Source organism: Triticum aestivum, chromosome 4D, assembly GCF_018294505.1.
Source record: "Triticum aestivum cultivar Chinese Spring chromosome 4D, IWGSC CS RefSeq v2.1, whole genome shotgun sequence".
Taxonomy (NCBI): Eukaryota; Viridiplantae; Streptophyta; class Magnoliopsida; order Poales; family Poaceae; genus Triticum; species Triticum aestivum.
Genome location: NC_057805.1, coordinates 239,641,193 through 239,713,281, shown reverse-complemented (window position 1 = coordinate 239,713,281; position 72,089 = coordinate 239,641,193). Strand labels below are relative to the sequence as shown.

Here is a 72,089-nt window from a genome sequence, read left to right as displayed (position 1 = left end):
CGGCTCAGACCCTTTGCCAAGACATAAACTTCGACAAGTAACCCGAAAAGTAAGATTTTCACACCCCTTGGCTTATTTAGATCCTAACTTTCTTTTGAAGCAACAGCAACATGAGAATCAACGTCAGACCCGGACGAGCGGCGGTGAAGAGTTGTCCTCCGGCTTACCCAACACTCCCGTTCCTCGAAAACGGCGAAATGAGGTCCTTTTTGACTTACTCCTTCGACACGTTGACATGTCTTATTTGTCTATCACCTAACTCTGTTGCTGATCATTGACCAGGAACTTGCCCGTTCTTCTTCTGGCGACTCATCGCAAACCTAGTTGCCGGCTTTCAAAACTGCCCCTGGGTAATGGCAATTCATTTTACTCCGTAACTCTCTTATACTCAGATATTTATACTGACTTGTCATGACCCATGCAGTGGTCAAGCAAAGCCTAACAAAAAGACAAAGGTGACCAAGCCAACTGAGGCACCTGAAGTTGCTGATAAACAACCGGAAGAAACTGTCACTAACACTCCGCCTGAGATTCCGGATCTCTATGTTGATGACACTACCGATAATCCTTCAAATCATGTACCCTCAAGCTCACCTAAGCCGTCAGAGACTCATAATGATGACGTGTTGATTACTGGCACGGGCTTTGTAGAACTGGGAAATCCAATAGCCTTAGCTAAACATACTGCCAAGCAAGAGGTTATTGAGAGGCGAAAAATGAAGTTTGACATCTCCCATTATGCGCAACTGAGCAACAGTAATATCCTCTCTGGTTACCTCAGCCAAGTACACTCCAGCCGCGATCTTGAAGTTGATATGGTGAAACAGATGCACCAAAAATATGAGGTATGACTTCCAGCTTTAAGTAATTTATATACATATCCTGCCAGCCCACAAGTCTACTGTCTATGACAAGATTGAATAGGCTGTGGACTTTAGAAGAATCCATAAACTTCTGTCCTAGAATCCCTCAATGTTCGGTTTAAATGTAAACCGGATGTTTACGCAGTTTAACATTGCATCCGTAGTCCCCAAGGGCCGGTTTAATCAGCAAGAATGAGCCGGTCCTATTTATCATTTGTAAGAAAAGAAAACCTAACTGCATAGCCCCCATGAGTCGGTTGGGACTGTTTACAGCACAGCCGACTCATTATGAAGAAGATATAAGCGATATGCATTAGCCCCCAAGTGCCAAGTAGTTTTGCTCGCAAAGTGCTTGGTACTTTAGTTATAATATCTATTTCCTTGAGAAATTTCGTTGATAGACATTAGCCCCCAAGTGTCAAGTGTTGTTGCTTGCAAAAGACTTGGGACTTATATTCTTATAACTTGGACATCAATATTGATAACTCTGTTCTTCATACAGACCGCTACTACTGAACTGGAGTCTCAATTGAATGACGCAAAGACCCTACTGGCGACTCAGGAAACTGAGACCAGGAAAGCTAAGTCAAAGTTCCAGTTTAGCGTGGCTGAGTCGGAAAAGCTGAAGACCAGTTTTGAGGCGGAGAAAAAGACTTGGGCCGAAGAAAAGACTCCTTTAACGCAGCGGGCTGAGAAAGTAGAGGCAGCTCTTCAAGAGGTGACCACTGAGCTCACCAGCTTAAAAAGTCGTGTATCTCAGATAGTTTCTTCTATCTTTGGTAAGTCGCCGTGCTAACTGTCCAACAGCAATCCTTTCTTTATAGTATAAGCCGCCTCTAACCAATTTGTTATTAATTTAGGTCCCAGGAGCAGCAATCTTGACCAAGACATAATTGTAAAGCTGAAAGCTGTCTATACTCTTGTTGAACAGCTATCCCAAGGTCATCCCCGTGGACCAACCTACGTCTCCCACGACACCACTTGGACCCATGACAAGAGCCCGAACAAAGGCTATCTAAGATAAAGTGACCTCGCACCTTTTCGAACTACTACTTTCGACACATGAGACATGGCTACTACCTCAAACGGAAACACTATGTGTGCTTAGGTACTTGGAGGAAAGCCACAGAACAGCTACACTCAACGGACAAGTCGGCGAGGACACCAACCGCGAAGGACAAGAAGAAGAGCTACCAAAGAAAGCTCCAACCACCGGAGGACCGGTCTGGACCGGACGTCCGGAGCCTGAAGCCAAGCCTGCTCCAGTCCCAGGCTACAGCAAGCGGACGTCCGGCCCGGACCGGACGACCGGCCACACCCTCCAGCGAGCGGACGACCGAAGTCACCAGACGTCCGGCACCGCCCCCACAGAACAAAATTAGTGGAAGTATGCAGACACCGGACGTCCGGCACTGCCATCACAGAACAGAATCAGCAGAAGACCGACGACTACCGGACGTCCGGCCGTTCCTGAACCACCGGACGACCGGCCCCCAGCGGACGTCCGCTGCCTTCGTGCCCGCGACCTCGGGCTGATGCCCTTGTACCCCTTCACTTCGACCCCCATTTGTACTACGACTATAAATAGACCTCTCCCACCTCCTAGTTAGGGTTAGCAAAAGATTAGCTCATGTTTGTGTGAGAGCTTTGCTCATCCACTTGGTTACCTTCTCCTCGGAGATTGCCCCTCCACCGAAGAAGATCCTTCCAAGCGGATTCAAGACCCCCTCTTCGGTGGCCCCATCAAGACCTCCTCACGGAGAAGAACCGGTTACCCTCTGTATCGTCCATTGTTGACTTTGGATCGTGTATCTCCCCTTGTGTTCCGAGGATCTAGCGCATGTGTGATCTATTCTTGTTGGTTGAGTGATTTCTCTCGTGTTTCCCTCGTGTCTTCCTCCGTTTCCCCCTCGTGTCCCTCGTGTTCTTCGTCGGGATACGCTCCTTTCGTGAAAGATCAGACGCATAGGGTTCCACCCTATATCATCTTGGTATCATGAGCCAGGTTGATCACGTTTTCGGAGCCTCCCCTCTTCGTTTTCTAGCTTGATTTTGTTGTTTTTCGTCCTAATCCGAAAATCCCCAGAAAAAATAGCCCCAAATTTTTTTTGTGATTTGTTGGTGTGATGAAGTTTTGTTGGATTTGATCCATGGATTTGCTTTGCCTCGAGTGGATCTAGCATCTCCCCGATTTTCTCCACTTTCCATCCACGAAATCGCTCGAATTTTGCCCCCAAAATACCAAAATTCCGCTCAAATTCGCATCTCGCACCTCGCGTTGAACCCGACCCACCAGACGACCGTCAGTTTACCGGACGTCCGGAGCCCCTGGAACGACCGGACAACCACAACTTTTGGACGTCCGTCAAAGCCTGACGAAACTGAATTTCTCCTCGAAAGTTTTCAGCCACCACATCCACTTCCGCATACTCATTCCTTTACCACCACCACTTCCGCATACAAACTCCATAGATTGTCCGCTACCCACCTTCGATGATTTTGACAAATTTTGGTCTTGGAGAATTTGAGTTGTGGTAACCGTGTCCTTTTGTGTTTCGGCTATCTAGGTACGGTTCGACATCGACTTCACGACCCCTCATCTTCGCCATGAACTACTACGATCGACTACACCATTGTGGTATCAACCTCACATTGGTATCATCTTGGTATCGTGATATCATCATACATTCTCGCAATTGCATTGATTACCCCATAGCCTTACTTTTGCATAGCTTACCCATCGAGACTAGCCTTTGAGTATTGCCGGCAACGTGACTTGTGCACATTAGTGATCATACTTCCCATAGCATACATACCATATCACCATGGTGCATATCTTGGTATCATCTCTTGTGTCACAAAGTGGCCATCGCATATACTCAATTGCTATCTTGGTTCGTGAAGCATTGCATGAGAAAAGAGCTCAAACAACAAAGAGCCAAACAAGCTTTTAAGCAAAAGGGAAAGATAAGCAAAGAGCTTATAAGCAAGAACCATAGCATCAAACAACATTAAGATTGTCATACTCGATCATCTTGGATCAAAGCATAGAAACATCATACATATAGCATACTTGGGATAGAAGTCGTTGCACTTTTGCTTAGTAGGTTGTGCACAAGTTCGTATCCGCCTATTGTGCAATCGTGCTAGCGTCTCTCTAGTGTTGCGCAACAAGAGCATCCTTGTGGATTCCACATTATGGCTCATCCTTGGTTGCCCGACCACACTTATCTATTTGCGTGTGTGTTTCCGTGTACCTTATTTTGCTTTTGGTCTACTTGTTGCATTTGCAAATTTGTGAATCTTTTCCAACATTATTGAAAGTCACTAACAATTGCATGAAATTTTGTGCCACCATCCTAACCAAGCTCCACCATAAGCTTTTACTTGCGTAGGTGTGAGAAACCGACAAGTTGGTACCAATTGTGCTATTTCCTTGTTACACATTGTGTGATCTTGATCCATCTTCAACATCGGTCAAGGTACATTTGGTATTGGTTCTTCTCTTTCTCCCACTCACATATCTTTGTTTGGAATGATGGATAGTCCAAGTACTTCTACCAACCCACTCTTCATTGAGCAAGACGCTGACATGACCTCCTACGTCACCAAGACTCAACTATTTGGCGCACATCGAGCTTTGCATCAAGAACAACTTGCTTTGGGCGACCGCATCGACAATCTCGCCACCGACCTACGACAATCCGAGCAACGTACAAGAGACTACTTCGACACATCCATGAGTTCCCTCAAAGAAGATATCCAAACCATGATGGTCAACCGCTCTTCTACAACTTCGTCCTCCTCAAGACGAAGCCGCTCAAGTCGACACTCCGATGACACTATCTCCGGTTCACGTACACCGACATCGAACACTCTTCGTCGTGCCGCACGTCAAGACCATCAAGCAAACCGCCATCCTCTACACAACACCGACTCTCAAGAGCATCGACAATGTCAAGCCCAAGCTGCATTCGCACAATCACAAGAACGACAACGCCAACGACAACAATAACAAGAGGAGCGAGCGCGACAACAACAAGATGCACAAGATGCCGAGGCACAACGTCAAGAGTAACAACTATGAGAATCTCAAGCTCTTGAGGCACAACGTGCCCTTCACGACTCAAGTCAAGCCGTAGCCAACCGAGGACGACAAGCTCGTGAACATCAAGAAGCACTTCGCGATGAAGTCCATGAAAGGATTTTCCAAGCACGTGCGCATCGTCACGCTCCTCGTCAAGCTCGACAAGTTCCTCCTCAAGCTAGACAAGAATATCAAGTCCATCAAGATCATGAAGACAATGGACCTCCTCCACGACAAGGGCAACATGAGGTCGACAACCCTCCTCGCCAAGAGCAACATGAGCTCGACAACCCTCCTTGCAAAGAGCAACATGAGTTTGTCAATCCTCAACGACATGGGCATCATCATCCTCGACCCCAACACAATGAAGAGCAACGATACGGCAAGCTAAAGTTCACCATGCCCAAGTTCACCGGAAGCAATGACCCCAAAGAGTACATATCATGGGCATTGAAGATCGAAAAAATCTTCCGCTTGCACAACTACGAAGAAGAGAAGAAGATCGCGATGGCATCCCTTGAGTTCCAAGACTACGTCCTTATTTGGTGGGAACAAGTGATTGAGCGCCGAGAGGCAAGACGTGAACCACCCATCACTACTTGGGCGCAAATGAAGGATGTCATGACAGCACATTTTGTGACAAAATACTACAACCATGACCTCTTCAAGAAACTCCAACTCCTCAAGCAAGGAACCAAGAGCGTTGAAGAGTACTACAAGGAAATGGAGATTGCCATGATAAGAGCCAATTTCACGGAAGATGATGAGCAAACTATGGCACATTTCTTGAATGGACTCAATCATCCTATTAAGAAGATCGCCGACTTCCAACCATACTCGAACCTCATCAAGCTAGTGCATCAAGCTACCAAAGCAGAACGTCAAGTGCAAGATGACTTCAAGTATGCCAAGTTTTCATCCAAGTCCTATGGCCTCTCCAATACCCAAGCTTCGCCGACTCCAACAACTTCTACCTCAACGAGGCCATCTACAAGCAACGGCGACAAGTCAAGTTACAAGAAAACTTCGACAAGCTCAAGTCGTCCTCCTACTACAAGCAACTTCAAGCCGAAAGCTTCATCATCATCTACTCCAACCGATGAGACCATCAAGACAAGTTCCTTCAAATGCTTCACATGCGGCGGCCGAGGCCACAAGTCTTTCGAGTGCACAAACAAGCGCACCATGATTCTCAACGACGATGGAACATATGACTCAATGAGTGAAGGCGAAATGCAAGCCCTTGAGCAAGTGGCCATGCATCGGCAAGTGAACAACGAAGATGAAGATGATAAAGTCTTTTGTGATGAAGATTCAAGCCCCGCTCTCGTTGTCTCCAAGGTCTTGACTCTTCAACATCAACAAGAAGAAGACCAAAGATGCCATATCTTCCACACAAAGGCCGGCAGCAATGGACGGTCCGTCAAGGTCATCATCGATGGAGGGAGTTGCCATAACCTCGCAAGTGAAGAACTTTGCTCCAAACTCCAATTGGCCAAGATGAAGCACCCGCACCCCTACAAGGTTCAATGGCTAAGCGACACCGGCACCATCCAAGTCGAGCATAGGGTACAAGTCTCTTTCAAGATCGGAGCTTATGAAGACACTTTGGAGTGTGATGTCCTTCCGATGACCGTGTGCCACCTCCTTCTTGGACGGCCATGGCAATTTGAACGAGGTGTCATCCACAACGGGCACACAAACCAATATAGCTCCAAGATGAAAGGGAAGGAGTTTCTGCTACAACCTATGTCTCCAAGCCAAGTGCTCGCCGACAAGCAAGCCACCCATCGTGGAGAGAGTAGTGAGAGAGGGAACCACCAAAAAGAGAGTGAGCAACACAAGCCAAAATTGAGTGCCTCCATGATGAGCGACAAGAAAAACCTATTTCAATTTTGCCACCAAACATGAGATGAGGGAAGTGTGTGAGAACCCATCAAGTGTCCTACACTATGTCCTATTGTGCAAGGACGAGGCACCACAAACTAACAACACTCACAATCTACCTTTGGTGTTATCTTCTCTATTGCAGGAATTCCAAGATGTTTTCCCCGACGAGCTACCTCCGGGTCTACCTCCACGACGAGGTATCGAGCACCGAATCGACCTCATCCCCGGAGCGCCACTTCCAAACAAGGCTCCCCACCGTGTCAACCCCGAAGAAACCAAAGAAATACAAAGGCAAGTAAAGCATATCATAGATCATGGACATGTGCGTGAAAGTTTGAGTCCTTGTGCCGTACCGGTCATTCTTGTGCCAAAACGAGATGGTAGCTTTTGCATGTGTTCCGATTGTAGACCTATCAATGCTATCACCGTTCGCTATAGGTACCCCATTCCACGCCTTGATGATATGCTTGATGAACTTAGCGGTGCCACTATCTTTTCCAAAATTGATCTTAAAAGTGGTTACTATCAAATCCGCATACAAGAGGGTGATGAATGGAAAACCGCCTTCAAAACAAAGTTTAGTTTGTATGAGTGGTTAGTCATGCCTATGGGTTTATCGGAAGCACCCGGTACTTTCATGCGTCTTATACATTATTTGTTTTGCCCTTACATTGGTGAATTTGTTGTTGTCTACTTCGATGATATCCTTGTTTTTAGCAAATCGCTCAAAGAGCATGTCACCCACCTTCGCACCGTGCTACAAACTCTTCGAAAAGAGCAACTTTATGCTAATATGGAAAAATGCCTCTTTGGTGTTGATAAGCTTGTTTTCTTGGGTTTTGTAGTCTCTTCAAAGGGTGTTTATGTTGATGAATCTAAGATCAATGCTATTAAAACTTGGCCCCAACCAACCAATTTGCAAGAAGTGCGTAGTTTCCTTGGTTTAGCCGGTTTCTACCGTAGATTTGTGAAGGATTTAAGCACCATTGCTTCACCTTTGCATGCTTTGAGCAAGAAGAATGGACCGTTTGTTTGGGGAATATCCCAAGACATCGCTTTCAATGAGCTTAAGAATTTGCTTACTCATGCTCCCGTTCTTGCATTACCCAACTTTGACAAACCCTTTGAGATTGCGATGCTAGTGGTAATGGCATAGGAGGTGTGTTAACGCAAGAGAAGCGCCCCATAGCATACTTTAGCAAGAAACTTTCCGGCGCGCAACTCAATTATCCCATCTATGACAAAGAGCTATATGCTTTAGTGCAAGTTTTGCGTGAATGGGAACATTACCTTCGCCCTCATGAATTTATCATCCATACCGATCATGAAACGCTCAAGTATCTTAAGGGTCAAACTAAGTTGAACAAGCGTCATGCTAAATGGAGTGAGTTTATAGAGTCTTTTCCTTATGTCATCAAATACATTAAAGGGACGGAATATGTTGTGGCGGATGCACTTTCCCGTATATGCATGCTTGTTACTCTACTTGAATTGAATGTCATTGGCTTTGAGCATATAAAAGACTTGTATGAGCATGATCCTACTTTTGCCATTCCTTATGCCAAATATTTGACGCATACATCTTGGGAACGATATTACATCAAGGATGGTTATCTTATGAGAGCTAACAAACTTTGCATCCCCGAGTCTTCTCTTCGTTTGTTACTTTTGCAAGAATCTCATGGAGGTAGACTCATGGGACATTTTGGACGCGACAAGACACTTGCGACGCTTTCCAAGAACTACTTTTGGCCAAAGATGTTTTGCGACGTCAACCGCTTCACCAACCAATGCTCTACATGTCGCAAAGCTAAGTGTAAACTCAATCTCATGGCCTTTACATGCCACTTCCAATTCCATATCAACCATTGGAAGACATTAGCATGGATTTTGTGCTTGGTTTGCCTAGAACTAGAAATGGCAAGGACTCTGTGTTTGTTGTTGTGGACCGATTCTCTAAAATGGCACATTTCATTCCTTGCAACAAGATAGACGATGCTTCACATGTTGCCAATCTCTTTTGTAGGGAAATATTGCGTCTACATGGAGTGCCAAAGACAATTGTCTCGGGCCACGACGTCAAGTTCTTGAGTTACTTTTGGAAGACCTTATGCGCCAAGCTCGGAATAAAGCTACTCTTCTCCACGGCCTACCATCCACAAACCGACGGCCAAATGGAGGTGACGAACCGTACACTCTCCACTCTACTACGCGTGTTGATAAAGAAGAACATCAAGGAGTGGGAGGAGTGCCTACCTATCGCTGAGTACGCCTACAATCGTGCAAGACATTCCACTACCGGCAAGTCCCTCTTCGAGATCGTCTACGGTTTCAACCCGTTGTCCCCATTGGACATTCTTCCTCTACCACTACAAGAGCGCATCAACATGGACGCGAGCAACCGAGTGAACCACCTCAAGAAGATGCATGAAGATACAATGCACACCATCGAGCGCCAAGTACAACGACTCGCGACCAAGCTCAACGTCAACAAGCAACCCATAATCTTCAACATTGGAGATCTTGTATGGCTACACCTTCACAAGGACCGCTTCCCAAACGAACGCAAGTCCAAACTTCTACCATGAGCCGATGGACCATTCAAGGTGCTAGCACGCTACAACAACAACGCCTACAAGAGCGACATCCCACGCGACAAGTACACCGTGAGCGACATCTTCAATGTCAACGGTCTATCTCCATACCATGGTGATGAGGATTTTGATATTAGGTCGGATCTTCCCCAAGGGAGGGGAGATGATGCGGAGCATCCCAAGGTCATCCCCATGGACCAACCTACGTCTCCCACGACACCACTTGGACCCATGACAAGAGCCCGTACAAAGGCTATCAAAGATAAGGTGAACTCGGTCATTTCCGAACTACTACTTTCGACACATGAGACATGGCTACTACCTCAAACGGAAACACGTGTGCTTAGGTACTTGGAGAAAAGCCATGAAACAACTACACTCAACGGACAAGTCGGCGAGGACACCAACCGCGAAGGACAAGAAGAAGAGCTATAGAAGAAAGCTCCAGCCACCGGACGGCCGGTCTGGACCGGACGTCCAGAGCCTGAAGCCAAGCCTGCTCAAGTCCCAGGCTACAGCGAGCGGACGTCCGGCCCGGACCGGACGACCGGGCGCACCCTCCAGCGAGCGGATGACCGAAGTCACCGGACATCCGGCACCGCCCCCACAGAATAAAATTAGCGGAGGTATGAAGACACTAGACGTCCGGCACCGCCATCATAGAACAGAGTCAGCGGAAGACCGACGACTACCGGACGTCCGGCCGTTCCTGAACCACCGGACGACCGGCCCCTAGCGGACGTCCGCTGCCTGTGTGCCCGCGACCTCGGGCTGATGCCCTTGTACCCCTTCACTTGGACCCACATTTGTGCTACGACTATAAATAGACCTCTCCCACCTCCTAGTTAGGGTTAGCAAAGGATTAGTTCATGTTTGTGTGAGAGCTTTGCTCATCCACTTGGTTACCTTCTCCTCGGAGATTGCGCCTCCACCGGAGAAGATCCTTCCAAGCGGATTCAAGACCCCCTCTTGGGTGGCCCCATCAAGACCTCCTCACGGAGAACCGGTCACCCTTTGTATCGTCCATTGTTGACTTTGGATCGTGTATCTCCCCTTGTGTTTCGAGGATCTAGCGCATGTGTGATCTATTCTTGTTGGTTGAGTGATTTCTCTCGTGTTTTCCTCCGTTTCCCCCTCGTGTTCCTCGTGTTCTTCGTCAGGATTCGCTCCTTTCATGAAAGATCGGCTGCATAGGGTTCCACCCTACATCAGTTGAACAGCTGTACACTGGAACTCGGCATGCCCTGGCCAAAATTTCTCCAACTAAACAAGCTCCTAGCCTTTTGATAGATGTCTTAAAAAAGCTCTATGTGCTGCCTGCCAGGATCGTTGAGATGAAACGATCATCTGCAAGAGCCGACGCTGTGACATGTTTGAGTCGGGCTAAAGCATGGGTACCGGAATTAGAGTCGGCTGATGTAGCCACTGGATACCCAAGCTTAAAAGTGGATGGTACACCTTTTGACCAAAATGACTTTGCATCCTATGTGAAGGAAATTCGTCCAATGGCCACCCAGATTGCCAATGATTCAGACATTTCAAAGTACCATTCGGCTTATGACAAGCAAAATCAGAAGATGCCTACACCGGCTTACAGAGTGATGGATCTAATCCCTCCAATCCGTGAGCATACTTTTTCCCCTGAAGTTGAACCGTCCGATCTTATAGATGACGAAGCTGAATTTCAAGCTTTATCTGGCATCGATTGGTCATCACCAAATTTTCAGCCGGCAGAAGAGGACGAATAACCGGCAAGGGATGATATAGAAGCCTCCAGTCAGCAAGGCCAGGAAGATTGAACTGCCAGGCGGTTTAGATACTTGATCTTTTTGAGAAACACTTGATCTCATTCGGCTCATGGAGCCATGTAATAGGGTAGTAAAAACTTGAATCTGCCATGCCATCGTGCACGTTTCTGCTTTTTACTTAATACTGATGATCCGCCGGTTAAAAAACCATTATGGGCATGATAGCCTTTTATTTATGCAGATCTAAATGGTTATTATCCTGCACATAAAGAAAATACAAGCGCTCGGGCGGCTTACCGCCGGGAGGGTCATGATATCTAATTGAAGCCACTGGGGACAAATAGTTCATAACCATGGCTAGTCTGACCGTAATTTTTAACATAAAATATTATACCTATGGCTTTATGCTTAGACTGCCGGTTGAGCAACCTTATACAATTAGAGGCGGTAGAGCCGTAATTGTAAATATAAGAATATGATCTTCTGGCGACTTGGAGGCTGCCATACTGGCTGGTTATAGAGACCCAAAGGATACTTCAAATATGAGCCATAAACAGGGCAGCTGGGCCTGATTTGCAAAAAACAATAAGTCAAATAAGAAATCTTCGAATGAAAAATCAAAAGAAATTCGAGGCTTTGGTGGGCTGCCAAGCCAATGTGTCTTCTTCAATGAAACTAGTCGGAGCGACTGGATTGTTCATGCATTCCGTGAGCCTGACTCACAGTGTGCCCAATCGACATTTGAACCCTAGATAAAGTCTGATCTTGCTCAAAAGACTTATCAGGAGTACGCGGGGCCAGAGTAACAGCATACATCATGGGCCGATTTATCCAAGTTTCAAGGAAGGCGCCTTATGAAGCCTGGATCTATTCTGACTGTCTGTAAACCGTGCTCTCGCATGACAAGCCGCCGTTTGAACCTTAACGAGCTCAGATCTTGGTCGAATACGCCGTAAGATCGATCGTTTAAGAGTTCGACGGGTCAATCGGGATTACCCGATGGAGTTGAAGCAGCTGGCTACAGGTAGGATGACCCGGAAAGGTTATGTCCTCTTTGGTCGAATACGCCTATGTTCGGACAAACCTAGTCCAGAGGGTAGTAATGCTATGTTCTCTTTGGTCAAATACGCCTATGTTTGAACAGGAAGCCCCCAAGTGACATACTGACAAGTGTGGCGTTGAGCCGGTCAAGAGGGTACTCACAACTATGATTCGAATACGATCAGGAAGCCCCCAAGTGACATACTGACGAATCGCGCTTCACCAGGGACCTATGTTTGAGTTGTGCTGTGCATCCAACTCTCTTTGGTCCCTGTAATTTGGTCGTCAAGCCTCTTAAAAGAATATGTAAGATGATGATAAAGACTCAACTTCGAGGAAGTGAAATGGTAGAGGCCTTGAATTATCAGGGATGCCGGCTTTATTATACTGTCTATAATATATACATCATGTAACCATGTACATCATGAGAGCCGGTGGCTCAAGTATAGTAGGGCCAAAGATGAGCAATATTCCACGGCCGATGGGTCTCCTCCTCTGACTTACGTGAATCCTTGTGTTCTCGAACGTCGATAAGATAGTATGACCCGTTATGCAGATTCTTCCTAACCACAAAAGGTCATTCCAACCGGCGAGAGCTTATGCATGTCTGTTTGATCCTAGATGAGACGGAGCACTAAGTCGCCTTCCTGAATGGTTCTGGTTTTGACCCGGCGGGTGTGGTAACGACATAGGTCTTGCTAATAAATCGCCGAATGAGCCGCCACTAGATCACGCTCCTCATCCAACAGGTCAAGTGCATTTTGACGTGCCTTTTCATTGTCAGCTTCCACGTAAGCCGCCACCCGGGGTGAATCGTGACGGATGTCACTAGGGAGAACCGCCTCTGCTCCATAAACCATGAAAAAGGGGTGTAACCCGTAGATCTGTTGGGGGTCGTGTTGATGCTCCATAACACCGAAGGAAACTCCTCTACCCAACAACCCGGCGTCCTTTGCAAAGGGACCATAAGCCGGGGCTTGATACCTCAGAAAATCTCTTGATTTGCCCGTTCTGCCTGACCGTTGGACTAAGGGTGAGCTACAGATGAAACATCAAGCCGGATATGCTCTCGTTGATAGAATTCTCTCATAGCACCTTTATAAAGATTAGTGCCATTATATGTTATAATGCTGTGTGGAAAGCCAAAACAGAAGATCACCTTCTTCATGAATTGAACCGCCATTGCTGCATCACACTTACTGACTGGCTCTGCTTCAACCCACTTGGTGAACTTGTCAACCGCCACCAAAAGGTGGGTCTTCTTATCCTTGGACCTCTTGAAGGGCCCAACAATATCAAGCCCCCATGTTGCAAATGGCCAAGTAATTGGAATCATTCTCAATTCTTGAGCTGGCACCTGAGCTCGTCGTGAAAATTTCTGACAGCCGTCACATCTGCTTACCAAATCCTTAGCATCAGCGTGAGCCGTCAACCAATAGAACCCATGACGAAAAGCCTTGGCTACAAGAGATTTAGAGCTGGCATGATGACCAAATTCTCCTTCAGGAATCTCTCATAGAATCTCACGGCCTTCTTCAGGAGAGATGCAACGCTGAAACGCCCCTGTGACACTGCAATAATGCAACTCCCCATTGATAATTGTCATTGACTTAGACAGCCGGGTTATCTGTCTGGCTAAGATTTCATCCTCTGGAAACTCACCCTGGGTCATGTAAGCCAAATACGGAACTGTCCAATCAGGAATGGCGTGAAGAGCCGCCACCAACTACGCTTCCGGCTAAGGGACAACAAGATCTTCGTCTGTAGGTAATTTGACAGAAGGATTAAACAAAATGTCCAGGAACGTGTTAGGTGGCACCGGCTTACGCTGAGACCCCAGTCGGCTTAAAGTATCAGCCACCTCGTTCTTCCTGCGATCAATATGCTCAACTTGATAACCCTTGAAATGACCCGCAATAGCATCAACCTCTCGACGATAAGCAACCATGAGCGGATCTTTAGAATCCCAAGTGCCAGAAACTTGCTGAGCCACCAGATCTCAATCGCCAAAGCACCTCACCCGGCTTAAGTTCATCTCCTTAGCAATCCGAAGACCATGGAGCAAGGCCTCATACTCTGCTGCATTGTTAGTACAGGGGAACATTAGCCGGAGAACATATGAAAATTTCTCACCTCGTGGGGAAGTCAAGTCAACTCCAGCCCCCGAGCCCTCCAACTGTCTGGATCCATCAAAGAGAATAGTCCAATTTGTGTTACCCGGCATTTCCTCAGGTGCCTGTAACTCTGTCCAATCATTGATGAAATCCACAAGTGCTTGAGACTTGATGGTCGTACGTGGTACATACTTTAAACCGTGAGGACCAAGCTCAATGACCCATTTAGCAACTCGGCCTGTGGCTTCCCTGTTTTGGATGATATCTCCTAAAGGAGCAGAACTAACCACAGTGATGGGATGACCCTGAAAGTATTTCTTAAGCTTCCGGCTTGCCATGAAAACCCCATACACAAGCTTCTACCAGTGTGGATACCTCTGTTTGGACTCGATAAGCACCTCACTGATGTAGTAAACCGATCGTTGAACCGGGTACTCCTTGCCTGCCTCTTTCCTTTCCACCACAATGGATACACTGACAGCCCGGCTATTGGCAGCCACATATAACAACAGAGGCTCTTTATCAATAGGGGCAGCAAGCACGGGTGGCTCAGCCAACTGTTTCTTCAGATCCTCAAACGCTTGATTAGCAGTATCACTCCAAACAAAGTGATATGTCTTCTTCATCATCTGATAAAGATGAATAGCCTTCTCACCCAGCCGGCTTATGAACTGGCTCAGAGCCGCAATACGACCCGCCAGACGCTGAACATCATTAACACACGCCGGCTTAGCCAATGAAGTAATGGCTTTGATTTTCTCCGGGTTAGCTTCAATGCCTCTCTTAGAAACCAGGAAACCCAAGAGCTTGCCTGCTGGTACACCAAAGTCACACTTAGCCGGGTTAAGCATCATCTTGTAGACGCGGAGGTTGTCAAACATCTCCCTTAAATCATCAATCAGTGTCTCCTTCTCTCTTGACGTCACCACAATGTCATCTACATAAGCATGAACATTTCACCCAATCTGATTGTGAAGGCAATTTTGCACACACCGCTGGTAAGTCGCCTGGGCACTCTTGAGCCCAAAAGGCATAGATACATAGGAGAAGGCTCCAAACGGAGTAATGAAAGATGTCTTCTCCTGGTCCTTAACTGCCATCTTGATCTGATGATAACCAGAATAAGCATCCAAAAAACTCAAACGCTCACAACCCGCCGTAGCATCAATGATTTGATCAATCCGGGGAGAGAAAACGGATCAGTCGGACAGGCCTTATTCAAGTCCGTGTAATCCGCACATATCCACCAAGTGCCATTCTTCTTGAGTACCAGCACCAGGTTAGCCAACCACTCAGGATGGAAAACTTCAACGATAAACCCAGCCGCCAAGAGCCAGGCCACCTCCTCACCGATGGCCTTCCGCCTCTCCTCGTTAAATCGGCAAAGAAATTGCTTGACCGGCTTAAATTTCGGATCAATATTAAGAGTGTGCTCAGCGAGTTCCCTCGGTACACCCAGCATGTCTGAAGGCTTCCATGCAAAGATGTCTCGGTTCTCATGGATGAACTTGATGAGCGCGCTTTCCTATTTTGGATCCAGATTAGCATTGATGCTAAACTTCTTAGATGAGTCACCAGCGACGAAGTCAACCAATTTAGTATCATCTGCCGACTTAAACTTCAATGAAGGATCATGCTTTATGGTTGGCTTTTTCAAGGACGTCATGTCTGCCGGGTCAACATTATCCTTGTAAAATTTAAACTCCTCCATTGCACAAACCGATTCAGGATAAGCGGCGTCACCTTCTTCACACTCTAGGGCCACCTAACGACTCCCATGTACTGTGATGGTGCCCTTGTAACCCGGCATATTAAGTTGTAAATAAACATAGCAAGGCCTCGCCATGAACTTAGCATAAGCCGGCCGCCCAAACAGAGCATGATAAGGGCTCTTGATCTTGACCACTTCGAAGGTTAAAGTTTCAGACCTGGAATCATGCTCATCTCCAAAAGAAACTTCCAAAGATATCTTACCCACCGGGTAGGCCGACTTACCCGGCACCACACCATGGAAGACAGTGTTTGACGGATTAAGATTCTTATCTGTCAGTCCCATGCGACGAAAGGTCTCATAATAAAGGATGTTAATGCTGCTACCTCCATCCATGAGCACCTTAGTAAACTTATAGCCCCCAACGTGAGGTGCCACCACCAGAGCCAGGTGACCCAGATTATCAACCCGGGGCGGATGATCCTCATGACTCCACACAATAGGCTGCTCTGACCACCACAAATAATGTGGCACCGCCGGCTCAACCGCATTCACGGCCCTCTTATGAAGGTTTTGGTCCCGCTTACATAAGCTATTGGTGAAGACATGATACTGCCCACTATTCAGCTGCTTCAGGTTGCTCTGATAACCATACTGCTGCTGCTGTTTATTCCCGTGATTATTCTGCCGGTTATAACCACCCTGGTTGCCATGGCCCTGAAACCCAGAACTTGAACCGCCGCCGCCATGACCCGGACCATGAGAACTGGATACTGATCCGCCGTTCGGGCCATGGTGGCGCTGGATGTTCTCCCTAAAGATTCTCATTATGCCACAATCTTTCCATGAATGAGTAGCCGGCTTCTGATCCGTTCCGTGTTATGGACACGGCTGATTCAACATTGCCTCAAGGTCGAATCCGGCCCTTGGAGCCGGCTGTCCCTTACGACGCTGGTTATAATGGCGCGCAGGAGTGTTAACTACAAAATCATCAGCCTTGCGCTTACCGTTGCCGCCCTGATTGGTAGGATTGTACTGCTGTCCCTTCATGCCGCTACTCTTCTTTCCCTTTCCCGATCTTTCATCCTCGGAGTCGGGGTCCTTGGTACCATCAGAGTCGGCATACTTAACAAGAGCCGCCATTAGAGTACCCATGTCATTGCAATGACCCTTGAGCCATCCAAGCTTCTGCTTGAGTGGAGTAAAACGGCAATTTTTATCCAACATCAGAATCGGTGAACCGACGTTCATGTTATCTGAAGAGTGCATGATAGTCGAGACCCGGCGTACCCAACTGGTGGTTGACTCACCCTCCGCTTGAACACAAGAAGCCAAATCCACAATCGATATGGGCTGCTTGCATGTATCTCTGAATTCTGGATGAACCGGGCCTTCAGCTCCGCCCATGACCTGATAGAATTAGCCGGCTGCCCCTTCAACCAGGTACGAGCCATCCTCTCTAGGATCATGGTGAAATACTTGGCATATGCAGCCTCACTAACATCCATCATCTCCATAGCCATCTCATAACTCTCAACCCAGGCCTCAGGAGGCTGATCTGCTGTGTAATTTGGCACCTTACGAGGGCCTTTGAAATCCTTGGCCAAGCGCTCGTTCTGTAGAGCCGCCGTTAGGCACGGCACACCGAGAGTTCAAGAAGTTGCACCCTCCTCAACTGAAGTCGTCGAGTAAATCGGCGCGTGCTGTTGAGCCGCCAGCTCAGCCTCCCGACGTACTCTGCCCTGGTCCACCAAATCCTGCGCATCGGCACCGTTGCGCGTCGGGTCATGACCATGAGGTTGGTCATGACGTCGCTCAGTACTCGAAACTGATGGCGAGTCAATATGCCTACTGTAACTCCGGCTCGGACGGGGGGTTGAATGAATCCGGTCACAGCTACAGGAGTAAGCCTACTGCTGTACCAAAGCCGTTTGAAGAAGTTCCCTGGCCCTTCTGGTTTCAATTGCTATCGGGGTCTCGCCCTAGACCGGTAGAGCCGCCAATCGCGTAGCTGGAGCAATCATGTTATCTAAAGGGGTGGAGTAATGACCCGACGGCATCACTACGCGCTGAGGCGGGGTGTTATCCACATGCGGAGAACCGGCCGTGCGCGGCTGACCCGGTACTCCTCCTGGTGCCTCAATCGTCTGGTTTACCACCGGCAGGTTACTGGCCCCTGCTCCGGGTGTGTTGAAGAGGCCCCTCGACTCATAAACTAAAGGGAGATGACTCCGGTGCTTCCTCCTCAAGACTTTGTTCGAGGCGTTCTGATCCACCATAAACCGGTATGAATCTGCTTGAATCCGCTGCGCTTGGGCGTTCAACACGGCCCGCTCTGCAGCCATCCTGGAGTTTTCTACTGCCAAGTCCGCCTTAGCTTGCGCGATCCCATCACGCAATTTAGCCACTTCCACCTTATGCTGTTCCTGGTTGTCCGGGGTTACATCAACCTCCATCAAAGTCGCCAGAGCGTCTAGTAGATCTGCCAAAACTTGAGCCGGCGGGCGTGTTGAACCGCCAGCACCCGCTGCTGTCACCGCCGCTGCACTAGAAGTCATGGTTGTGGCAGCTGTTGAACCAAGAATCAGATGGGTGCCGGCCATGAAGATAGCCACCCTGTTCGGCGGCTCACGGGAGTCCGGAATACTGTCACCATCGGAATAGCCCCCAAGCCGTCCGTCTTATAGCTGATACATTGAGTCGGTTTCGCCTATGGATGACTCACCATCAGAGTATATGGCCGTTTCACCGGCAGACTCAGAGCCTTCCAATTCAGCCCCATGGATACATCCAACAAAGGCACGCTTCATGGAGGGTTGAACCCGGGCGGGTCGCGCACGCTGAGCCGTCTCGATGATGTCGGCGCAGATTTTGGCTCAGGGCCCGGTTCGCCGATCTTGCCAATGAAAACGTGGATTCCGCCGAAGGGGACCCGGTACCCGTACTCAATTGAGCCGACCTGAGGGCCCCAGCCTGCGTCGTTGATGTAGAGCTTGCAGCGACAACTCTTGGTCATCCGGATCCCTTCAAAGCTACCCTTTAAGAACTCAAAACCACCGTGCGCTGGCCCCACGGTGGGCGCCAACTATCGTGGAAGTGTCACGGCAGATGTCCTCATGGAAGGACTTAGTTGTGGAGCCATTGCGATGAGGTTAGCTTAAAGGGGTTAAACGGGACAAAGGACGCGAGGAGTTTATACTGGTTCGGCCCCTTGCGGTGAAGGTAAAGGCCTAGTCCAGTTTGAGGTGGTATTGCTAGGGTTTCGATGACCAAGGAGCGAATACACTTTGCCTGGCTCTCGACTTGTTGTTTCATGCCCTAAGTCGGTGCCGGGTCATCCCCTTATATACATGGGTTGACGCCCTGCGGCCTACAGAGTCCCGGCCAGCTCATACAACGTGTCCGGCTCGGTGACTTATCTTACATGCCTTACAATACAAGTTTACATATTCATGGCGGTTTATACTTGTGGGCCTTAAACCGCCTTCGGGTTTGGGCCCTCTAACAAGCCTGTCTATGAACCGCCACTTTAATATAGTCTTGGGCTTCATTGAGATGAACCGCCATAGGGATGCCCTAACCCCTCCTGGGCGGGTCATATATAATAGTCATATCCCCAACAGTCCCCGTGGTTGATGCTCGTCGAGTTCGTGCTGATCGGCGGGCCGCCCTCGCCGCCCGCGTCGCCCAGATAGCGCCTGCAGGCGACGGCGCTCCCCGCCGTTCCTCATTGCTTGCTGTCATAGCCCTAGAATTTGGTTGCAGTTAGTTGCATAAGCATTCATGTCATCATGTTTAATTTCAAACGAATTTGAAATGGGGGAAGTTCAACCCTAACATCAAATGGAATTCTAATAGGTTCAACCTAAAAATATTTTCAATGATCCCAAAATGCCCTTAAAAATGTTCATAATTTAGGGAAAAGGTGAAAACCTTATCCAGTGATGATGCATATTTTTCATTGGCATTTTAGGTCTTTGAATTAACTGACTACTTATTTTAATTGGAGTTGTAAAATTCTATAAGTAATATTATAGCTCCAATAATTTTGGAAAATATGGTGGGCCTCTGTAATAATCCATTTTGCATCCTCAAAGTTTTTCCAGAATTTATAAGAAATGATTTGGTGTTAAACTAAATCGAAATAGAGGCAAACAATTAGAAAACAGAAACAAAAGAGAAAACCAGAGAAGAGAGAGGAAACTTACCTGACTTACCTGCTGCCACCTGGCGGCCCAGCTAGCAGCCCAGCCCGCGTGGCCACCTGCCAGTCATCGTCCTCCTCCAGCCAGAAGGACGAGAGAGCGTGGCCACCGCGCGCAAGCACACGCCCCGGCCACCTCCTGCTTGCCGCCTCCCCCTGGACGGCCTGGAGTCGCCACGCAACCCCCCCCCCGACTCCCTCCCGACTCTTCCCGTGCCCATCCCCCTCCTCTGTCTCTCTCCCTCGTTCTTCCCCGCGAGCACCCGAGAGCACAGACGAGCACCGCCGCATCCACCGCCTCCCCCTTGCTTCTCCGACCGGTCCAGATGCCCCGTCGTACCGCTCTTCATCTCCTCGTCAATGCACGCAATACTAGGAGCAAACGAGCGCTGCCCCCATCGTCTCCATCACCGCATGTGCTTCGTCATCGGCGTCGTCGATTCTCTGACCATAGTGCTTCCCCGACCTCGCCGTTGTCGCTGCCAGACTCGCTGTGAGCCTCCGTGCAGAACCCCTCTCTTTCCCCTCGCGTGTGCGAGCTCTAGGACATAGCTCCGTCACAGCCAAACTTCGGCCGCCGCTGACCTTGTCACCGCCATCTCCACAGTGCACCCCGGCACCTGCCGCCACCTCCACTTGATGCCTGCAGCGCGCTGGTTCCGTAGAGCCGCTCGGCCACCCGTTTGGTCGCCGGAGGACGGAATCCGAGCGCCCGCGCCGTGTCTGGTCGTCGCCGGCGGCCTAATCTCCGGCTAACCACCGGTTAACCCTAATCTAACTACACTCTAGGTGACCGACAAGTGGGCCGAGGCGCCCTAATGACTTTTGTTTAATTATTAGTAATCACTACTTAGCTCTGTATCACTGACGTGGGGGTCCCAGCGTCAGGTTTGACCTATTCTGGAGCGTTTGACTTACTAACATCATGCTGACCCCGTGATGACGCAGTAATGCTTGTCTGGATTTTAAATAAATCGAAATGATTTATTTATTTTCAGAAAATGTCGTAAACTTCCAAAAATCATAGAAATTCAACCGTAACTCCAAATGAAATATTTTATTTATGAAAAATGATCAGAAAAATCCAAAGAATCTGTTTATAGCATTTTCATGCATGTTTGAACAACTTAAAGTTGTTGTATGAGACAATTTGAATTAATGGCATTTGAAATGCCTTATGTGGAGTTTGAATTTGAATCTAGTGTTCAAACCAACTCCATTTAAATCGTTGCTAGCTGCATTAGCTCAAATCACAGCATTTTGGCATGTCATGATCATAAATCATATTATTGCATTGCATTGATTGTGTTCTTTCTCTGTTGCCGGTGGTTGTTCCCCCTCAGTAGACGTATGTTCCGACGATGAGTTCGATGACACCGATGAAGAACTATACTATCTTCAGAAGTGCCAGGCAAGCAGAACCCCCTTGTTCATTCCGATACAATCCCACTCTCTCACTCCTGCTGTCTTTTACTCCATTAGGACAACAACGATTCAACTGTTACATGCTGCGGTAGTTGAACCCCTTTCCTCTGCATGACCTGTCATTGCCACAGTAAATAGATGAAACCCACTAGCATGAGTAGGAGTTGTTTGAGCCCTGATGTGCCTACTCATTCATGCTTGTTGTCATGCCTGCTACTGCTTGAGTTGAGTCAGGTCTGGTTCATCGGGAATGAATTGGAATGGTGATGAACTTGTCCTATTGTCTGTGAGCTAAGTGTGTGAACACGATTTGGTAAAGGTAGCGGTGAGAGGCCATGTAGGAGTACATGGTGGGTTGTCTCATTGAAACCGTCCTCAGGAACTGAGTTCTGCGTTTGTGATCCGTGAACAGTTACTACCACACATTGGAATGCTTAAGTGCCCCTCTCGGCTTATTAACCGCATCGATCTCTGTCCAGGAGTTGCAACTAGTTTCTGGTGTTTGTAGGTAGTGTTAGTAGTCTACCAAGTGGCACCCGGTATAGGTGGGCTTGGGACAGACTAGGCACCATGGCCGGGTATACCAAGTGTCGCCCGTTTGGTGGGCTTGGGAACCCTGCACACATCGTTTGGGGCCGTGAGCGACACCCCGGCCGGATCTCCTTGCGGATGGAACCCGAATAGGCAATAAACCAGGATTAGAGACTTGTGTGGTTAGTCAGGTCGTGGTCGACTCCCTCGCCAGGCTTCCGCTTGAAGGTTGCCGAGATACACGATGTGTACATGGTGGTAAGTGGCGAGAGCGTGCGTGAAGAAGTACACCCCTACAGGGTTAACATCATCTATTTGAATAGCCGCCTCCGCGGTAAAGGACTTCTGGGTTGCCTGTACAATTCATAGACAAGTGAAAGTGGATGGCGTTCTCGTAGGGAGACGGGAGCGGATCCATAGTGGTGTATTGATATGGTGAATATGTAGACTCGTGTGCGCCACCTCAAAAGAGTTACTAGCAGTCGTAGTACAGGATAGCCACTGAGTCAAAGCTGGCTTGCTGCAGTTAAGCTCCACCACCCCTTTTTTGATACTGATGCATATGTAGTTAGTTTTGATGTAAGTCTTGCTGGGTACATTTGTACTCACGTTTGCTTAATTTGTGTTTTGCAGAGAGACTTCAGTCTCACTAGTAGTTCCGCGTGGACTTCGATGTTTAGCTTGTTACCTCGGCTATGATCTTGTGCCCTCGGCAAGGTCTTGTAGATAGTCAGGCTTCTCAGCCTTTTTCATTTGTAGTTGTATGTACTTAGACAATTTAAGTTTCCGCATGTGCTTTTTGCTTGTATGACTTTAATGTTGGGTCTTCAGACCCATGTATGTAATATCTGGCTCCTCGGAGCCTAATGAATAAATAATTTGAGTCGTAGAGTTTTCTTTTTATACCATGTTGTATTTGCACATATCGAGCATATTGTGTGTATGTTATTGAAATGCTTTGTATGTGTGGGATCCGACAACCTAGTTGTTTATTCTTGGTAGCCTCTCTTACCGGGAAATGTCTCCTAGTGCTTCCACTGAGCCATGGTAGCTTGCTACTGCTCTGAAACTCTTAGGCTGGCCGGCATGTGTCCTTCTTCGTTCCTGTGTCTGTCCCTTCGGGGAAATGTCACGCGTTGTTCCTTTAAGTCCTTGTAGCTTGCTACGACTTGGGTTCATACGTTGATGACCGACACGTTCGTTGCTGGATCATGTATGCCTGTCCCTGTAAGTTAGTGCCACTTTTGATTCACGACTAGTCATGTCGGCCCGGGTTCTTTGTCATATGGATGCTAGCAACACTATCATATACGTGAGCCAAAAGGCACAAACGGTCCCGGGCCAGGTAAGGTGGCACCCGTGGGAATGCCATGCGTGAGGTCGCAAAGTGATATGATGTATTACATGCTACATCGGTGTGACTTAGGATCGGGGTCCTGAGAGCTTTGGTATCAGAGTCTGACTGCCTGTAGGATTACCAAGCCAATCTGGTCGAAGTCGAGTCTAGAAATGCTTTAGTTATATAAGGGAATTGATTGTGGAAGCGAACGTAAGGCTCTTTTTACTCCTTTACCTTATGCCTTCTGATCTGAGTCATCGTCTTCTCTTCAACGAGGATTAAGAACTAGGCTTTCTCTTCTTTCTATCAGGATCATGTGTTACTAATCCATAGACCTATAGGATTGATGGATTCAACTCTCAGTTCAGTTTCTAGTACTTCTGTGTGTTAAGAGTTGGTCTCAGAACCTTGATATTGTGATGTTGAGTGGTTATGCCACCATTTTGTAGGATGTCTCAACTATTTTTGAGCATTTACAGTCATTATGCTGTCCGAGTCATCCCAGGTTTCTAAATAGTCTGATGCATTTGTAAATCCCTTCTTCCCGTTCCCGATGTTCCTTTGGGCCAGATTAACCACACTAATCAGTGTGTTGAGGTACTCCATTGCCTCGACATATATGTTGAAGCTATTGTTATGACACTAGGGTATCTTAAAGAACCACCCAGTAATCTAGCTCTGATTTGTATTCCTAGTGTGATGATTCTGGCCATCATTCTCGAAAGCATCCTGTGATGCCACTTAGTTAGTAGGCATTCTATTCCTGGGTTCTTGAACCTGAGATTCACTCTACTTACTTCGTGTAAATAGTGTTTGCTCGTTCCTTTAGGATATTAGTAACCTTTGTGATAGTCCTCGAGGTCCGTGGTATTTCTTTCTTCCAAATACCATGAACTGCTTATGGCAGAAGTTCTTTGAACCAAAAGATCACAACCAGAGTGCTCTTGATGAGTTCTCCATTCTACATTGTGAATTTGTCAGTTCTACCTTTCTGCATGGGTTATCCGGAAGAAATGTTGAGATTTGCTCGACATACTAATCTATGCATCCACAACTCAGAAAGATATATGTCCCTTTGAATTGTCCCTCTTTAGTTGTTATCTGACCTTCGTCTGTCAATTGTTGGTCCGGAGTAGTTGTGCATTCGTGTTCATCGATGCCTTTCACTCTTGTGGTCCATCAAGCCATTCTATTCCGGAATGACTAGGAGAAACAAACTCCAGCACCTCATCCATTTCTTGGACTGGTCAAAGGAGTTGTATTCCGCTGATCAAAATGCCAATTTAGCTTTTGTTCTGTTTTACCTGGAGTATTACCCTCTTTATGTCAAGAATGTCATGGGAATTGCACCACCTCCTATGAACTCTTGATATAGTGATACCTCTCACCATCATCGTTCATTCCTCGGTCTCCGTGTTATTGCAACCGGAATACCGACAAGTGAATTGTGATGTGTGAAATGAATACCCCTAGCAACTCCGTTGCTTGGTAGTTAATGGACAATAATTTCATTCTTAGCATGCTAGTTATTGAATCATCATCCTAAGATTGATCGTGCTACCTAGTCCTTATTTCTGGTGCACTCTTCGATCAATGAGTTAGGATTGTGTCAATCCCTCGCTCTTTTGATCATATGTCTTGCCCTGAGAAGCAAGATTGTTCTCGAGCTTAATCACATATCGGTGGTTCCTGATTTTCCGAATATCTTCTCGGAAGTATTACCAGGTTGTTCCCTGACCGCTATGTTGAGTTCGTGATCATGTTGGTTTTCTCTAAACCAGCCATTCTCTGTGTTGGCTACCCCTGAGCTAGTTGGTCAAGCTAAACAACAACTTGGAGAGTTGGAAGATAAAAACTTCGCCTAACTTAGTTCATTTCAAGGGGATATCTCTCTCTCTCTCTCTCTGTGTGTGTGTTGAAGAAAGATGATATCTTCATCGATTGGTCCTCGTGATCAGTTGTTGGATCTATTGTCTTGTCCAAACTTTGATTTGAGTGTGGCCTATTCCCAAATCAAATCAGAACCAATGAAGTTCGTAATGTTGTCTTACCCGTGGTTGTTTCCTCGAGCATACACCATTATATCTTTTGGGTCTGACCAATGCTATCACCTTGTTCCCATAATTTTGGAATTCCATTTATATGGAACCTTGATAAATGTTGTTGAGCTCATCGAAAACATCCTTATCTTCTCCATGATTTTGTTGAACATTAAGCTAGTGTTGGAAACTTTTGAAAGCATTTCTTCATGCTAGCTCATGAAGCATATGTTTGGATGAAAGAAGTCAATTCCTCTAATTCATCTGCATTTGATGCAAGTTGCCGCTGTGAATTCGAGAAAGCTTGTTTTTCCTTCCTCCGGAATCGTCCCAAGTTAGTCACGCATGTGCAAAGTATACTATGGTTTGAGAGATTAGCTACCTCCATTCCACATGTATTTCCTAGCACACCATGCCACTGATTGATTTGTTCAAGGAGAAGGAGTTCCTTCTTAAGAGCATGCCTTATGCAAGGAATTCGGTATCCGCGATGATGATTCCCCACCTGAACTCGGTAGTGTTTTATTATAAGACTACTACGTGATCATGTTTGTCTTGGACAACGTGTTCACATGTATGTAGCAAAACCGGCTCATGTTTTGGAGCTTGCTATCGTAGTTCATTTCCCGAGAATCTCGCAACGTCATCTCGTTGGTTTGTGTTGCAAACTGTCTTTCAAACATGCAGTGTCTGAAGTATCCTATCACCAATCGGATCTGAATCTCAGGAAGATACTATGGTTGGAACCTTCCCAACATTTGCATTTTGTTCCCAGCTTGCACCGCCATTGTGCTAAATTCCATGGGCTGCTCTTCTCAGTAATTGCTGTTCAGGATCATATTTAATAGTGGTCCTACCCTGGATCCCATCCATTTCTGATGATAGGCAAAAATCATCCATTGTGTTGTCTTCAACAAGGTAGTTCACATCATCCATTCTAGTCTGAGTATGCCATTCTTTCGACCTCTTTCAAACGATCGATTGTGTTTTGCTTTAGGCTGGTATAGAGAGTTTCAGTGATCTCTGTATCAAAAGTAATTCTTTTTGCAACTTAAGCGAATAATTCTACGAGTCACCTCCTCTAAGGTGCCCTGTTAAGGAATCATAGCAATTATCTCCTTGCTACTTCGAAACCATGCACCATCTTTTCAAGCGTGGAATTCTTGCCTACCAAATTCAACCTTCATCATCAAATCCTTACCATCATCGAGTGTGTATTCTGTGTATCAACTCAAGAGGTGTTCTAATGTCTCATTTCGTGAGTTCATCATGAGTTGCTCGATCTTTGAGAAGATCAATTCTTGTAGGGTTTCCCGTTCTTTTGGTCGTCGTGTTGGATGAAGATCTAGAAAGCAAAGACGTCAAGATCAATTTGAATCAATGAATCAACATCTTCGAGAAGGGCAATTGGATCATGAAGATCGTGTTAGCTCTGTGTCCCCTCTGTCTTCTTACCACACGTCTTGAATCTCGGGACGAGATTCTTGTTTAGTGGGGTTGAGTTGTCACAGCCCTAGAATTTGGTTGCAGATAGTTGCATAAGAATTAATGTCATCATGTTTAATTTCAAATGAATTTGAAATGGGGGATGTTCAACCCTAGCATCAAATGGAATTCAAATAGGTTCAACCTAAAAATATTTTCAATGATCCCAAAATGCCCTTAAAAATGTTCATAAATTAGGGAAAAAGGTGAAAACCTTATCCTGTGATGATGCATATTTTTCATTGGCATTTTAGGTCTTTGAATTAACTGACTACTTATTTGAATTGGAGTTGTAAAATTCTATAGGTAATATTATAGCTCCAATAATTTTGGAAAATATGGTGGGGCTCTGTAATAATCCATTTTACATCCTCAAAGTTTTTCCAGAATTTATAAGAAATGATTTGGTGTTAAACTAAATCGAAACAGAGGCAAACAATTAGAAAACAGAAACAAAAGAGAAAACCAAAGAAGAGAGAGGAAACTTACCTGACTTACCTGCTGCCACCTGGCGGCCCAGCTAGCGGCCCAGCCCGCGTGGCCACCTGCCAGCCATCGTCCTCCTCCAGCCAGAAGGACAAGAGCGCGTGGCCACCGCGCGCAAGCACCCGCCCCGGCCACCTCCTGCTTGCCGCCTCCCCCTGGACAGCCTGGAGTTGCCATGAAACCCCCGACTCCCTCTCGACTCTTCCCGTGCCCATCCCGCTCCTCTGTCTCTCTCCCTCGTTCTTCCCCGCGAGCACCCGAGAGCGCCGACGAGCACCGCCGCATCCACTGCGTCCCCCTCGCTTCTCCGACCGGTCCAGAGGCCCCGTCGTACTGCTCTTCATCTCCACATAGACGCACGCAGCACCGGGAGCAGTAGAGCGCCACCCCCGTTGTCTCCATTGCCGTCTATGCTTCGTCATTGCCGTCGTCGATTCTCCAACCGCAGTGCTTCCCCAACCTCGCCATTGTCGCTGCCAGACTCGCTGTGAGCCTCCGTGCAGAACCCCTCTCTTTCCCCTCGCATTTGTGAGCTCTAGGCCATAGCTCTGTCGCGGCCGAACTCCGGCCGTCGCTGACCTTGTCACCGTCATCGCTACACTGCACCCCGGCACCTGCCGCCACCTCCACTTGATGCCCTGCAGCGCGCTGGTTCCATAGAGCCGCTCAGCCGCCCGTTTGGTCTCGTAGGACGGAATCCGAGTGCCCGCGCCGTGTCTGGTCGTCGCCGGTGGCCTAATCTCCAGCTAACCACCAGTTGATCCTAATCTAACTACACTCTAGGTCACCGACAAGTGGGCCCGGGCGCCCTAATGACTTTTGTTTAATTATAAGTAATCACTATTTAGCTCCGTGTCACTGACGTGGGGGTCCCAGCGTCAGGTTTGACCTGTGCTGGCGCGTTTGACTTACTGACATCATGCTGCCCGCGTGATGACACAGTAATGCTTTTCTGGATTTTAAATAAATCTAAATGATTTATTTATTTTCAAAAAATGTCCTAAACTTCCAAAAATCATAGAAATTCAACCGTAATTCCAAATGAATAATTTATATATGAAAAATGATCAGAAAAATCCAAAGAATCTGTTTATAGCATTTTCATGCATGTTTGAACAACTTAAAGTTGCTGTACGAGACAACTTGAATTAATGGCATTTGAAATGCCTTATGTGGAGTTTGAATTTGAATCTAGTGTTCAAACCAACTCCATTTAAATCGTTGCTAGCTGCATTAGCTCTAATCACAGAATTTTGCCATGTCATGATCATGCATCATATTGTTGCATTGCATTGATTGTGTTCTTTCTCTGTTGCCGGTGGTTGTTCCCCCTTAGTAGACGTATGTTCCGACGATGACTTCGATGACACCGATGAAGAAATATAGTATCTTCAGAACTGCCAGGCAAGCAGAACCCCGTTGTTCATTCTGATTCAATCCCACTCTCTCGCTCCTGCTCTCTTTTACTACATTAGGACAACAATGATTCAGCTGTTACATGCTGCGGTAGTTGAACCCCTTTCCTCTGCATGACCTGTCATTGCCACAGTAAATAGATGAAACCCACTAGCATGAGTAGGAGTAGTTTGAGCCCTGATGTGCCTACTCATTCATGCTTGTTGTCATGCCTGCCACTGCTTAGAGTTCAGTCAGGTCTGATTCACCGGGAATGAATCGGAACGGTGATGAACATGTCCTACTGTGTGAGCTAAGTGTGTGAACACGATTTGGTAAAGGTAGCGGTGAGAGGCCATGTAGGAGTACATGGTGGGTTGTCTCATTGAAACCGTCCTCAGGAACTGAGTTCTGCGTTTGTGATCCGTGAACAGTTACTACCACACATTGGAATGCTTAAGTGCCCCTCTCGGCTTATTAACCGCATCGATCTCTGTCCAGGAGTTGCAACTAGTTTCTGGTGTTTGTAGGTAGTGTTAGTAGTCTACCAAGTGGCACCCGGTACAGGTGGGGTTGGGACAGATTAGGCACCATGGCCGGGTATACCAAGCGTCGCCCGTTTGGTGGGCTTGGGAACCCTGCACACATCATTTGGGGCCGTGAGCGACACCCCGGCCGGATCTCCATTCGGATGGAACCCGAATAGGCGATAAACCTGGATTAGATACTTGTGTGGTTAGTCAGGTTGTGGCCGACTCCCTCGCCAGGCTTCCGCTTGAAGGTTGCCGAGATACACGACGTGTACATGGTGGTAAGTGGCGAGAGCGTGTGTGAAGAAGTACACCCCTGCAGGGTTAACATCATCTATTCGAATAGCTGCGTCCGTGGTAAAGGACTTTTGGGTTGCCTCTACAGTTCATAGACAAGTGAAAGTGGATACTCTAAATTGCGCAAGATAAGTGTGAGTGCTATGGATGGCGTTCTCGTAGGGAGACGGGTGCGGATCCATAGTGGTGTATTGATATGGTGAATATGTGGACTCGTGTGCGCCACCTCAAAAGATTTACCAGCAGTCGTAGTAGAGGATAGCCACTGAGTCAAAGCTGGCTTGCTGCAGTTAAGCTCCACCACCCCTTTGTTGATACTGATGCATATGTAGTTAGTTCTGATGTAAGTCTTGATGGGTACATTTGTACTCACGTTTTCTTAAGTTATGTTTTGCAGAGAGACTTCAGTCTCACTAGTAGTTCCGCGTGGACTTCGATGTTTAGCTTTTTACCTCAGGTACGATCTTCTGCCATCGGCAAGGTCTTGTAGATAGTCAGGCTTCTCAGCCTTTTTCATTTCTAGTTGTCTGTACTCAGACAAGTTAAGCTTCCGCATGTGCTTTTTGCTTGTATGACTTGAATGCTGGGTCTTCAGACCCATGTATGTAATATCTGGCTCCTCGGAGCCGCATGAAATAATATTTTGAGTCGTAGAGTTTTCTTGTGATACCATGTTGTATTTGCACATATCGAGCATATTGTGTGTATGTTATTGAAATGCTTTGTATGTGTGGGATCTGACAACATAGTTGTTTATTCTTGGTAGCCTCTCTTACCGGGAAATGTCTCCTAGTGCTTCCACTTAGCCATGGTAGCTTGCTACTGCTCCGGAACTCTTAGGTTGGCCGTCATGTTTCCTTCTTCGTTCCTGTGTCTGTCCCTTCGGGGAAATGTCACGCGTTGTTCCTTTAAGTCCTTGTAGCTTGCTACGACTTGGGTTCATACGTCGATGACCGACACGTTCGTTGCTGGGTCATGTATGCTTGTCCCTGTAAGTTAGTGCCACTTCGGATTCACGACTAGTCATGTCGGCCCGGGTTCTCTGTCATATGGATGCTAGCGACACTATCATATACGTGAGCCAAAAGGCGCAAACGGTCCCGGACCAGGTAAGGTCGCACCCGTTGGAATACCGTGCGTGAGGCCGCAAAGTGGTATGATGTGTTACATGCTAGATCGGTGTGACTTAGGATCGGGGTCCTGACACTTGCGGACAACATTGCCACCGGCCCCGCGTCCCACGAGCAGCAGGCTTTGTCGCTGCAGCCTTTTGTGCGGCGTGATGGGCGCACCGCCACTCCATTGCTAACTCCGCCGGCTACTTCGTCTTCTCATGCTCGTCGCGGGCCGGTGAAGGCGCAGGCTATGTAGTTCATGGCATGCAAGCTCCTGCGTTATCGCCCGACCGATGACCTCTACGAGGACTGGCTGGACCGCATCGCCGAGCTCGTCAGCACCGCCGGAGAGGCCCCTGCACCGTCCCGTTCACTACCACCCCCGTCGCCTCTTGCGGGCGACGTGGCCCCAGTGAGCCTCCTCCGCCTCCCAGGCAAGACGTCATCCCCGAGCCAAGGCGTGAGGCTCCACGACGTGACCCGCCGTGCAGGGCGCCAGCGCGCGATGAGGAAAGCTACCAAGTGGTGCAGCGGCCCCAAGGAGAGGCGCGTGCGCTCCCGGTGCCGCCACGTCAAGACCGCGGACCGCCCGAGGCGGTGGTGCGCGAGTGCCAAGATCAGGCTCCACCTCCACGGCGGGCTCCCGTGACCACGACAGGATGTCGCACGTTTACCCCGGAGCCACGCCGTATCGTCTAGCCAGGGAAGTTCAAGCCTGACCTGCCTCCGCGCTAGGATGGCACCCCCGACCCTGCCGAGTTCCTATAGCTCTACGAGTTGAGCATCGAGGCGGCAAACGGCGATGAGAAAGTCATGGCGAACTGGTTTCCCATGACCCTCAAGGATGCCGCGCGCTCGTGGCTCCTGAACCTCCCCGCAGGATCGATCTCCTCTTGGGATGAGATGCAAGAGCATTTCGCCGCCATCTTCCAGGGCACTCGCGACCGCCCACCGGCTGCGGGTGACCTGCAGCTAGGGGAGACCTTGCAAAAATGCATCCAGTGCTTCAATAGCGTTCGCCTCATGATTCCCAAGGTGTCAGACGAGGCCATCATTTCGGCGTTCACTGATGGTGTCCGAGATGTCAAGACGAAGGAAGAGCTCGCCATACACGAGGACCTGTCCACAGCTCTGGAGATGTTCAACATGGCAACCAAATGTGCGAGAGCTGAGGAGGGTCGTCTCCCCCTCCTGGAGCTTCCGGAGGCTGGCCCAAAAGACAAGAAAGCCAAGGCCAAGGATGTGAAGCGCAAGGGGCCAGCTATGCTCGCGGCCGAACCAGAGATGAAGCACGGCTGTGACCACCCAGAGTCATCCAAGGGCAGCCCCTCGTTCTACGTCTTCCACAACATGCACAACCACAACACCAATGACTGCAAGGAGCTCCAGGCCATCCATGACGGGCGCCTCGGCCGACGCCTTGAGCGCAACGACCGGAGCTACGACCATGGGGGATGCCGAGGCGGAGGACGCTGCGACAACCGCAACCCCCGCCAAGACTGGCGCGATTTGCTTCATGAGGACGGTTGGCAGGGCCGGCCTCACAAGTGTCCCTGGAGGGATCAGCCTCGTGAGGACTATCCTCAGGGCAATGCTGTCCTTCCTCCGCTGCCGCCACCGCCAAGAAGGAATGATGACCACCACCAAGATGATGGGGCTAGGGGCTTCCTAGAGCCTCATGCCATCACTTGCATCCTACGCGGCGCTCGTCGAGTTCATGCTGAGCGTCGGGCCGCCCTCTCCGCCCACATCGCCAAGACAGCGCCTGCAGGTGATAGCGCTCCCCTCCGTTTCCCATCGCCTGCGGCCAACGCTGCCCCCAGCCCCGCGGCCCATGAGCAGCAGGCTTCGTCACTGCAGCCCTCTGTGCAGCGTGATGGGCGCACTGCTACTCCGTCACTAACTCTAGCGGCTGCTTCGTCTTCTCAGCCTCGTCGCGGACTGGCGAATGCGCAGGCTATGTTGCTCATGGCAGGCGAGCTCTTGCGCTATTGCCCGACTGATGACTTATACAAGGACTGGCTTGACCGCATCGTGGAGCTCGTCATCGCCGCCGGAGAGGCCCCTGCACCGTCCCGTTCACTACCACCCATGTCGCCTCTTGCGAGCGACGTGGCCCACGGTGCGCCTCCTCCACCTCCGAGGCAAGACGTCGTCCCCGAGCCAAGCCGTGAGGCTCCACGGCATGACCCACCGTACAGGGCACCGATGCGCGACGAGGAAAGCTGTCAAGTGGTGCAGCGGCCCCATGGAGAGGCGCCTCCACTCCCGGCTGTGTCCCTTTTCCTTCCAGTTCATTGAGCTAGGCCGTGGGATCGACGAGTTGGCATACTGGGGAGGTTGAGTTCTTCGCACGCACCCCAGAGTTCGAATCTATCCAGGGTCTGCGGAGCCCGAAATCCGACAAATACTACACATTAATTGAAGCTCAATATGCGACGAGCTGCATATTGACGAAACTCCAAATTCGATCATTTAGTTCACTCGTTTAAGTACTCATCAATAATAAATGTTGGTTAACATGGAAAGAGGTGAAGCATACACGAACTACCTAGCTAGGCAAGTTCAAATGAGGCCGGAAACTACAATAACAATTTCGAAAAATCCCCATCTCCATATTTCGAATTTGGTACTTTTCTGCCTAAAACCATATTTTAGAGTTGTCAAACATGCAAAATATGTGCACCATGTTAATCTATGCATTTACTAGGCCATTTACATATATAGTTTATTTATTTTGGAGCTAGGGTTAATTAGTTATGAAATAAACCATTTAACATGTCATTTATGCAAGTTAATGCAAATAGCAATTTTAAACATTTTTAAAATGGATGAAAGTTTGATATTGTGAAACTAAATGAAATTCTAAGCATTTTACATGTATAAGTTGTTTAATTCCTATGCACAGTTTGCGAGATATTAAATGTATAAAGATGCGGGACGTTTCTGTAAAATAGTAGTTCCCTGGATAATTAATAAATTCAAGAAAAATATGAATCGGGCCGAATCTGAGCAAACGGGCTACACAGGCAGCGTGCGTAGGATAGCTATTAGTCGCACAGGGCAGCAGATAGTGGAGGGGTTGTAGGGAGCTCAACCATGGGCTTGGGCCCGTTGGTGAAGTGGCTGAGCTGCGGCTGAGGTGTGGTGGGTTGTTGACGATGCAGCGGGCTGGCGGGGTGGATCGGGCGGTCGAGGCCCACGTGCATGGCAGACACGCGCTTGATGTAGTGCTACTACATCTCGTTGCAGAGGAGCGGCGGTGGCTCTCCTTGAGGCCAGCAATTGCGTGGAAGGCGAGGAACGATGTAGGGCAACACGGATCTGGGCACGGAGACGACGGGGTCGCGAGATCCGGCGGACTCCAGGTGGGCGGCTTGATGAAGCTCCAGGGATGGTCATCCATGGCGATGAGGTCTTGGAGAGAGAAACAAAGAGAGTTGAGAGACGAGGCAGGGAGGAAAAGGAAGGTAGGCGGAGGAAGAAGGAGAGGGGTGACAGAGGGGGTCGTGTAGGAGGTGGTTGCCGGCGACGACGTTCGACGAAGGAGGTGGAATCGCGAGGGTTAGGCGGTTCTGGATCGGGAGCTCCTCTTCCAATTGGGAGTGCTTAGGGCAAGGGCGGAGGCGGCAGCGGTTCGGGCCCTGACAGGCTCCCAGATGAGCTCAAGAGGATCGCGGTGGCTAGGAGGTGGAGGAGGATACGCCAAGTGGCAGAGTGTAACGCCCACGATGCGGGAGCTAGAGGCATAACCGCATTGTAGGTTTTGTAGCAAGAAGGGTCATCTTCACACAATCCCATGTAATGAACAAGAATGGGTTACAATCGCCACTTCACACAATACTTAAATAAATCATACATCATTCAAAATACACACATAGACCGACTACGGTCAAGTCCAAATGAAAAGAAGATAACCCCAAATGCTAGATCCCCAATCGTCCCAACTGGGCTCCACTACTGATCATCAGGAAACGAAACATAGTAATGACCAAGGCCCTCGTCGAACTCCCACTTGAGCTCGGTTGCGTCACTTGCACTGGTATCCTCGGCACCTGCGGCTTTTTTGGTAGAATCTGTGAGTCACGAGGACTCGGCAATCTCACACCCGCGAGATCAAGACTATTTAAGCTTATGGGTAGGAAAGGGGTAAAGAGGTGGAGCTGCAGCAAGCACTAAGCAAATATGGTGGCTAACATACGGAAATAAGAGCTAGAAGAGAAGCAACACAACGGTCGTGAAGCTACAAGTGGTCAAGAAGTGATCCTGAAACTACTTACGTTCATACATAACCCAAACCGTGTTCACTTCCCAGACGTCGCCGAAAAGAGACCATCACGGCTACACACGCGGTTGATGCATTTTAATTAAGTCAAGTGACGTGTTCTCTACAACCGGACATTAACAAATTCCCATCTGCCACATAACCGCGGGCACGGCTCTCGAAAGTTTATACCCTGCAGGAGTGTCCCAACTTAGCCCATCACAAGCTCTCACGGTCAACGAAGGATATTCCTTCTCCCGGGAAGACCCGATCAGGCTCGGAGTCCCGGTTACAAGACGTTTCGACAATGGTAAAACAAGACCAGCAAAGCCGCCCGATGTGCCGACAAATCCTGATAGGAGTCGCACGTATCTCGTTCTCAGGGCACACCGGATGGGCCAGACGTCGGGTTGGCATAGACCCTACTTGCCCAGGGGTCGCCAGACATCGCCCAGGTTGGACCAGCACTCGAAGGAGCACTGGCCCGGGGGTTAAAATAAAGATGACCCTCGGGCTCGCGAAAACCCAAGGGAAAAAGGCTTAGGTAGGGAAATGTAAAACCAAGGTTGGGCCTTGTTGGAGGAGTTTTATTCAAAGCGAACTGTCAAGGGGGTCCCATAAATCCCCAACCGTGTAAGGAACGCAAAATCAAGGAACATAACACCGGTATGACAGAAACTAGGGTGGCAAGAGTGGAACAAAACACCAGGCATAAGGCCGAGCCTTCCACCCTTTACCAAGTATATAGATGCATTTATTAAATAAGAGATATTGTGATATTCCAAAATATCCATGTTTCAACATGGAACCAACTTCATCTTCACCTGCAACTAGCAACACTATAAGAAGGGCTGAGCAAAAGCGGTAACTTAGCCAAACAACGGTTTGCTAGGAAAGGATGGTTAGAGGCTTGACATGGAAATATGGGAGGCATGATAAAAAAGTGGTATGTAGCGCAAGCATAGCGATAGAGCGAACAACTAGCAAGCAAAGATAGAAGTGATATCGAGGGTAATGGTCATCTTGCCTGCAAAGTTCTCAGAGTTGTCGAAAGCTTCCTCCTCGTTAGCGTACTCAACAGGTTCCTCGTTCACGAACTCGTCTCCTGGCTCTACCCAAAGCAAGAACACAAGCAATGGAACAACAATCAATCACGGAGCAATTCACAAGCAAAATGATGCAAGACATGGCATGGAATGCAAGATATGACGTGCAATGCATATGGGTACTCGGGAAGGGAAAAGGCTGAACAAGGCATCAACTTGGCAAACCAAGTATGCCGCTGGATAGATGAGTTGATTTCGGTCAAAATCGATATAAGGATCGCCGGAAACGGATACACGGTTTGCAAATGACAAGCAAAACAAGATATGATGCAAACTGCTTAAAACAGCAACATGGCCACTTTTATGCAAAGTATGAATATTCTACAGCACCCAGACATGTGAACAAAAGACATGGCAGTGATGTACAGAAGATGCTCTACAAAACATGAGCACTGAGCTAAAGCTATAAACCACTAGAGCATGACTAAAACAGCATGGCAATAATGCAAAAGATAACAGTTTTACAGACTGTGAATGCTAGACATAGCAGAAACAGATTCAACATGGCATCTTTACAAGCATGATTAACTCACTACAAGGCATGTCATGGCATGGAAAAGAATATAGCATGAAGTAGACATGAAAATGAAGCTATCCATGTGCAAAGAAACCTCATGGCATGTTTGAATTAAATCACACGAAAATGACAAAACAACATCATGATGTAAAATGGCATGTTTATGAACTTGCTCAAATGCAGAAACTAATGCCACCACTGGATTGGTGGGATTTTTATACCCCAAAAACATATATAATATGTCTAGGTTAGTGTAGGAAAATCATCACAAATATGCAAAAACAAATACTGCCTAAAAAGGAAAATAAACATAAATGGGTATCTGCCTAATATGGAATGTGCAGAATTTCGCATGGCAAGAAATGGAAAGGTGCTACTTTCTAGAAATGGAAACCGCGGGGTTACTGAGAAAAAAAAGGTGGGGGCTGTGGATGACATGCGGGGGCCGGTTGGAGAGTGTGGATGCCATGTGGGGGCCGGTTGTCAGCGACCCCAGAATAAGATAAGTCGTTGGCAATAATAGGGGCGCTTGGGACTTGAACCCAGCACCTTCCGGACGGAAACGAGTGCGTTAACCACTGCGCTGGCTGTGTCTTGGTATTCTATAGTGGGCTCTGTTTTAAATCAAATAACAACAACGCTTGGACCTGCTGAGACGAAAATGGTGGAAACAAAGGTGTAGCCATGGGGATTCGAACCCGAGACCTCCTACAACTGAGCGTGCGGGAGCAACAAGTGGGTTACGAGCCCGGCCTGTGAACATGAAGGGGCGCGTCTCCCTTTGAACAGAGAGAAGCCCGGTCCTGGAAATCGCCATGAACGCGCAGCAGAGTTCCGGCGTCGACGGCAAGCAAAGGCGGCGACTTCTGTAGCTGCAGAGCACCGGCAGGCGTGCGGGATGGGGCAAGGACGCGCGCGTGCAAGCGGAGCAGCAAGGGAATGTGCGCGTGCGGGCCCTCCTGAGGACGAGCTTGTGCTCGCCTCGGTGGCTAAGGCGGTGGCTAGGCGAGGCCTGGGGCTCGCGTGGGGCTGCTGCGCTGCGGGAGCGCGCGAGCGTGCTAGCTGAAGCGCTGAGGCGAGTGGGGCAAGGCGGAGCGGGGAACGCACGGGCAAGCCATGGCCACGACAGGAACTACCCAAAACAATTACAACTTCGCCGGAGCACCGAGAGCACGGGAAAGATTGAATCGAAGCAGCGCCTGCGGTACTCTATAGACGACAGGAAGGAGCAGGGAGGAAGTTGGGTATACCTGCTTACCCTAGGACAAGAATACGGCGACGGAGTCGAGCCTGTGGTGACGCGGACGAGCTCTGAACCTGGCGGGGCTGCTGTCCAGGAAGAAGAGGAAGAAGACAGGTCGGAGAAGTCGATCCAGAGGCCGTAGAGGTGCGTGCGTCGAAGTAGGATACGTAGGGGAACTTGACGGTCTTCTCCGCGGCGTCCGAGGTGGTGGGAGGCGCGGCGAGCGCCTATCCCGAGCTGAAGCTCGAGCTCGACCGGGTCATGGCGGGCAGGGCGAGGGCGAGGCGTGCGGCGCTAACCTAGGCGTCGGCGAGGGAAGGAGAGGAGGGGGCTCGGTCGAGGAGAAACCCTAGGGCACCGGTGACATGATATATAGGGGCTAGGGATGCCAGACGGCCGTCAAATCATCGAGCTCGTCGACGTGGCGCCCTGGATGCGCGCCGTACAGAGGAGGACGACTCTCTGTCGTTGGCGGCTTGGTGGGATGAGATGAATAGGCAAGTGGCCAGGTGGGCTGCAGCTGGAAGAGGCCTCGGCTGGGCTGAGGCTGCTGGCTGCTGCTGCTGCTCTTCTCTTTTTTCTCATATAGGAAATGAGACAGAAAAGCACAGGGGAAATAGAGAGGAGTTTGAGAATAATCAAAAAATGCTCAAGCTCCTGGAATTCTGCTCTATTTAATAAAATTTGTTTGGACTTTTTTAAAGGAAGTAAAATAATTCAAGTTTGAATTAAATCCAAACTTGAACCATTTTAAATCCTAACCAAAACAACTTAGATAAGGCTGAGATTCAGCAGAGAGGTTTAGGACATGATGACTGAATTGTGAGGAAGTGTTGAACATTAATGGAGGAGGACAAGATGGGACTTGCCAAATAGAAGGAAGAGAAGGAGGGGAGGGGTGATGCAAGGGGTGATCATGCATGAAACACACAATGCACATGATGAGCATGATGAAATGCAACATTACAAGAAGCACAAATGCAGCACTTGAAATGATCACAATGCAAACATGGATGACAAAAGCAATACATAAAAGGAAATGGCATAGCAATGCAACAAATAACAACACAAAGGCAACCAAAAGAAGCCAACCATGATAGACCCAAGGAATTTGATGAAGACCAAAATTGATAAATTACCAAAATAAGGAAGGTTCTACATCTGGGGTGTTACACAGAGGCACTGTGGAGGTGCATGGAAAACGAGGGGAATGGCTAGGGTTTCCCGAATTGGAAAGAGGCTAAGGCTTCAATAGGCAGGAGACTAGGGTTTGGGGGTTTTCGGGGATTTCGGAGCCCTTCGATCGCGATCGTGTGGCTCCGGTCAAAGGTTCTAGTCGGCCATGTAGGGAGCCTTGGGCTGAGAAGAGAGGGAAGTGGAGCGGCCCGGCAACAAGTTTTATTAACGGAAAATATCTGATGATTTTTTTGGCTATAATGCTGCTATAGACTAACGGTTGGGGTATCAAAAGACCCCCGAATGCGATGAAATTTAGCAGGCGGTCCACCTATAATATAACAAGACCCCACACCAACTTTCAAGCCATTCCAAGAACATTTTTATCCAACTTAGAAAATAATTTTCTGGAGATGTCGTGGGTGTGTGCGTGTGGTTGGTCTGGAAACGGTCGACGAAGAGGATGGGGAGAACCGGCAACCACGAACGGATGCAATTTTCAAAACAATGATGGCACATAGTGTCGATGCAGTGCGAATGATGCGACGATGAATGCAACAAACAAATGAAACACACGGCAACAGCGAAAAACATGGAAGGCGTCTGCAGTGTCGGTCTCGGGCTCTTACAGTCTGGAAGGCCCGTACGCACAAGGTCGCCTGGGAGCTGTTGCCTTCTTCTTGATGGTGACCTCCTTCTTCCTTGTGACCTTGGCATCTTTCTCCTAGGCCTTGGGGATGTCCTTAGTTGCTTGATGGTGGTCGTCGTCCTACCTAATGACACATAGCATTCTTTGGTGAGGTAGCATCAAAGTTCCATCCATATCCTTATAAATCTCATAGAGTGAGTTCACCTTGTTTTTGATGGCTCATTCGCGAGCTCTTGTCATAGGTCCATGTGGAGCTCGATGGGTCAATGTGGTGTCCATGGGGCTGACCGAAGGATGCTCCACATCATATCCACCCTTGGGAGAGATCCTTCCTCAGATCATTAACTTCATCACCATGGTATGGAGATAAGTCATTGACGTTGAAGATATCTCTCACGTTGTACTTGTCTTGTGGGATGTCGATCTTGTAGGCATTGTCATTGTAGCATGCTAGCACCTTGAACAGTCCATCGGCACTATTAAATGATAGGCTTGTATTTGTATAAACGTGACATATGTGTCATGTTGGTATATGTGTGTGTATTGTGTAAACTAGGCAGGTTGTTAGAGTAGATATGATCTTATCTCTTGTATAGCTTGAAGTATGGGTCAAGACTACAACAACCTGCCGATCATGTAACTTGCACTACTAGGAAAAGGGCTATAGATAATACAGACACTAATGGCGCACCACACATGTGGTGCACCACTACTATATATACTAATGGCGCACCATGTGTTGGTACGCCATTAGTGTCCAAATACTAATGGCGCACCACATTCACGGTGCGCCACTACTAACAATTTTTTTTATTTTTTTTTCAAAACTAGTAATGGCGCACCAGGGGATAGTGCGCCATTACTAAACTAGTAATGGCGCACCAGGGGATAGTGCGCCATTACTAGTTTAACTAGTAATGGCGCACCACACCCTCGGTGCGCCACTACTAACAAATTTTTATTTTTTTCAGAACTAGTAATGGCACATCATGGGATAGTGCGCCATTACTAGTTTTAGAAAAAGTAAAAGAAAATGATGGAAATGTCAAAACAATAAAATAAAATAAGTTTCCCATGTGATATGTGGTCTAGTTGTTGGGAAAATTTACAAATATCAATTTCGACTCTATTTGCAAAATCTCTCTGGAATTTCTAAAATGGGCATAACTTTTGCATACGAACTCGGATTAAAAAGTTTTTTATATGAAAAATCATCTACTCGAAAAGATACATCCGAATTGAACTGGGGGAACTTTGTTCAACATCTTCAAAATCCCCAAAAACAACACAAAACGAAAGATACGGGGCTTTTAAGATCTAGAGGGGGAAAATGAAAAAAAATCAAACTTACTAGTGGCGCACCATTTGCTAGGTGCGCCACTAGTAACAGAAAAAAATTTGGTTTCAAAAAAACTTTTTTTTGGAATTTATTTCAAAATATGATACGTAATATGACCGGGAAGTTTGAAATATTTTTTGAAAATTTCATCACACTCATGAACATGAACAAAGTCCTAGACATCAACAAGGTTTAATAGGATTGATATGATAGATATATCAACAAGTGCTTGTGAATTGAGCTGGTGCTGGGGTTGGATAGAAGTGCGAAGTTAAGTGTGGTTGGGCTGGAGTAGTGTGAGGATGGGTGACCTTTCGGGAAGTTTGACCACGGCGTGCGATTTGACTTGAGATTAAGCCATAGTGACTTGAGATTAAGAAAAAACGAAAAAAAATTGAAAAATTATTTCTGAATTTTTTTTGAAAAAAAATGTTAGTAATGGCGCACTTCTATGTGGTGCGCCATTACTAAGTCAGATAGTAATGGCGCACTGCGTGGTGCGCCATTAGTATAATAGATACTAATGGTGGTGCGCCATTAGTAAAAAATTCTAATGGCGTGATGCTAGTGGCGCACCTGTAGTGCGCCATTAGTAGGCAAAACGGGTGCGCCACTAGCAGGCCTTTTCCTAGTAGCGTTGTTGTGCTATATAAACACGCATGCGTCCGTGCAGAATTGCATATGCTTCCACGCCACTAATTCTTTCATGGTAACCAGAGCCATCCTCGAGCTCATCCATGGCAGCGTCTTCAAGTTCCTTCCCATCCTCGCCATTCGTTCACGCCACCACCGAGAAGCTCTCGAAGGGCAATCAGGCGCTATGGCGGGCGATCGTGCTCTCTGCTATCCGGGACACACAGATGGCTAAGTACCTCGACGTCAAGCGACCACCACCACCCATGCAGATCGACGTGACTTCGTCTGATGGCAAGACCACGGCGAAGGCGCCAAACCCTGAGTTCCAAACCTGGTATGCACAAGACCAACATGTCTTCTCCTATCTCCTGACGACTCTTCCCCGTGAGATTGCCATCCAGGTTCCTTCGCGTCATACCTTAGCAGATCTCCGGAACACGGTTGAAGGGATGCTTTGTGACGACCTGAGACCGACGCTCCAGACGCCTTCCATGTTTTTCGTTGTCGCCGTGTGATTTATTTTTTTGTTGCATTTCATCATGTCATCATTCGCATTACATCGGCATTGTTTTTCTTAAAACTTGCATCCGCTCGTAGTTGCCGCTCCTCGCTTCTCTCCGTGCGTTCGTTGACCATTCTGAGACCAACCGTGTTTTCGATTCCCTCTTGTCAAACCACCTAACCTCTCTGCACAACCGCCGACCACCTTCGCAACCTAGTCCGAGAACTTCCCTCGAACCCAAACCGGGCAGTCATGACCGATGGGTCCGGTTCATCCTCAAACATCCCTAAAATATCTTCGATTTCTTATTTGGGCTACCTAACCTATTTATTCTCGACCGCCCGATTCCAATCAGACAGACCGGATTAACCCCTACCCTAATCCTCTACCTATTTAAACAGATCAACCCTAATTTCTAGGGGAGATGCCCCGTCCATTCCTCCCCTATCCAATCGCCACCGCCACACTCCATCTCACACCTCGGGATCCATCCCGATCTACCTAGCCCCTCTCCTCATTTTCCAAACCGAACCAACCAGGAGCGCCCGATCCCCCTCATCTTCGAGCTCCCCTCGATCCATCTTGTTGAGTATCGTGATTATTAGGAAAGCTAGGGTAGCGTAGGATATTATTCTACCTTGCCTTGTACTCCAAGATGATAATGTACTCCTATATATATGCCCATGAGGCTCAAGCAATACAATGAACAATTCCACCAATCCCTCTCTCCCTTCTAAAACATCTCTTGCCCGAGCCCCCAAGGAGAGTTGTTGTAGTCGTGCACCTCATCTCCTCCCGTGCTTTTCCACGCGGCCTCCACACAGCCTGATCGCTTCCCTGCCTGCTGCCGATGCAGCCTGAGGTAGCATCCCCTCCCCCGATCACCTGCGCCCGAGCCCCATGAGAGGAGCTCCTCCCGTGGTCTTGCACCGCCGTCGTTCCGCGCGTCACCTGCCAGCTCGCCCGAGACGAGCACTACCACCTGGCTGGACTCCCGCCTAGCGCCCTCTCTTTCTTCCTTTTGTCTTTTCCTGTCTCAGCTCTCTCTCTAACAAGCCATGGCCTACGCACCTTGCAGGAGCACAACCAGGAGCCGGTATGGTTGCCCGCAGCTCCGTCGCCACCTGGAGCCTCGCCTGCGCTACGCCCCTGGCTGAACCTCACTGTCGCCTTGCCTGCTCTGCATCCTGCCTACAGCGATGAGGAGATGCCTCTGCATGGACCCCGCCGAGTCCGCGCCAAGTCTCTGCCTCACCGGAGATCCATGCCTTCCGCTTGGATCTGCTGCGCCGCCGCGGTTCCCCGTCGTCATCTACCTCCATGCCCCGTCGCCAGACTCTGCTCGCTCTGCATCGAGCAGAGGAGCTCGAACTGCTCGCACGCCTGTGCCCGCGCAAGGACCGCATCGCCGTTGACCGCGCTTCTGCGCGTGGGCCCGGTCGCGCCAGCGCCTCGCCTCTGCAGCCTGTGCCCCGCGAGGCCCAGCTCCGCGTGCCCCTGTAGGCCCAATGTGGGCAGCCCAGTCCGCCCCCAGTTTCGGCCCGTTATATTTTTTTCTTGCCAGGACGATTTTTTCTATTTAATCCAGAGAGTGTAGTTTTACAGAAAAACCCTTGCATTTCATGCATATAATAACTCATGATTTATGCATCGGATTAAATAAGCTATATATGTAAAATGCTTAGAATTTCATATAGTTTCACAATAATGAACTTTCATCCATGTTTAAAATGTTTAACTTAATGTTTGATTAAATTTGCTCAAATGACATGCTAAAATGGTTTATTTCATAACTAAATAACCTTAGCTCCGAATTAAATAAATTATATATATATATATGTAACTTGCTTAGAAAAATGCATAGAATAACATGATGGCATTATCTTGCATGTTTAACAACAATAAAATATGATTTAGGGCAGAACAGTACCAAATTCAAAATATGCATATGAGTATTTTCCGGAATTGTTGTTTGTCAATTCCGGCCACATTTAAGCTTGCCTAAATAGTTAGTTTACTTATGGTTCACCTCTTTCCATGTTAACCAACATTTCATATGGTTGGGTACATAAACGGGAGCGAACTAAATAACTTGAATGTGGTGTTTCGTCAATATGCAACTCGTTGCATATTGAGCTCCACTTAATTTGTAGTATTGTTTATTGCATGTTGCCATGCCATGAATCATTAAATCGGACATGGATCATACTTGGTTGTGCATCATGCCATGTTTATGCTTGTTGGTTTACCATGTTGTTTGTTTCTTTCCGGTTGTGCTCCTTCTCGATAGTTCCGGTTACGTTACAATTGTGAGGATCCGTTCGACAACATTGGTTCGTCTACTTCATGGATTCGGTCTTCTTCCTAGCGGGATTTCAGGCAAGATGGCCGTTACCCTGGATCTCACTACTATCTTTTCTTTGCTAGTTGTCTCGATGCTATCGCTATGTCGTGCTACCTACCACTTGTTTATCAAGCCTCCTAATTTGCCATGTTAGCCTCTAACCTTTTCCACCATCCCAGCAAACCATTGTGTGGCTATGTTATCACTTTGCTCAGCCCCTCTTACAACGTTGCTAGTTGCAACTGCAGTTGCAGGTTGTTCCATGTTGGGACATGGATATCATGGGATATAACAATATCTTTTATTTAATTAATGCATCTATATACTTGGTAAAGGTTGGAAGGCTCGGCCTTTTGCCTGGTGTTTTGTTCCACTCTTGCCGCCCTAGTTTCCATCATACTGGTGTTATGTTCCTTGATTTTGCGTCGCTAACATGGTGAGGGTTTATGGGCCCCTCTTGACAGTTCGCTTTGAATAAAACTCTTCCAGAGGGGCCCAACATTGGTTTTACCAGTTGCCTAATAACAACAGAAAACTTGCATAGGGACTTGCCGACCCCCGAGGTCTCTTAATCAACCCCCCGGGCCAGTGCTCCTCGTGAGTGTTTGTCCAACCTGTCAACCGTCGGTGGCCGCCAGGGGTAACTCTGTGATTGGCCTACCGGAAGTTTGGACAATCCGGTCGTGGCCTGAGACGAGATATCTGTGGCTACTATCAGGGTGTCGGCACGCTGGGAGGTCTTACTGGTTTTGTTTTACCATTGTCGAAATGTCTTCTGCACCGGGATTCCGAGTCTGATCGGAGGGTCCCGAGATGGAGGATTGTCTCCGCAGATCGTGAGCTTATCATGGGCTAAGTTGGGACACCCCTGTAGGGTTTAAACATTCGAGAGCCATGCCCGTGGTTATGTGGCAGATGGGAATTTGTTAATATCCGGTTGTAGTGGACTTGAACTAAACTCAATTAAAATACACCAACCGTGTGCGTAACCGTGACTGCCTCTTTTCGGGTGCGTTCGAGAAGAGAACACAGTTGGGTTATGTTTGAACGTAAGTAGTTCAGGATCACTTCTTGATCATTACTAGTTTGCGACTATTGCGTAGCTTCTCATCTTGCTCTTGTACTCGTAAGTTAGCCACCATACAATGCTTAGTGCTGCTGCAACCTCACCACTTATCCATTCCATACCCATTAAGCTTTGCTAGTCTTGATACCCATGGTAATGGGATTGCTGAGTCCACGTGGCTCACAGATTACTACAACAACAGTTGCAGGTACAGGTAATGCGATGATCCGAACCCGTTCCCAGACCACCAATGTTCGGATCGCCCTTGCCAATCTGTAGAAAGGGAACTCCTCCATCATTGACTACGTCGGGAAGATCAAGTCCCTCTGCGATGAGCTGATAGCCGCGGGGAAGAGGGTGGATGAGGAAGACATCGTCTCTCACATCCTGGCTAGGCTCTAAGAAGACTTTGATCCGGTGGTGTCCGCCATGTGCTCCCAGGTGGAGCCGGTCACTGTCGCCGAGCTGTTCTCACAGCTGCTCAGCTTCGAAACGAGGCTGAGTCTTCAGGGTGGAGGGTCATATTCCTCCGCCAACGCTGCTACCCGAGGCCGCAAACCTGGCGGCGGTGGTGGCGATCGCGGCTGCCGACAAGGCGACAACGATGGTGACCGTGGCGGGCGCGGCTACCCTAGACCAGGAGGTCGCGGCGGTGGCGCACAAAACGACGACAACAACAACAGCGGGGGCAACTTCAACAACAATCACACATCCGCTCCGAGGGTCCAATGCCAAATCCATGGCAAGATGGGCCATCTATCTTGGAAGTGCTGGAAACGCTACGACGAATCCTACCAAGGTGTGGAGGAGAAGTTGGCCAACCTCGTTGCACCGTAGTACGGGGTGGACACCAACTGGTACTTGGACAGTGGTGCCACCGACCACATCACGGGAGACCCGGAGAAGCTGACCGTACGCGACCGCTACATCGGCAATGAACAGATACCCACCATGAGTGGTTCAGGTATGGCTATTAAACATGTTGGTCATTCAGCTATTCATACTCAAGATCGTGATCTACATCTAAACAACATTCTCCATGTACCGGAAGCAAACAAAAGTCTAATATCTGCTTGTCGTCTTGCCGTTGACAATGACTCCTTTGTAGAAATTCATCCCTATTCTTTTTTTGTAAAGGATCGGGGAACGAGGAGAGTCCTTCTCCAAGGCAGGGGTAGAAGAGGTCTATACCCTATCAAACTAATTGGGACAAGGCGCCAAGAAGCAAGCTCTAAGTGTCACGCCCTCCTCGGATAGGTGGCACCAGCGCCTAGGACATCCTTCATATACCATAGTTAGCAAAATAATTAGTCAGAACAAGCTCCCGTGTGTCAAGCTGTTCAACAATGATTTTATTTGTGATTCTTGTCAAAAAGGCAAAAGCGATCAGCTACCTTATCCAAAATCAATAAGTGAAACAATGTTTCCTTTGGAACTTATTTTCTCCGATGTATGGGGACCTGCTATTAAATCTGTAGGTAGAAAAAAAATATTATGTGATCTTCGTAGATGATTTCAGTAAGTTCACATGGATCTACCTAATCAAACATAAGTCTGAAGTTTTTCAAAAATTTCATGACTTCCAGAACCTTGTTGAAAGACAATTTGATCGCAAAATTCTTGCTCTTCAGACCGACTGGGGGGGGGGAGAATATGTTAAGTTAAATTTCTTTTTTACCCGAATTGGTATATCACACCATGTCTCCTGTCCACATGCTCACCAGCAAAACGGGTCAGCCGAGCGAAAACATTGACACATCGTCGAAGGTGGACACTCCCTTCTAGCTCAAGCATCTACGCCTCTGAAGTTCTCGGATGAGGCTTTCATTGCGGCCACCTACCTCATTAACTGTCTTCCAAGCAAAGTCATCAACTTTGAAACACCCCTTGAGAAATTTTCTCATGAAAAACCTAATTACTCGGCTCTCCGCATTTTTGGGTGTCCCTGCTGGCCAAACCAACACCCTTACAACACACACAAGTGTTTCGTTCCAAACAGTGTGCTTTCTTGGGGTACAGTAATCTTCATAAAGGTTTTAAGTGTCTAGACATTTCCACCGGGCAAGTCTATATTTCCAAAGATGTGGTTTTTGATGAGACTGTTTTTCCCTTCGCTGCTTTACATCCAGACGTAGGGGCTCGTCTTCGAGCAGAAATTCTCCTACTGCCTCCAGAACTCCTAAATCCTACTGATAATGGGGGTGAAACATATGCTGATGATCACTTGCTTAATAGCCATTCTGATGCTACTAATAAAACAGTGAAAAAATTGTTGTTCCGAGCCATGATTTTATGCAGAATCAGGGTTGCACAGGCGCCAGACACGAGGAGGATGCGGCTGACAGCACCGATCCCGAGAGATCCGGTGCAGATAGCGCAGGCGGGTCCGACGCGGATCCCAGGAGCGATCCTCTAACACCACCGCTAGCCACGCATGGGGGATCCCGCCCGTCAGCACGCACCACGCAATCCAGCGCGTCAGTGCGGTCGGGCGGCGGCGATTCGCCTTTGTCATCACGCGCGACGTGTCGAGAGCCAGCTGGGGCTGGGGTGTCTGGCCCACGATGCAATGATGGCCCCGATAGCCCGTTGCGGGCCGTGATCACGGGTCACCATCACCAACCGACAGCCCACGGGAGATCGTGGATCCACTGGCTGATTGCGCGGCTGTCGAGGGTGATCCACGGCTGCTACTGGATCTGCTATGGCTACACAAACCATATCCATGTGGGTCACTGTTTCACAACAAGGTATTACACTAGTACGCATCGGTGCTATACAAATGGTTTTTAACCCCTTTCCGCGACGACATTTGGAACCGTCGCCAAGTGAGTGTGGGCGATAGGGGGGGTCCTTCCCACACGACCCAGAAATCGTCGGGGATAGGCCCTCCTGGGACACCAAATGAGCTCGTGTGCGATCGGGCGAGGCATCGAAACCCAATAATTTCCGTAGGTATGTACATCTCACACGGTGAATCCCAGAAAAACATTTTCGTAGGTATGTCCATCCCACACGGTGAATACAGAAAAACGTTTCCGTAGGTATGTATATCACACAGTCAATCCAAGGAATACGTTTCCGTTCTTATGTACATCCCACATAGTCAATCTAGGGAAAATGTTTTCGTTCGTATGTTTATCACACACAATCAATCCAAGGAATACGTTTCTGTTCTTATCTACATCCCACACAGTCCATCCAGGGAAAACGTTTACGTTCGTATGTACACCCCACACAGTTTTATGTGTAGGCTCGTGTGTGAAAGGTTTAACTATCACACACGCTCTGCCTTGGTTAACTGTTTGCTTTTATCAACTACATCACACACGATTTGATGAAGAAAACTGTGTGGCATTGGGTTATCCATCACAAGCGCTTTTACTGCTAGAACCAATTGCAAAGTTCCATGACACATTTTGCAGGTTTATTAGTTTACAATTAATAATTCTAGTATTACGCAAATTCAATTTTCATATCGAACAGCTGTTTGCCAATTTCATATCAGGCACATAAATATATTATAACATCACAGTACAATAGCTACATGAAAACAACACAGTACAACATATAGCTAGTTCAACTTCATAAGAACAATATTAGAACAATATATTCATTTCCCTAATCAAGATCATCCAGGCTCGTCTTATCCACCTCTGCTTTCAGTTTAGTAAGAACCTGTTTTGCACGGGCCAACTGGGAAAGTGCCTCCTCCTTCGCCAACACCATCTTAGCAAAGTCTGATTTAAAAAATCTGAGCTCATTCTCCACCTTCCACTTTTTATCCCGCATCTTCAAATATTCTTCAGCGTTGACAACAGTTTCTCTAAGCCTACGTCTGTTCTCTTCCTCATACATGCTCCAGAGCTTCGCTAGGCACATCTTCAAAGACTGTGGCCACTCCTGATCAACCCACTCTAAGTAAGAACATTTCCGTTCATCCTATAATAATTGAAACTAGATCAGTAAAAATTGTAGGGGAAATGGGTTTATAGCAACATAGAAAATCACCAATGCTTATTTTGAAAAACTGAAGAAACATGTTAATTATGACATATCTTCTCAAAAAGATCAATGTGCAAGTGAATTAATTGCTATTGAGACAACAACCAAATTCTGGAACATTAGAAGCTATAATTAACTACAACAATGCTACAAGTTCTTACACATGTACAATAAATAACAAATTAAACATTTTATGAGGAAGGTAAGTATAACTGCAACAGCATAGCGACAGTGTTTGGATGACAGCAAATTGATACTAACAGGTGTGTACATGCACAAATTTAGTAACATAGAACTAATAGCACTAAGGCCGTCCACTATGTATGCCAAAACTGGGGTAAAGACAACTATTGCTACATCTCGCACCGGTGCCCTGCACTGGCGAGCCGATGCAGCGGAAAAAAAATCAGGGACCCGGTCTCCGGAGCACGTAGTTGCTCCGATGCCCAGTTCCTTCGTGCCATAAAGATTTAGTATTTTACTACTTCGATGCACAAACTGCTGAAGCGGTGCCAAATAGTTTTCAAATGGCACCGTTGATGAGATGGCAACATTTAAGATACTAGGTACAAACTGTGACACTGTCTTAGGATGCGTTTGGTTGAAGGTGTGGTATGAATGGGTTGGGACCGTGACAGTGTCTGAATCACATCTAACAAATGATTTGTAACAACGAAAGAGGATCTAACCTTCTCTGCACATGCCAGAAACTTCCTCCCACTGTCCACAGATTTAAACGCAACTAGCTTCACGCATGGAGATTGATGGTGACAACGAGCAAATAGATCTTCAGCCACCCCGCTCCATTCATTGCCACAGATGGTCCTAGTGAGCTACAAGAGGAAGAAATGACTCAAATCGACCGCCGGATAAAAATCCTTCATTTCAAGTCATAGCGCGAGAGAGAGAATAGACCCATACCCGAGTGGTGAAGAAGTCGTCGCCGGAGGAGGAACCGCTGGAGAGGTCTTTGAAGAAGACCATGGTGACCCCAGCGGTACGATGCGAGACAGCGAGAGCAAGGAAGCGGCTATAGCTTAGGAAGGAAGGAAGCAAGGAGGAAACAGGGGAAATGTGACTTGTGGTCGGGGAGAAAAGGGATGGGGAAGGGGGGAGGGGTGGGGGTAGATATTTTGGCGGTAGGCCAAAATTCTGGAAATGTGGAGGGAAACTTTGCGCGTGGCGCCACCGGACCATTCACTTTGAACGATTGTGTGGATCGCAAATGATTTTTCTACTTTATGCTCATGGCATGACTTTGATAATTCAAATTTTGGTGGAAATTTCCCCGGATACGTCATTGCATAATTTAACATCGCTTGCTAATTTGGGCACACAAAAGAGCGTACAACAGATAGACCACACTTACTGAATCGAGCTATTTTCTTAATTAAACAGAGGCAGTTGACCTAAACATTGCTCTAGCAAAAGACCAGCATTAAAAACAAAGCCTAAGTACACATAAATTTAACAAATCCGCCACCGCGCCGGCCTATGCATCGCCGGTGTGAGATGAGACGTCGATGACTTGTCCTGGCGAGATGCCGCCATTGGTGGACTCCGCATCCCCCCTACTGAAGTCGACCGCGTCCTCGTCCTCGTCCTCAGCGCCGCCCTCAAGATTGTAGTACTCGTAGTAGTGGCTGCGCCAGAGCTCGCGTTGGTACTCAATCGTCGATTCCTCGATGGACAGAGTCTTCTCTACCTAGACCTTGGCCAGGCGCAACTCCTCCTCCCGGCGCTCCTCGATCTCTGCCGCCTCCTGCATCTCAAGCTCCTGCCCGGTGACCTCATGAGGAAGCAGGTGCTCCATGGCCACCATCGCCTTTTTGGGCGTGGGTTGCATGCTTGAGTCTGAGGTGGCCTGGAATATCTTGCACTATGCATCCTCGATCTTGGTGTGGACGGCCTCGAACCGGGCCCGGGCGACATCAGCGGCACGGACGGAAGCTCGACCGCTCTCGGCGTTTGCAGCCGCCGTCGCAGTAGCAGCTACTGCCGTCTCGGCTGCCGCAGACACCTTCTCGGCAGAAGCGGCCGTGCTCAATGCGGATGCAGCGGCACTCTCGGTGTAGGCGGCCGCGCTCAGGGGCGGGGGGGACGCGGCCATCGTACGGGCCTTCACGAAGCGTTTCCACAGTGTCATCTTTGCAAGAAGGGGGTGCGGGAATGGCGATCGGGATTCGTGGATTCGAGCGTTGCCGGCACTGGAGCAGACGAGCCAGCAAAGTTTAAGGAGGGAGACTTAAATAGACCCAGATATTTTCATCAAAAACGGTTCCTAGAAATCAACTGTGTGTGATGTTGTAGATATTTTTTATTAGCTGTGAAAGCCGAATTTGGAGTAAAGTGGCAACAGATGGTGTTTTAAATGTACGAGAAATTTTGTAGTACTAATACAACTGTCATGATTTTGGAATATTTCAGGGGTCATTTGACCTTTTAAGACATTTAAGTGATTTTCTAGCCATTTAATGACCATATTTGAAATTTGAACTACATGTACATGCAACAGCTAACCATAACGGTTTGAAAACTCATACTTTGTGTACTTGTGTGCGATTTAATTCCATGTACATTAAATTGGAAGGAATTTTCAAACATATTGGTCTTACGACTATGACACAATTAAGCATGGAGCGAAATGGCATTTTAATTCCAAAAAATTAAAAAAATATCAGAAACACATGAAACCTTGGTTGATGTAATGTCATGCCACCAAGATGATGTGGTAAAAATTTTTGGCATGTTTGACGAAAGTTTGGACACACACCCCTCACAAACCGGAGCACCTCACTAGAAGGCTCATGGTTCCGAGAGGGAACAATGCATGTTTGATGACGAATGGGAGACAGCTTCCTCTCAAGGCCTTCAATTTTTTCTACGTTTAACGTGCACTACTACAACTATAATGTGAAATTTTGGAAAATTCTAGGGGTCATTTGACCTTTTAAAGACATTTAAGTGATTTTCTAGTCATTTAATGACCGTAATCAAATTAGAACTACATCTACATGCAACGGCTAACCATAACAGTTTGAAAAATCATATTTGTGTACTTGTGTGCGAGTTAATTCCATGTGCAGTAAATTAGAAGGATTTTTCAAACATATTTGTCTCACGACATGTGCACATGCATATGTATGCATGGAGTGAAAGGGCAATTTAATTCCAAAAAAATAAAAAATATCAGGAACACATGAAACCTTGGTTGATGTAATGTCATGCCACTAAGATGATGTGGTAAAAAATTGGCATGTTTGACGAAAGTTTGGACACACACCCGTCACAAATGGGAGCAACTCGCTAGAAGGCTCGTGGTTCTGAGAGGGGACAATGCATGTTCGATGACGAACGGGAGATAGCTTCCTCTTACGGCCTTCAATTTTTTCTACGTTTAACGTGCACTACTACAACTGTAATGTGAAATTTTGGAAAATTCTAGGGGTCATTTGACCTTTTAAAGACATTTAAGTGATTTTCTAGCTATTTAATGATCGTAATTCAAATTTGAACGACATCTACATGTAACGGCTAACCATAACGGTTTGAAAAACCATATTTGTGTACTTGTGTGCGAGTTAATTCCATGTGCAGTAAATTAGAAGGATTTTTAAACATATTTATCTCACGATATGGACACATGCATATGTATGCATGGAGTGACATGGCATTTTAATTCCAAAAAATCAGAAACACATGAAACCTTGGTTGATGTAATGTCATGCCACCAAGATGATGTGGTAAAAAAATTGGCATGTTTGACGAAAGTTCGGACACACACCCCTCACAAACTGGAGCAACTCACTGGAAGGCTCGTGGTTCTGAGTGGGAACAATGCATGTTTGATGACGAGCGGGAGATAGCTTCCTCTTACCGCCTTCAATTTTTGTCTACATTTAACATGCACTACTACATCTGTAATGTGAAATTTTGGAAAACTCTAGGGGTCATTTGACCTTTTAAAGACATTTAAGTGATTTTCTAGCCATTTAATGATCGTAATTCAAATTTGAACTACATCTACATCCAATGACTAACCATAACGGTTTGAAAACTCATATTTGTGTACTTGTGTGAGAGTTAATTCCATGTGCAGTAAATTAGAAGTAATTTTCAAACATATTTGTCTCACGACATGGACACATGCATATGTATGCATGGACTGACATAGCATTTTAATTCCAAAAAATAAAATAAAAATCAGAAACACATGAAACCTTGGTTGATGTAATGTCATGCCACCAAGATGATGTGGTAAAAAATTGGCATGTTTGACGAAAGTTTGGACACACACCCGTCACAAACCGGAGCAACTCACTAGAAGGCTCGTGGTTCCGAGAGGGAACAATGCATGTTTGATGACGAACGGAAGATAGCTTCCTCTTACAGCCTTCAATTTTTTTCTACGTTTAACATGCACTACTACAACTATAATGTGAAATTTTGGAAAATTCTAGGGGTCATTTGACCTTTTAAAGACATTTAATTGATTTTCTAGCCATTTAATGATGGTAATTCAAATTTGAACGACATCTACATGCAACGGCTAACCATAACGGTTTGAAAAATCATATTTGTGTACTTGTGTGCGAGTTAATTCCATGTGCAGTAAATGAGAAGGATTTTTAAACATATTTGTCTCACGACATGGACACATGCATAGGTATGCATGGAGTGACATGGCATTTTAATTCCAAAAAAATCAGAAACACATGAAACGTTGCTTGATGTAATGTCATGCCACCAAGATGATGTGGTAAAAAAATTGGCATGTTTGACGAATGTTTGGACACACACCCCTCACAAACCGGAGCAACTCACTAGAAGGCTCGTGGTTCCGAGTGGGAACAATGCATGTTTGATGACGAACGGGAGATAGCTTCCTCTTACGGCCTTCAATTTTTTTCTACGTTTTACGTGCACTACTACAATTGTAATGTGAAATTTTGGAAAACTCTAGGGGTCATTTGACCTTTTAAAGACATTTAAGTGATTTTCTAGCCATTTAACGATCGTAATTCAAATTTGAACTACATCTACATCCAACGACTAACCATAACGGTTTGAAAAATCATATTGTGTACTTGTGTGCGAGTTAATTCCATGTGCAGTAAATTAGAAGGAATTTTCAATCATATTTGTCTCACGACAGGGACACATGCATATGCATGCATGGAGTGACATAGCATTTTAATTCCAAAAAATTAAAAAAATATCAGAACACATGAAACCTTGGTTGATGTAACGTCATGCCACCAAGATGATGTGGTAAAAAATTTGGCATGTTTAACGAAAGTTTGGACACACACCCCTCACAAACCGGAGCAACTCACCGGAAGGCTCGTGGTTCCGAGAGGGAACAATGCATGTTTGATGACGAACGGGAGATAGCTTCCTCTTACGGCCTTCAATTTTTTTCTACGTATAACGTGCACTACTACAACTATAATGTGAAATTTTGGAAAATTCTAGGGGTCATTTGATCTTTTAAAGACATTTAAGAGATTTTTTTGCCATTTAATGACCGTAATTCAAATTTGAACTCCATCTACATGCAACGCCTAACCATAACGGTTTGAAAAATCATATTTGTGTACTTGTGTGCGAGTTAATTCCATGTGCAGTAAATTAGAAGGAATTTTAAAACATATTGGTCTCAGGACATGGACACATGCATACGTATGCATGGAGTGCCATGGAATTTTAATTCCAAAAAATTGAAAAATGATCAGAAAAACATGAAACCTTGCTTGATGTAATGTCATGCCACGAAGATGATGTGGTAAAAAAATTGGCATGTGTGACGAAAGTTTGGACACACACCCGTCACAAACCAGAGCAACTCACTAGAAGGCTCATGGTTCCGAGAGGGAACAATGCATGTTTGATGACGAATAGGAGATAGCTTCCTCTTGCGACCTTCAAAATGTATTCTACGTTTAACGTGCACTACTACAATTGTACTGTGAAAATTTGGAAAAATTTCGCGGTCATTTGACCTGTTAAAGACATTTAAGTGATTTTCTAGCCATTTAATGATCGTAATTCAAATTTGAATTACATCTACATGTAACGCCTAACCAGAACGATTTGAAAAATCATATTTGTGTACATGTGTGCGAGTTAATTCCTTGTGCTGTAAATTAGAAGGAATTTTCAAACATATTCATCTCACGGCATTGGCACATGCATGGAGTGCCATGGCATTTTAATTCCAAAAAATTAAAAAATGATGAGAAAAACATGAAACCTTGCTTGATTTAATGTCATGCCACCAAGATGATGTGGTCAAAAAATTGTCCTGTTTGACAAAATTTTGGACACACACCACTCACAAACCGGAGCAACTCACTAGAAGGTTCGTGGTTCCGAGAGGGAACAATGCATGTTTGACGACGAACGGGAGATAGCTTCCTCTTACGGCCTTCAAATTTTTTTCTACGTTTAACGTGCACTAATGCAACAGTCATGTGAAACTTTGGAAAATTTCAGGGGTCATTTGACCTTTTAAAGACATCTAAGTGATTTTCTAGCCATTTAATGACCGTAATTCAAATTTGAACTACATCTACATGCAAGGCCTAACCATAACGGTTTGAAAAATCATATTTTTGTGTACTTGTGTGCGAGTTAAAAAATCATCAGAAGATGTAAATATCTATTGTTCAAAAAACAAAATGTAATCATCTAGCAAGACAACCGCCCCCCACACGATTGGCACTCCATCTCGTGGCTCGAGGTTTGGTAGGTGAGTGGCGGGGATCATTAATCAGACACGGTTCTGTATTGGAAACCGTCAGCTGTTATGTTCACACACGGATTTTGCTCCGGGAATCGTGTGTAATTCAAACTACAGTACTCGTAAATTCCAGTGACTAGCGTGTGTACTGTCCCCGTCGATCTAGATTCCGGCCGCCAATAAATACTACCTTGGCCACGTCGTCCTGCCTGCATTCTCATCTACATCCTCCCCTCGCTCGCCCTCTCTCTCTCTCTCTCTCTCTCTCCCGCCGGTCTGCCCACGCGCCAACGAGGAGTCGCCGCCCCCCGAGGACGCTCACTCGAATAGAAGTAACGAGGACCCCTACGCGCCGCCGGACGAGGTTGCGTCGGACCCCCCAACTTTGGATTGGTTTTTGGGCCAGTACAATCTTTCTCTGTGGAAGTCGCTGCCGCCGGTTGAGAAAGCCAAGCAACTGGCGTTCAAGAAGGAGATGGCGAAGGAGGAAGCCAGGTACCAGCCGGCCTGTGAAGCCCGTGATGCCACCTGGAAAAAAGAGGCGGCGGAGCTTTGGGGGCGGACGCGTCGTCGTGCCGAGGAGGTGTACGAAGGCGGGTACTTTGCGAGGAAGGTCATAGGCACTGGGCGCCTCGTTGCTGCGTGGAGGTGGGCCGATAATCTCCAGCGTGCCACCGACGAGGAGCTCCGGTGGGCGCCCAACGAAATGGCAAGATCATTCGCGTGCGTCCGCCAGCAAGAGGCAGATCGGTACGTCAAGCACTGCGAGGCGGAGGAGGCGGAGTACTGCCTCCGCACTGGGAAGACGCCGCACACTAGGGAGCTGCTGGCGAGGGGCTGCCGGAATACTGGCCCCAGGAGGGATTATTAGTTTTAGTATTGTTTGTTTTCAATTTAATGCATTGTACCTAGTAGTTAAGTATCATCACGTATATGTGATGATAATATATATATATATCCTGTGATGAAGTAATGAACAATTAATCTATATATATATTATGAATTCCATTTTCTATCTGTTTTTGTATACTAATTTGAATCTAGCTATTATCATCCACATATACAGAATGAAAAGCGTATATACACAAACATTTAAACAGAACATATAAGAACGGAAAACAGAGTACACACACTGAAACAGAGGAATAAATAGAGTAATACTATGATTGCTGTGAAAAGATAGCTATCCACAAAATAAAACGCGTCCATGAGACCATGACCGGCAGCCCTTGCCTACGGTAGCTCTTGGCTCTGCCTGAACTCGTGCAGGCGTTCGTCCAAGCGGTCGACACACTCGCGATACATCTAGAGCGCGATCTAGAGCTCCAAGTTGGCTATTTCATCAGAGATCACCAGCTCGCGGTACCTGGGCCAAGGAAGCGATCGAGCCTATGACCTGCGCGTTGGCATCCAGCGAGCCGCGGACAAGGCAAACAGCGCCACCCATGCGAACGGTGCGGCGGGCATCTGGTGCACGTATGGCGCGGCCGGCCTCCGGTGCAAGTACGGCGCTGAGGGCCTCTGCCCACTCCTGGCGAGGAATGGGGGTACTGACGGGACGTGTACCCAGCTGCGACGCCGTGTCGACAGCAGGCAAGCGCCGATGGATCCGCTCTTGCTGTGCGGCGTGCCACGCCTCTCGCTCTGCGGCACTCCAACGGTCTCACCGTGCGGCGAGCCGCAGCCTATTAGCATGGACACGCCTAGCTTCCTCTGCGGCGTGCCATCGATCATGTTGTGCGGCGAGCTGCAGCCTGTCGGCGCTGACATGCCTATCTTGATCCGCGGCGCTCAAGTGCCATGTGCCAAAGGTCTGCTCAACCCTGGTGATGACGCGCATCACGGCGTCGTCCATCACGTTGCCGTGGAGCGCCTCGGCCTCAACGGGCCATGGGCTTGATGGCAGAGGTGGCGCTTTGGTGGGTTGTCATGCTTGGAAAAGGTGTATGTGCTACAGGCTGCGCTTGTCGCCTCCGTGCGTCGCGCGCCGCCTAGGTTTATGCACAATATCGCTGGGTGGCGGGAAACAGGTGAGGAAATGGCGGGAAATGCTAGCGTGTTCATAAAACGCCATCAGTTAATGGAAACTTAGCATAGAAGGAACATGGACCTAGCACAAGAAGTAGATGATGATCAGATGAACACGAACCACACTAGGGAACCCGTCGGTGATGAATTCATCAATCGCAAATGGTTGAATACTAGCAAGCGTTTGCCCACAACACACACGACTTATTCCATCACAAACAGGTCGGATGGATCAACTGTATGCCACGTATCGCACATTGTCAAACAGGTCGGTAGACCTTCTTTAACATGTGTTATAAAATAAAATAAAAATAAAAAACAAGGACCTCGAGGTTAAATCAACTCATGGGATGGATCATCCAGGTCAAAGGTAATTTAATTTGACCGGCATGACCCATCCCATCAGTTAATTTAACATCAAGACAACTTCCCATCCAGTCAACATCTGATGGCTGCTCCAGTCTGAGCACACTTAACTTGAGAGTTCTCTTAGATGAGCTACTAGTGGAACAGCTAGTCCTTGCTGATATAGGATGCCTCTTCGCATCCTCGTGGCCAATTGATGTTGTGTAGACAGAGCATATCACATACGTCTTATTAGAAGCAATCGTCTGTGTTATTATCAGTCTTCGCACACATTTCTGATTACAGACCGGTTTGCCGCGTATCACACACATCTTGATATATTCAACCGTTTCTATTCTCTTATCTCAATGCAAACAGTTCATCCGAGTGAACCGCATGCCGTATATCACACACACCTTGATCTGGCTGACTGTTTCTTTTGTGTTTCCTAATCACAAACAGTTCATCCGAGTGAACGGTAAGCCGTATATCGCACACGCCTTCCTCTGGCTGCCCGTTTCTTTTATTCTGCCACATCACAAACAGTTCATTGAACTGAACCGTATGCCCAGCATCGCACACGCAACTAAAATCTGAACCGTGTTTGATGCACCCTCTATCGCAAACGTTTTGCACCTTTTTTGACGGTTTTTTACACCACCGTTTGCGATTAATGCATCACACACAGTTTCGTCGAAGGGTCTCTGATCGTAGTGTCGCGTTAGCAGCAACCTGCAGTAGTGTTACGAAACCTTTACTTCCCAAGGATGGCACAGTCAGATATGACAAAAACTTTAGGTTTGCAAACTTTGCATCTACTGGTGAGCCACCGAATGTGCTAGAAGCATTGCATGATAAAAATTGGAAAAATGCTATGAGTATTGAGTATGATGCTTTAATGAAGAAAAAAACTTGGCATCTAGTTCCAGCAAAGCCAGGGAGGAATATTATAGATTGTAAGTGGGTATACAGAATTAAAAAGAAGGTTGATGGAACAATGGATAGATATAAAGCTAGGTTAGTATCTAAGGGTTTCAAACAGCGTTATTGTATTGATTATGAGGACACCTTCAGTCCTGTAGTGAAGGCTGCTACTATCAGACTTGTTTTGTCTGTTGCTGTTTCTAGGGGATGGAATCTTCGCCAATTGGATGTTCAGAATGTGTTTCTACATGGCACTCTCGAGGAAGAGGTTTATATGTGGAAACCACCAAGCTTTGAAGATAGCTCCAAACCTAACTATTTGTGCAGGTTTGATAAAGCCTTGTATGGTTTGCAACAAGCACCAAGGGCATGCTATTCAAGACTGAGCCTTAAATTGCAGCAGCTTGGATTATGTCCATCAAAGGGAGATACTTCACTGTTCTTCTTCAAAAAAGGAAAGGTGACCATATATATGCTGATTTATGTTGATGACATAATTGTAGCAAGCTCCTCACAAGATGCCAGGTTAGCCTAGCTAAGAAACTTAAAAAGTTAATTTGCATTAAAAGATTTGGGAGAACTGCAGTCCTTCTTAGGCATTGAAGTAAAGAAGGTGCAAGATGGCATTTTGCTCACTCAAGAGAAATATGCCTCTGATATCTTAAGTCGTGTAGGTATGAAGGATTGTAAAGCTTCTAGTACACCTATGTCAACCACATAAAAGTTGTCACTGAATGAGGGCAAACTGCTAAGTCAAGAAGAGGGAACAAAGTACCGAAGTATAGTTGGGGCACTTCAATATCTTACACTCACAAGACCTGACATATCTTTTTCAGTTAATAAGGTATGTCAGTTCTTGCATGCACCAACCTCTTTACATTAGACAGTTGTGAAAGTAATACTGAGATACATTCGAGGAAGTACTGAAGTTGGGCTAAGTATATGCAAGTCTCCATCGACTACAGTAAGTGCTTTCTCTGATGCAGATTGGGCAGGTTGCCCAGATGATAGAAAGTCCACAGGGGGCTTTGGAATGTTTCTTGGCTCCAACCTTGTGTCATGGTAAGCAAAGAAACAAGCAACTGTCTCACGATCCAGCACTGAGGCAGAATACAAGTCACTAGAAAATGCTACTGCAGAGGTAATGTGGGTGGAAACACTACTTGATGAGTTGGGTGTTTATAGGCCACATGTGTCACACTTATGGTGTGATAATCTTGGAGCAACATATCTTTCTACAAATCCTGTGTTTCATGCAAGAACAAAACACATGTAGATTGATTTCAATTTTTTCCGAGAAAGAGTTGCCCAAAAAAGGTTAGAGATAAAGTTCATTCCAACTGGAGATCAAGTGGCTGATGGTTTTACTAAACCACTACAAGTTCGATAGCTTCAAGCCTTCAGAAACAATCTAAACTTTATATATTGAGATTGAGGGAGGATATTAAATGATAGGATTGTATTTTTATAAATGTGACATATGTGTCATGTTGGTATATACGTGTGTATTATGTAAACTAGGCAGGTTGTTAGAGTAGATATGATCTTATCTCTTGTATAGCTTGGAGTATGGGTCAAGACTACAACAACCTGCCAATCATGTAACTTGTTGTGCTATATAAAGACGCATGCATCCCAACAGAATTGCATACGCTTCCACGCCTCTAATTATTTCAGGCACGAGGTATTAGTTTGGACTTCCACTCATTGGGGAAGTGGTCTTTGCGAAGGTATATCCATACAAGATATCTCGTGTTGAACACCATGGGGTGCTTGTTGGTGTTGAGCTTTGTGACGGGGCGATATACTTGGCACTCAATCATGTTCCTTGTATATTCATGAATCTTCTTGATGTAAGTTGCTCTTGCACTTGCGTCCATGTTCGTTTGTTCTTGTAGTGGTAGCTGGAGGATGTCTAGTGGTGACAATGGGTTGAAGCTGTAACCGACCTCGAGGGGGGGACTTGCTGATTGTTTAGTGTCTTGCTCGATTGTAGGTGTACTTGGCGATGGCAAGCATTCCTCCCACTCCTTAGTGTTCTTCTTGATAAACACACGGAGTAGTGTAGAGAATGTCCGATTTGTGACTTCTGTTTCGCTGTCGGTTTGTGGGTGATATGCCAAAGAGAATAGGAGCTTGATTCCGAGCTTGGCGCATAGTGTCTTCCAAAAGTAGCTTAGGAACTTGACGTCATGGTCTGACATAATCATCATGGGCACTCCATGCTACCTCAAGAGTTTTTTTGACTATACACAGTAGGGCAAAGCCCCACTGCAATTTTTATATTAATAAAAGCCCAAGGGGCTGAAGTACAACAGAATTAACAAAGAAAGAAAGAAGAAACAGGGCTTGAGGGGAGCCCAGAAGTAAAAAAAGAAAGGAAAAACACTAAAGGCTAAGAGGAAGTTAAAGAAAAGATTACAACTATATTACAAATATAGTACATCGGGAAGAACTCTCATGTCAGGTGCTCTAGCCATCTGGAGAATGAAGCTTCATGCTTGTCCTTAATCCTATATTTTAGCCATCTAAGCTCCATAATGAAAATTGCCTTCCAGCTGTTAAAAGAATGTTGTATGCTCTCAAATATCAGATTATTCCTGGATATCCAAATGGCCCATGATCCCAGCATAACAATTTCCATTGCAAATGGTACTCTTAGTTTCTGAATTAAATCTTGAATAGCCTCCCATATGGAAGTTGGTGTGTCTCTGCTTGGGCAAATGAAATCTCAGCACCTGGCAGCAAAGGGACATTCCCAGAACAGGTGGAATAATGTTTCTTCATGCTAACATCCCATGAGTGCACAATTGTATGTTTCCAAGTAAAAAGTTTTTCTTCTGAGCAGTTTCCTTGTATTTACCCTATCATGCAACACCATCCAGAAGAACATTTTATGCTTTGGCTGACAAGAACTTTTCCATATCCATTGGAGGTGGCACATCAGTTATGCGAACCATAACATTATAAGCTATCTCAATGGAGAACTGTTCAGATCCCCAGATGTAAGACCATGTGTATGTGGAATCAATATGCTCCGAGGCTTTAATGTCATCACATATATCTTCCAGTTGCAAGAACTGTTGGTATGCCTGTGTTGTCAATGGTAAGTGAAATAGATCCTCCATGAACTCAGCTTGCAGGGCAGTGTGGACTGAGATGTGTGTGTCTTTTGTAAAAGATAGTAATTCTGGGAACCTGTGGTGCAGACAATTAGAGGACCATAGATCATACAAGAATGCAGCTGATTTGCCATCACCCAAGTTGCGTTTAGCCATTGTTTTGTAGAGATCCACCAGCTTTAGATTGGCCTTCCACCAAAAAGAGCCTTTCATTTGATCACCTGGGAGCTGACCATTGTTGTAATATGCCTCCAAAATTATATTGACCTAGGGGATATCTTGTCTGTTGTAAAATTTATGCAGATTTTTCAGCATGAGTGCCTTGTTATGAATATTCAGGTCTTTGACCACCAACCCTCCCTGGTTCTTTGGCCTGTAGACAGTCTGCCATTTAACCATAGCAGGCCTATGATCTTCCATATCAGAGCCTCTCCAAAGGCAGTGCCTAAGATACTTAATTATTTGCTTCTTGATTATTTCAGAATATCCAGGCAACACATGAAAAAAATTGGCAGAGAAGAGAGTATTGATTTCACAAGAAGCAGTCTTTCTGCCTGAGTCATGAAAGTAGCAAGCCCCATGAGTTTATTAGCTACCTTTCTCACCAGTGGCATACATTGTTCCAAAGTGGGTTTTTGTAGACTGACAGGCATGCCCAGGTATGTGATTGGAAAGGTGCCCCTCTTGCAATTTAGAGTGTGTATCATGAGCTCTATCCTGTCTTCAGTCAAGTTAATTGGAATGAGGCTAGACTTGTTGTACTTCACTTTCAGACCAGTAGCATCTGCAAATGTGTTTAGAAGAGATTTCAAACAGAATAGCTGCTTTGCATCTGCTTGCATCATCACCAGAGTGTCATCTGCATATTGAACCACTAGAAATTCTAGAGCTGAGTTGAATGTCAAGGGTGGGGAAATGAGGCCTTGTCTCATAGCTTTATTTAGAACTGTCCGCAAAAGATCTGCTGCTATGACAAAAAGAAGAGGTGAGAGTGGGTCACCCTGTCTGACACCTTGCTTGCAATAAAACTTCTTTCCTGGAACTCCATTTAACAGTATGGCAGAAGAGGCACTCTGAAATAGTAGTTTCATCCACATGATCCATCTATGTCCAAAACCCTTGGCTTGAAGAATGTTTATTAAAGCCTTGAAGTCAATGGTGTCAAAGGCCTTCTCAAAGTCAAGTTTGAGGACCACACATTCCCCTCTTGATTTGTTACATTGGTGAATATACTCATAAGCCCACCCAAGACAGTCATGTATTGATTTGTTTTGCAGAAACCCATACTGATTGATGTGTATCAGTTTCAATATAATCTTTTGCAACCTATTGGCAAGCAATGTTGTGATGATCTTGAGACATCTGTTAAGAAGGGAAATTGGTCTGAAATCATTTGGAGTTGCAGGGTTGGCCACTTTAGGTATCAGAGTGATGAAGGAAGTATTGATGCTCTCCAAATTGATATCACCATTGTAGAAGTCATGTATCAATCTTCTGACATCAGGCCCAATAATATCCCAACATGCCTTGAAGAATTCATTGTTAAACCTATCTGGCCCTGGTGATTTGTCTGTTGGTAGCTCTTTAACCACCTAGTTAATTTCTTCATCAGTGAAAGGTTCTTCTAGCTTGTCAAACATACTGGGGTCCTCAAGATTGCCATATAATGATCTGAGGTCAAAGTGCATTGTTGTGTTCTGAGCTGTTCCCATCCTCTTTTTAAAAGCTTCCCATAGGATTGCTGCTTTATTTTCATGATCAGTAAACTCCACCTGTTCCTCATTTTGCAATACAACAATGTAATTGTGTCTCTGGTTGATTGTTGCCTTTGTGTGATTTTTTTTGTATTTTCATCACCAAACCTTACACCTTCAATCATCCCTCTTTGCTTGCAATAAATTTTCTGATTTTTTAGTAAAATCATCAATTCATCTTTAAGGATCTCTCTGCAGTTCCATTGAATGTTAGATAAAGCTCTGTCTTCCTCAAACAAATCCAAGAGGAAAATTCCAATATTTATGTCCTCAATTTTTCTTTTCAAGCAAGAAACACTTTTCACCCATTTCTTAAGAGCTCTTCTCAAATTCTTCAACTTTGTATTGATACTTTTAGTTGCATCAGTATATCCTACTGGGATGCTCCAAGTAGACGAAACAATGTTTTTAGAATCACTGTGCTGCAACCAATGGTTTTCAAACATGAAAATCTTAGATTTTGGAATCATGGTTCCAATTTTAATCATACAAAGCACATGATCAGATATTGGCCTGACTAGGGAAAGAGCTACAGTATCAGGGAAAGATGTCATGCAAGAGGGTGATGTGAAAAACCAATCCAATTTCTCTAAGAGAGGGTTGTCCTGCGTATTACTCCAGCTATATTTTCTTCCTTTCATGGGCAGCTCAATTAAACTAAGGTTGCTTATGGCCTCATTGAAAAGCAGCATATCATTAACAACCCCTCCTGGTCTACTTCTATCTTGAGGATCTCTGATGAAATTGAAATCACCCATAACAGTCCAATCCACATCTGGAAGCATATGGATATTTGAGAATCAATCAATGAAATCAGCTTTATAATTTTGTTCACAAGGGCCATCGATGTTTGTCAAAATCCAGCTTTGTTGAGATAAGTGACTGGTAAACTGGATGGACATAGAGAATCTATTTTGAAAAAAAAAATCCCTAGAGAAAAGGGCCCCATTCCATACAACTAGCAAACCACCTGAAGCTCCAATAGAAGGCAAAAACTCAAATTTGTTGAATCTAGTGGGGCCGAAGTTTCTAATATATGCCAGATCAAAAGTCTCTCTTTAGTTTCCTGAAGACAAACTATAGAGCAAGCACTTTCCTCAATTTTCTGTTTCAGAGCTAGCCACTTGGTCTCAACATTTAATCCTCTAATATTCCAGTTCAAAATGTTCCATGGTCTGTTGTTACTTATGATGAAAGATATGTGAGTCTGTGCTCATCAGACTACAATCAGACCACTTTAGCATATCAAAAACATAAAGCTCACAGCAACTGATTAACATAGTAATCCATAGCTTGACAGTGCATAATAAAGGTGCAGTCTTACAGTAGGATAGACAGATTTCATACATAGCCCAAAACATCATAACAGTTCTGACCATAGCAACAACATTGTCAGGCATTACAGGGGGATACATTTCCCCATCAGTAAAACTAGTTGGTGGACCAATCATTTTGGAAGATGTGCAAAATTTCCTTCCTCCATGGCCAAGGACACCTTGCCAGATTCCATCAAAGACTGCTTGTTCTTCTGGTTCTTTGCTAGCTTGAGCTCCAGATCTCCATCAGCTACCTCATGATTTCCCTAGAAAAAAGATTTGCAACATGTGAAGCATCGTCTATCTTACTGCATGGGATGAAATGTGCCTTTTTAGAGAAATGGTCCACAACAAAAATACCGAATCTTTTCCATTTTGTGTCCTAGGAAAACCAAGCACAAAATCTATACTAGTATCTTCCCATCATTGGTTCGGATAGGAAGTGGCATATGCAATCCATGAGATTGAGCTTGTGACTTAGCTTTGCGGCATGTAGAGCACCGGTTAGTGTAGTGTGCACGTCATGAAACATATTTGGCAAATAATACTTGGAGGAGAGCGTGCCAAAGGTCTTGTCGCATCTCAAATGTCCCATAAGTTCTCCGCCGCGAGCCTCCTGTAAAAGTGACAAACGAAGAGAAGACTGAGGTACACAAAGTTTGTTAGCTCACATAAGATAGCCATCCTTGAGATAATATCGCTCCCAAGAAGTGTTAGCTTGACATTTGGAATAAGGAATCACAAACGAATGATCATGCGCATATCAATCTTTAATGTGCTCAACATACAATTCAAATTGAGTAACTAACATGCACTTGCAGGAAAGAGCATCCACCACGAAATTTTCTTTACCCTTAATCTACTTAATCACATAAGGAAAAGACTCAATTAATTCACTCCATTTGGCATGCCTTTTATTCAACTTGGTTTGACCTTTAAGATATTTAAGTGCCTCATGATTGGTATGTATGACAAACTCACATGGTGGAGGATAATGTTCCCACACATGCAAGACTCGAACCAAAGCATACAGTTCTTTGTCATAGATGGGCTACTTAAGTTGTGCGCTAGAAAGTCTCTCACTAAAATATGCAATGGGTCGATTTTCTTGCATTAAGATGCCACCTATACCATTGCCACTAGCGTCACAATGCACTTGAAAGGTTTTATCAAAATTAGGCAATGCAAGTATTGGAGCATGTGTGTATGCAAAGATCTAATAAGCTCATGAAACGCGGCATCTTGGGAAGGTCCCCAAACAAAAGGCACATTCTTCTTACTCAAAGCATGTAATGGTGCTAAAATCCATAACAAAACGGCGATAAAATCTGGCTAGGCCAAGGAAACTCTGCACTTGAGCTAAATTGGTTGGTTGTGGACAAGTTTTAATAGTGTATTGTTAGACTCATCACTTCAAAACCCTTAGAAGAGACAACAGAGTCCAAGAAAACAAGCTTATAAACACCAAAAGTGCATTTTTCCATGTTTGCATAAAGACTCTCATTTCGAAGAACTTGCAAGACGTCTCTAAGATGTGTGACATGATTTTCAAGAGATTGACTAGACACTAGAATATCATCAAAATAGACCACAACACAAATGCCAATGTATTTTTGAAGGACATAATGCATGACTCTCATGAAAGTGCTAGGCGCTTGAGACAATCCCATAGACATAACAAACCATTCATATAGACCAAATTTTGTTTCAAAAGTCGTTTTCCATTCATCACCTTCTTGCATGCGAATTTGATAGTAGCCACTTTTTTGAGAAAATGGTGGCACCAGTAAGTTCATCTAGCATGTCATCTAAGTGTGGAATAGGGTGACGATACCGAACGGTGATAGCATTAATGGGACAACAATCGAAACACATCTGAAAACTACCATCTTTTTTAGGCACAAGGATGACCGGAACGACACATGGGCTTAAGCTCTCGTGGATATATCCGTTTTCCATGAGGTATTTTAATTGCCTTTGTATTTCTTTTGTATCATCCAGGTCGACGCGGTACGGTGCCTTGGTCGGTAGAGGTGCATCGGGGATGAGGTCGATGTGGTGCTCGATTTTGCGTAAAGGAGGTCCGGGAGGTAGCTCATCGGGAAACACATCTGCGAATTCCTGCAGGAGGTGAGACAAAACCAGAGGAAGATGTTGTGGAGTATTAGTCCTCAGCGCTTCATCTTTGCACACGAGTACAAAGTGAAGAACACTCGATGGGCTCTCCCTCACATCCCTCAGATCTCTTTTGGTGTCTAGGAGAACTAGGTTCTTGTCGCTCATCATGGAGTCACTCAATTTTGGCTTGTGGCACTCAATCTCTTTTTGGTGGTTCACTCTCTCACTAGTCTCTCCATGATGTTTTGAAGCTTACTTGTTGGTGATTACTTGACTTGGCGACATGGGTTATAGCACATACTCTTTGCCATTCATCTTGAAGCTATAGTGATTGGTCTGACCATTATGGATGACGACACGGTTCAATTGCAAAGGTCTTCCTAAGAGGAGATGGCACGTGGACATAGGAACCACATCACACTCCAAGGTGTCTTCATACGCGCCGATCTTGAAGGAAACTTGAATGGTGCCAGAGTCGCTCAGCCAATGGACCTTGTTGGGGCGATGGTGCTTCTTCTTGACCAAGTTTAGCTTGTAGCATAATTCCTCACTTGCCAAATTATGGCAACTTCCGTCGTCAATGATGACCTTGACGGAACGTCCTTGGATGCCCGCTTTGGTGTGGAAGATGTGGCAATGTTGGTCCTCATCTGGTTGTTGTTGAAGTGTGAATACCTTGGAGACAACAAGAGCGAGGCTCGAATCATTTTCACAAAATACTCGAGCGTCATCATTGGCAATCATGGTGCGCTGTGTGGGGCATTTGTATGTATTGTAGCCACATCCTTGACAAGTGAAGCATTGAATCAAACTTTTATTGGCGTTAGCATCATTTGGAGTAGTTGACGAGGAAGTTTTGGACTTTTAGTTGCTTGCCATAGGATGACTCAAAGATGTCCTGTCTTGCTTGGAACTTGATTTGTCGCTAGTACTTGGTGAAGCTCGAGTCGTAGTAGAAGGTGCCGAAGTTATAGATACTTGATTGTATGAGCCGTTGGTCTTGGAAGAGTACTTGAAGTCATCTTGTACTTCTCGCTCCGCCTTGGTCGCTTGGTGGAATAGCTCAAGGAGGTTGTAGTAAGGTTGGAAGTCAGCAATCTTCTTTATTGGGTGATTGAGTCCATTCAAGAAGCGTGCCATGTTTCCTTGTCATCCTCCTTGACGTTGGCTCATATCATGGAAATCTCCATCTCTTTGTGGTATTCTTACATCGTCTTTTTGCCTTGCTTCAGAAGTTACAACTTCTTGAGGAGATCACGGCTATAGTGTTTAGGCACGAAGCGTGCTCTCATGACATCCTTCATTTGTGTCCAACTAGTGATGGTTGGTTCGACTTTCTCCCTTCATCACTCGATCACTTGTTCCCACCAAATTAGGACATAGTCTTGAAATTCGAGGGAGGCCATGGTGATTTTCTTCTCCTCTTCATAATTGTGAAGACGGAATATCTTGTCGACCTTCAATGCCCATGAGAGATATTCTTCGGGATCGGTGCTTACGGAGAACTTGGGCATGTTGAACTTGAACTTGAGCTTGACGTAGTGTTGTTCCTCATCATAGTGACGATGGTGATGTCGTTGGTGGCGTGAAGGAGGGTCCTCAGTTCCTCACTCCGCTTGATGTTCTTGATGTTGAGGCCGCAGGATTCGTGCTCGGTTCTTTCTTTCTTGTTTCTCCTCAAGGCGAGCGGCTTCATCTTGTTGATCTTGACGAAGTGCTTCTTCTTGGCTCTTCGAAGAGTTTATGTGCACTGTTGCACAAAATAATATTTTGTTTCAATGAGTATTTATGCAGGCTATATAAGCACATGCAAGCTATAATACAAAGACAAAATTCATTGGCATGGCATGTACCCACTAACATACTTGCACATGCACATGCATGAAACATGGTGCAACTAATGTGAGCATGCACGCTAGCTAGCTAACTAAGAGGCATTCTTATGTATTCTTGTATTTGTATACCGGAAAGCTCACGTGCATACCTAAATACCACATGTGTATATATACCATATACGTACATATTCGAGTATCTTCGGCCGCCTGCCAAGAAAGCAAGTATACGTCCCTGAATACCCGCACAATCGCCCGCTAGCCAAGAAACTTACGGTGCCTTGATCGATCGAGTTACTAGATTTGGAATGCGTACATCAGAAAGAAGGAAAGCTAGCACGTTTGGAAAGAGCCACCACTAGATGTGTGTATAAGGCATATTTGTTTTGCAGTCGTGTGCGTCAACAACATATGTTGTGGGATTAAGGAAACTGATCGGAGCATGTACAAGGAATAACTATGTTCCTTCCAAGGAGGCGTCTGCTGGCATCAAATTGGACAAGGGGAAGCTAACCCGGTGCCCTAGTATATAAGTAGAGCACCAGAGGACCAGAGGGACCGGGCCGACCACGCAAAAACACACCAGGAGTAAACACCCAGGCTGTGGCGTCAAGCGCAAGCCTAAAGGAGGACATGCCCATGGTGGCAGAGCGGCTAGGTAGTCCCTGTCCCGTGGTGGCGGTGGTGACGACTTGCTGGAGGACGCGTAGAGGATGCTGTCGGTGTCAAAACCGGCCGATCTCGGGTAGGGGTCCCAAACTGTGCATTTGAGAATCGAAGGTAACAGGAGACAAAGGGGACGCAGTGTTTACCCAGGTTCGGGCCCTCTTAACGGAGGTAAAACCCTACTTCCTGCTTGATTATCTTTGATGAGCATAAGGGTTACAAGAGTCGATCTACCTCAAGATCGTAATGGGTAAACCCTAGCTGTCTAGTCTATGTAAATTCTGATAGCCTCTACGGACTAAACCCTCCGGTTTATATAGACACCGGAGGGGCCTAGGTGTCGGTGTTCTGGGAACGGGGGTCCCCAGACTCGCCTGCCTGCGGCACACGGCGTGGCTCTGCGAGCAGGCCCGTACGACCCATCTTCACCAACAAGCTTTCAAGACCCTCGCGAGGGGCCAAGCCTCGCGAGGCGGATTACACAAGACCTCCTCGGGAGCGGCCCCACCAGGCTGGCTCGCTAGGGGTGGAGACATAAAGGCAAGGCAAACCTCGCGAGGTTCTCGTGACGTGAGCCATGACGATCGAGACCAGGCGAGCGCCAGCACGCGTAGTGTCCTTGTTTCCTCTTTGGTGCTCAGAAGGCAAGCGCAGGCGAGGAGTACCGAGGCATCAAGCAAAGGTTTCCATATCGGTGCAACAAGACCAAGACCAGCAGGATGGTAGGATGGAGGTCACCGTGGAGCCCAAGGCGGCGTCACCACGAGAGCCTTTGGCAGGCGAAGCCTACTTTTGTCAGGATAAGCTATATTAGCTATCCCCTTTCAAATTGGCCGTTGTGGGATCCCTTCCCGCTCAATATTTGGGAAGAGGACCGGGGCCTCTATAAATAGGACTAGCCACCACAGTAGGAGGGGACGGAAGAGAGCAGTCCCCACACACCCTCAAGTTCACCAAGCACAAGAGCACCTCTCCTCAGGAGGCTGTTCTTCCCATTGTACTATTCATCCTCAGCCCAAGAGGCAATCCACTACCACACTGGAGTAGGGTATTACACCACAACGGTGGCTCGAACCAGTATAAATCTTGTGTCCCTTTGGTTGCAAGTTCGGCGAGCTAGCCTAGAGATCGCGAAGCGTGTGAGGGCGTAACTTGTGAGGGAGAGATCTTCGCGCGCACCCCAGAGTTCGAACCTTAAGGGTTTTGCCGGAACCCAAGATCCGACATATGGCGCGCCAGGTAGGGGTGCGCCAGAGTTTTCCTTCCGTGATCCGCGTCCCATCGCTTCGTCGTATCGATGGCAGACGCCCGCCGAGCCCGCGCTGAGCGCAGGGCTGCCCTCGCCACCTGCGTCGCCCAGACGGCTCCCATCGGCGGGCCACCTCGTCGTTCTCCGTCGCCTGCCGTCAACGCCGCCATCGGCCCGGCGGGGAACGAGCAGCAAGCCTCCTCGCTGCACCCCTCGGTGCGGCGGGACGGTCGCACCGCCACTCCATCGCTG

The 72,089-nt window shown here is 46.7% G+C and overlaps 1 pseudogene; it reads left to right on the top strand.

Annotated features, from left to right (window-relative positions):
* The first annotated feature begins 46,090 nt into the window (after window positions 1-46,090).
* Window positions 46,091-46,229, top strand: LOC123100902 (uncharacterized; annotated as a pseudogene).
* The last annotated feature ends 25,860 nt before the right edge of the window (window positions 46,230-72,089 follow it).